At 31.4% G+C, this 70604-nt stretch overlaps 8 protein-coding genes across 13 annotated transcripts; 4 read left to right on the top strand and 4 right to left on the bottom strand.

Annotated features, from left to right (window-relative positions):
* The first annotated feature begins 4276 nt into the window (after positions 1-4276).
* Positions 4277-7997, top strand: LOC11405864 (DNA-directed RNA polymerase subunit 10-like protein). The gene is made up of 4 exons (XM_003613163.4): positions 4277-4389; positions 4540-4598; positions 7454-7548; positions 7639-7997. The coding sequence occupies exons 1-4, from the start codon at positions 4354-4356 to the stop codon at positions 7662-7664; spliced, it is 216 nt and encodes a 71-aa protein (XP_003613211.1). The 5' UTR covers positions 4277-4353; the 3' UTR covers positions 7665-7997.
* Positions 7998-11421: 3424 nt separating this feature from the next.
* Positions 11422-16002, top strand: LOC11406344 (DNA-directed RNA polymerase subunit 10-like protein). Of its 2 annotated transcripts, none has more exons than XM_024784007.2 (4): positions 11422-11608; positions 14696-14754; positions 15579-15673; positions 15767-16002. In XM_024784007.2, exons 1-4 carry the CDS (start codon positions 11498-11500, stop codon positions 15790-15792), a joined length of 291 nt encoding a protein of 96 aa, XP_024639775.1. In that variant the 5' UTR covers positions 11422-11497; the 3' UTR covers positions 15793-16002. The 2 variants fall into 2 exon arrangements, with proteins under 2 accessions (XP_024639775.1, XP_039690137.1); XM_039834203.1 differs by lacking the exon at positions 11422-11608 and adding an exon at positions 14236-14568.
* A 1481-nt stretch (positions 16003-17483) lies between these two features.
* On the bottom strand, positions 17484-19646 carry LOC11405863 (axial regulator YABBY 4). Its single transcript, XM_003613161.3, has 7 exons — positions 19475-19646; positions 19219-19353; positions 18974-19103; positions 18819-18867; positions 18653-18728; positions 18393-18497; positions 17484-17757 (listed from the first exon to the last, which is right to left on the bottom strand). The coding sequence occupies exons 1-7, from the start codon at positions 19553-19555 to the stop codon at positions 17680-17682; spliced, it is 654 nt and encodes a 217-aa protein (XP_003613209.1). The 5' UTR covers positions 19556-19646; the 3' UTR covers positions 17484-17679.
* A 13517-nt stretch (positions 19647-33163) lies between these two features.
* Positions 33164-39266, bottom strand: LOC112421967 (uncharacterized). 3 transcript variants are annotated; one of them, XM_024784345.2, is made up of 3 exons: positions 38574-39266; positions 33745-35043; positions 33164-33474 (listed from the first exon to the last, which is right to left on the bottom strand). In XM_024784345.2, exons 1-3 carry the CDS (start codon positions 39100-39102, stop codon positions 33452-33454), a joined length of 1851 nt encoding a protein of 616 aa, XP_024640113.1. In that variant the 5' UTR covers positions 39103-39266; the 3' UTR covers positions 33164-33451. The 3 variants fall into 3 exon arrangements, with proteins under 3 accessions (XP_024640113.1, XP_024640112.1, XP_024640111.1); XM_024784344.2 differs by having other exon boundaries at positions 33734-35040; XM_024784343.2 differs by having other exon boundaries at positions 33734-35043; positions 38574-39265.
* A 4460-nt stretch (positions 39267-43726) lies between these two features.
* On the bottom strand, positions 43727-44399 carry LOC11416586 (ubiquitin-40S ribosomal protein S27a). The gene has a single exon (XM_003613155.4). It carries the CDS (start codon positions 44331-44333, stop codon positions 43866-43868), a length of 468 nt encoding a protein of 155 aa, XP_003613203.1. The 5' UTR covers positions 44334-44399; the 3' UTR covers positions 43727-43865.
* Positions 44400-45825: 1426 nt separating this feature from the next.
* On the top strand, positions 45826-52002 carry LOC11416585 (uncharacterized). 2 transcript variants are annotated; one of them, XM_003613153.4, is made up of 9 exons: positions 45826-45982; positions 46615-46969; positions 47553-47586; positions 47819-48031; positions 49835-49924; positions 50762-50827; positions 50917-51008; positions 51091-51138; positions 51609-52002. In XM_003613153.4, exons 2-9 carry the CDS (start codon positions 46644-46646, stop codon positions 51724-51726), a joined length of 987 nt encoding a protein of 328 aa, XP_003613201.1. In that variant the 5' UTR covers positions 45826-45982; positions 46615-46643; the 3' UTR covers positions 51727-52002. The 2 variants fall into 2 exon arrangements, with proteins under 2 accessions (XP_003613201.1, XP_039690232.1); XM_039834298.1 differs by having other exon boundaries at positions 45982-46059.
* A 723-nt stretch (positions 52003-52725) lies between these two features.
* On the bottom strand, positions 52726-56981 carry LOC11415596 (signal recognition particle receptor subunit beta). Its single transcript, XM_003613152.4, has 7 exons — positions 56749-56981; positions 55915-56177; positions 55750-55832; positions 54647-54733; positions 54251-54399; positions 53908-54039; positions 52726-53216 (listed from the first exon to the last, which is right to left on the bottom strand). Exons 2-7 carry the CDS (start codon positions 56048-56050, stop codon positions 53027-53029), a joined length of 777 nt encoding a protein of 258 aa, XP_003613200.2. The 5' UTR covers positions 56051-56177; positions 56749-56981; the 3' UTR covers positions 52726-53026.
* A 2570-nt stretch (positions 56982-59551) lies between these two features.
* LOC11407101 (ATP-citrate synthase alpha chain protein 1) lies at positions 59552-64617 on the top strand. 2 transcript variants are annotated; one of them, XM_013598266.3, is made up of 13 exons: positions 59552-59753; positions 59989-60098; positions 60888-61064; positions 61210-61371; positions 61483-61563; positions 61684-61735; positions 61877-61991; positions 62092-62194; positions 63005-63100; positions 63198-63299; positions 63845-63961; positions 64052-64168; positions 64288-64603. In XM_013598266.3, the coding sequence occupies exons 2-13, from the start codon at positions 60000-60002 to the stop codon at positions 64357-64359; spliced, it is 1293 nt and encodes a 430-aa protein (XP_013453720.1). In that variant the 5' UTR covers positions 59552-59753; positions 59989-59999; the 3' UTR covers positions 64360-64603. The 2 variants fall into 2 exon arrangements, with proteins under 2 accessions (XP_013453720.1, NP_001410506.1); NM_001423577.1 differs by having other exon boundaries at positions 59574-59753; positions 62113-62194; positions 64288-64617.
* The last annotated feature ends 5987 nt before the right edge of the window (positions 64618-70604 follow it).

The following is a 70604-nucleotide window of genomic DNA, read 5'->3' as shown; positions in this document are numbered from 1 at the left end:
ATAAAGAGATATTTATCGACTTTTATATTTTAGAAAATATTATCCCATAAGAAAAAACATCATTTCATTTTTTATAAAGAATTATACTAAATTTTTAACATTTTATTGAAAAAAATAATCAATATTCACTATTATGAGTAATGAAAATTAAAAAAAATTGAATTTTGCTTTGCCGACACTTTTGAAAAATAAAATATAATTATTATAATTATAAATGATAGAAAATATTTTTTTCTAAAGAAAATAAATCATTAAACTATTCATTTAAATACACGGGTGTACGGTACACTCAAAATTATCGAGTGTACCATAGAAATTGCCTTAACTCTTAACTTTTAACTTTTTTTTATTTCGACCTACCGAGTGAGCGTGAGTTTACTCACTTACTCACCCTCACTCAGTAGTTCGAAATAAAAAAACGTAGCAAATAAACATTGTTAATAATAAAAAAACTTGTCAAATTATAAATGAAAAAAAAAATCTTATTTTGTAGAGTATAGACATAGCATGAACAATAAATACAAACTAAATAATATAAAATAAAATAAAAAGAATTGTTGAGTGGCGAAGACATCACAGTGTCAGCAAGGACATCTTATTGTGTCTGCGCGCATGCACATGCATGCGTGCGTATAGTACGTATTAAGGAGTTGTGGCCTCAGATACATTTTTCCCCAAAAACAATCAAAACTTTCACAACCATAGAGAGAGAGTTTTACAAATGACTCAAACAAATCCCTAAAACGTGAGAAAAAACCAAAAATCATATTTTTCCCAGAAACAAGTAGAAGTATTTAACCTTGGAATTTCATGTTTCACTTCAGCACTATCTTAACACTTATATGCCTTTTTTGGATCACCTGGTTTTTGGTACACCCAGTTCAGCCAAGATAAAACCAACCAAATTTTGAAACTGCAAATTTATCTGTTGTCGTATGGTTTCTATTCATAAATCAAACATAAATATGTCACAAAATAGACAAGAACATATCAAATACCAAGTAGTGGTTTCTATTTTGACCTGCCTTTTTTTACGGTCTAAAAACTACTTTAAAACAAAGTTAAAATTAAGGGTTTTAAGATAGAAGTTAAAGTTTTTTGGTTACTTTAATTTTTTAAAAAAGTTTTAAAGCTATTTTTAAGATAGAAGTTGTTTGGGAAAATATTGTACAAAACTTTGAATTTATTATGAATTAACATAATAAATAAAAAATGTTTAAAATATTTTATTTTTATTCAATAAGTACTTAATTGATATTGTGTTTGACCTACCTTCTTCTTAAAATTGTAGAGAAGTGGAAAAAAAAGTCGGGTCAAACAGTACCTAAGTTTGTTTAATATTGTATACCACTTTTGAGTTTAGAGACATCCTTCAATGTCATAGAGGTTGCATCGTAAACAAATTTCTGCTCAAGCTTATACTGGAACAACCTCACCGTTGTGACCTTCATTGAGTACATTGAGTTAGCTTCTCATTATGCTCAGACATACGTAACTAGTGAAATTCAAGAATTGTAAGATTAATATAATCAATTTTAGCCTAAGTATTATATTGTATAACATGGAACCCAAAAACAATCAAAACTTTCATAAACAAATTCCTAAAGCTTGAGAAAAATCCAAAATCATATTTTTCCCAAAAACAATCAAAACTTTCACAGCCCAGGAGAGAGAGAGAGAGAGAGAGAGAGAGAGAGAGAGAGAGAGATTTATATTAAAAAGGTAGTGGAAACATTTCTGAAAATGATTGGAAGATTATACCACTTGTCGGATATTTTTCTAGTTACATTGTTGTTGGTACGAAGTTTTCAACTCTGTTTAGCATTAATCTCTGTTGAGGAATCTACGAGTTAGGGATCAAACCAAATCATTGTTAAAATAAACTTTATTGGTTAGCTTACAAACCATGCACTTATATGCGAGTTATAAAATGAACTTAAGATATTATCTATTAATCTTGGACAATATGATGGAAACCCTTTATATAAAAAAGATTACGTAAAAACAACTTGAAACCCCTTCGTTAAAATGTTTAGTTCAGTATCGTATATAAATTGACAATAGAATATAAGAATAAAAGAATAGATTGAATAGATTGAAATGCATTAATTCTGCTTTTGCTCAAAAAAAAAAAAATTTTGAAATCGAGTAAAGAAATCACGACTGTATAATGAGTAAAAAATATATTTTTCTTTTTCTTCCGCAGTAGCACAACAACAAAAAATCTTCTTCTTTTTCTTCATTAACTCCATACATATGTGGATCTAATCTCATTTATTATTCAAGACTACCAGAAAAAGTTGCTTGTCGAATAAGATTATGTGCAACTAACTTTTATATTATATTAAAGTCTGATTTGATTATCTAACATGTCTAAATTTGAGGTGAATATGATATCAATTCATAACATTGACATCTTGACCTTTGAGATTTAATCATAACTTGAGAAACATAGTCAAATTGAGAAGGAACCAACACTATGACCTAGCTAACACCCCATAAGATACATGTCATTGGAAGAAAAATAAACCTAATCCGATCATTTACTCGCATTTTTTTGAGACAATTTTGCAAGTGAATATATTCTTTCCACTTGTAATTGATTCATAGAAGCTAAATGTGTCATCTAGGATATATGAGATTTGAATTGATTCAAGACACCTTTAGATGATAAATATGTTGAAATTTATCTCTTCCCTACTCACATATAGGGGTGTTTGTGGTACGGTTTGTAACGGTTTTTAGATAAAATGTCATCTGATCAAAAATAAAAATCACATACAATTTGGATGACTATTCTAAAAAAATACAAACCGATTCGATCTAAATATATCCAAAATGCAATATATATATTATTTACTTTTTGTTGAAGAATATTTTTTTTTTCATTATTATTAATAATACACAAACACGGCAAAGTTATAGGTTTGATACAAAATATATTAAAATATTAAAATTACAATATGACAATTATCGATTATTTTTTAAACATATGAAGTAATAATATAGATTAAATTAGTAGAATATATAATATTAAAAACCAACAATCAACATAATAATGCAATATGTAATACTAATAAAAGAATAAATAAGTATTAATATTTACTTTTGCGGTTCGGTTTTAAGAAAGTGGTCCAAAATCCAAACCAATCATAGCGGTTTTTACAAAAACAACATCCAAACACATGCATTAAGTCTAGGGAATTAAGTCATGATTTGGTTCTACTTAACTTTTCATCGATTTATTTATGTGTTCTCATGATTTAAGCATTGTTCGTCTAAACCGAAAATCCTACCTCAAGATCTGTATGTTATCCTCATTCTCCTTGACAAGCTCATTATACGAGAAATTCATCTTTCAAAAAAAAAATGTATGAGACATTCCATCCGAAAAATCTTGCATCTACAACCAAACTCACCAATCACCATATTACCCATGATTATAATTGTAACTCCCCATTTTCAGTGTTTCATTGTGTTTACGTGATTATGAGTAACCAAAAACGTGTTTAGTTAGTCAATTAGTATATTTTAGGTCAAATGCATCTAAAAGTCCTTTAAGTTTTTCATTTTTTTCAAAGTGGTCCTTCAAGTTTCAAAAAGTTCCAAACAAGTCATTTTAGTTTTTGAATCGTTTCAAACAAGTCCTATTGTAGATAGCATAGTTGGTAATTGCTTCCTTGAACTCATCTTTGGTACCAAATCTGGCTCCTAACACCCACTTAAAATTAGTCATCTTTTTAGGCATGACAAATGGTGGATAATGTTCTTTGTTGCTATCATCTGAATCATCACCATCATCCTCTAAAAAGACTTGTTTGAAACGATTCAAAAACTAAAAGGACTTGTTTGAGACTTTTGAAACTTAAAGGAACACTTTGGGACTTTTGAAACTTAAAGGACCACTTTGGGAAAAACGAAAAAACTTAAAGGACCTTTAGATGCATTTGACCTATATTTTAACTAGGAACTTAACCTATAATTATTTTACACATGCATCTAATGATGTGTTGTCACATCAATTAATGAATATGAAAACACGTGAGTTGCCATATTTATTAATTGACGCAACAACATATTTATGTGTGAAATAATTAGACACTAACATAAAATACTAATTAAATTATTTACCATTTTATCCTTTGTTACCAATCAAACAACTTAAAAAAATAGAAAGGCTAGAACTTTAAATTTAGTGGGGTGAGAAAAGCAAATACAAAAAGTGACTATTGTTTTTAAGCCCAACAAGTCATCACCATTAAATATTTAAGCCGAACTCATTTTAATAATTTCAAGCCAAACGCTAAATATTTGAAAGGTTTCTACTGTTGTGCGGCGTGAGCAGAGAGGAAGATGATTATCCCAGTTCGTTGTTTCACCTGCGGAAAGGTTTCTAATCTTTCTAATATTCTCCATTTCATGCACTTTTTGTTGCATTTCATAGATTAAAGTTATAAAGTTTCACAATTTTTAACGATTTTGAAATTTAGGGTTTATGATTATAATTTATGCTAAATTTGATCTGTTTCTTCTAATTAGGTCATTGGAAACAAATGGGATTCTTACCTTGACTTTCTTCAAGCTGATTACACTGAAGGGTTAGTACCCTAATTGCTTTCTCTTCGTATTTCTGTTTCTAGGGTTTTTCATTTTTTTTATGCGAAAATAGCTATGATACTTGCTTTCTGTGAATTTGTTCGTCAAATACCTATATCTGTTTGGATATACAGCTTAATTAAGTGCTTATAGCATAAGGATTTGTCATATAAGTGCTTATGTATAAGTTGTTTCTATAGTAAAAGAAATAATACAGTTGACCTGTTTCTATATAAGCTATAAACTGTTTTCATAAGTTATCCCGTAGAGTTTATGGAGATAAATTGAAAACAGCTTATAGAAGTAATTTTCATAGACTATCCCAAATAATCTTACGGGTGCTTGTGCTAGTAGTTAATCTCAAACAGGCCAGGTTGTTAGTTTCACAAGTTCTTTTTACGGGGCATTATTTTGTACTAAATATGTCCCTGGTATTCATTCTTTGGATATGAACATAATTTTGTATCCAATTTCCTTATGAAGTAGCTTGATTAGTTTCCTCTTTTCAATGTTGTTGTATGAACACATAACCAGTTGATGTATACCTTAAGAGAAATGATATTTGTACAGCCATTTTGGGACAACTCTCTATCTCTCTTGTTTTTCTCCCTAAAGAAGAGGGAAGAAGAAGGTTGTCCCAAAATAGTTGTACAAATATCATTACTCATACCTTAAAATTGCATTTGTGTAATAGATGTTCTGAATTCTAGAAAATTGCACTTTGTGTGTTTATGTTTTGTCTGTTTTGAAATAGTTGGCCATTGCTGTTAAATATTGAAGTTGTAACCCATTGGTCGTAAGTCATAAATATAATAGCTGGCTACTATATGGATTACTTGAGTGGTGGAGTTCACACTCATTACTACCTTTTCATATCATTAACTCCACCACGATAACAAAAAAACATTGTCTGGCCGTAGAAGAAAACTTGGTGTAGACTACTAGGCTCTGTTAATTGTAGCAGTTTTAAGATTAAATAATGGCCAGAAATTAAGAATTTGTTTGCATTTGACATGAATTTTTAAAAAATGATCATAGTTTAAGATCAAAATGAAATCAGTGTGTTTTAGTTTTTAGAAATCACTAGTCTTGTTTAATTTCTGTTCTAAAATCCAACAATTGGCATCACAGCTTAAGTTTAGCTTGTAAGGTACGATTGAAGGTGCTTTACAAGCTAAATTGAAGCTCTGATACCAATTGTTAGATTTTAGAACAGGAATTGAACAACTTATGATTTTTAAAAAGTGACCATAGTTTAAGATCAAAATGAAATCAGTGTGTTTCAGTTTTTAGAAATCACAAGTCTTGTTTAATTTCTGTTCTAAAATCCAGCAATTGGTATCACAGCTCCAGTTTAGCTTGTATGGAACGATTGAAGGTGCCTTACAAGCTTAACCGAAGTTCTGATACCACTTGATGAAAATTAGAACAGAAATTGAACAACTTATGATTTCTAAAAACTGAAAAACATTAATTTCATTCCTTCTAACAACCTTTAAATACAGGAAATTCATAATCAGAAATCAATCAAATAAAACTGCCTATAAATTTCTAACAGCCCAATATAAATTTGTAATCTCCCATAATTCCTATAATTAAATCATCAACAGTCATAACTATAGGAATACTACAATAATAAAGTGGAACAACTTTCACTAAAACTGCCAGTTCATTTATCTGAATAGATTTTTTTTATGCTGAAATAATTATGATACTTGGAAACTTTTATGTGGTTTCTGTTTGTTGCTTGTGAAGTTGTTCATTAATGTCTTAAGTGCTTATGGCATAAACGCTTCTCGTATAAGTGATTATGTATAAGCTATTTCTATAACAAAACATAAACAAAGTTAAGCTGTTTTCATATAAGCTAGAATCTGTTTCCACAAACTAACCTGGAGATATGGAAATACGAGAAAAATTATTAACAACATATAGACATGTCATTTTCATAATCTCTCCCAAATAGTTTCACAAGTGCTTATGTCAGTGGATAAGCTCAAATGAGCCAATTCAAACATGCCCTTTAGTTTCACAACTTTTTTTTTTTGGTGCCATTATTTTTTACTAAATTTGTTTCCGGCATACTTTGGCTATGAAAATAAGTCTATTCTGTTTCAATGGTTCTGGTATGAACGCAAAATCAGTTGATTACTTGATGTTTTTCCTTAAAATTGCATTTTGTAATAGATGTCGCAGATTAGCACAGTAACTTGTAAATTATTGTTTATTAACTTATCGAAAGGATGAGAGTAAAACAAATGTGTTTATGTTTGATCTCTTCAGAAGTTATTATTGGCTTATAACTCAGCGGTCTTAAGTTATAGTTGTAATTTGGCTGCTACATACATTATTTGAGTGGTGAAGTTCACTCTCATTATCTTTTCAATCTTTTCTTTAGTTTAATATGGATTTTCATGCATGCAACATGTCTGATTTAGCTGCAAATAAACTTGTTGAAACTTTTAAATGAGCTGATAACCTAGGGTCCTTCCCTAGTTCTCATGTCTAAAAAGCTTCATATTGAAAAACAACTACGAAAAAACTTGTTTGTCAGTATGAAATTTGGATCGAATGCAGGGCTTTCTTTTTGCAGCATTTTTAAGATTAAACAATGGTCATAAATTAAGAGTTTATTTTTATTATGCAAAACCTTTTTAAAAGTTACCATTATATTGTTATACCCGACTTCATCTCTAAAGGAATATAAGGAATCATTGTGTATATACTACAGGGATATTAGGTTAATCATTGTGTATATACTAATTTTCTTGAGAGCATTTTAATGTCATTCTCTTGGCTAATATCAGTTTAAATATTGTAGTATTTATTATTTAACATAATGGTGGATTGATTATAGAGATGCACTGGATGCTTTGGGGTTGGTCCGATATTGCTGCAGGCGTATGCTTATGACCCATGTTGACCTTATCGAGAAGCTACTGAATTACAATAGTAATTTCTGATCTCTATATCATTCTATGTATGTGTGTCAATTTTCTATATCACTGGGTTTGTAATGATCAAACATTCATTTGGTTGCAGCTATGGAAAAGCATGAAGCCAATTAAGGAGTCTTAAGGAACTGCAGACGACCGAAATGTGTCAGTTGCGTGCTAGTCCTGTGGCCACATGTCAATTTTTTTTTTTTTGGGGTCCTTTTCCTTTAAATTGTTCTAGCAAGCAGTTTTAGCTGTGTTTTGGTGTTAATGTATGCTATGATAGACAAAACTGTAGAATGACAGGTTTTTATAAAAACGGGATTATTTGTGAAATGTCAGAATTTATACTAATGCTTAGGAATATTGATACCTTGCATACTCTGCATGTTATGTTTTAACATGCATATAATGTGTGTAGTGATAACTAAGGGATAATCAAATCATTTTGGCCTCTGGTTATGAGACACTGTCATTATTTACAGTTCCAAGTGTTTATATTGTTAGTCATTTTGAGGACCAAATTGATCAGCAAAAAACTGATGTGAAAATTAAACTGATTAACTAAAGATACATTTAAGAGTCAAAATGACCAACAAGGCAACATCCCCAAGTTTCTAATTGATTGATTAGTAATATGTAATAGAGTAACATATATGGTATAATTGATTAAATCTATACACAAATTCAAGCAGAATACTTAAGAGCCACAAACATTTATCCACATACTCTGTATTCACAAAGTGATCAAACATCTTTCTCATTGTTGTATAACAATATTTTATTTTTTATAGAAGAATATTTAATTAATATACAACTGTGATGAATCATACTTAATTATTAGAGGACTATTACTTTTTCCACCCTATGGTATTCTTGCACGCTATATTTTTTTCTTCCGAAAATGCCCTTTGTTTAGATTGTATAATCGTTACTTTTTTTTTATATTATAAATTCCAAACAGAGTAAAAAACTGAAGCCCATCATGTCCAGACTTATGGTTGCCTAGAATTGTTTGAAAAAATTATTTGGAATATATAACCCCGACTTTTCCCTAATTTGGAAAGCGTTGTGAAGAGTTGAAGAAAACTATGTTGGGTGTGGAAGAAGAATCAGAGGGAGAGGAAGGCTCTGACAAAGATGTCCAGTGTAGATTTTGAAGAAGCTGGTCATCTTAAAATCCATCTTGAGCGAGGTCAAGAGATGGAATTGTGCATTATGCTCCTAGAATGTTGCAGCCAAGAAAGAACTTACCTCCTGTATCTTCTTGGGTAGCGTTTTTGTATGATCAACAAAGTGCATCAAGAAAATTTTGAGAAGTGTTTTGTGCAGCAGTATTCTATGATCCACAGGTTTGAACTTTGAAACAAATAAGTTGCGATTAAAAACATCTCATGGTAATGGTCAATAATTAAAAAAAAAAAAAAAAAAAAAAGAGATCTCTATGCTTCTTCTATTAGCGGTTTCATCAGAGGGTTTTTATATTTGTGTTGATTTTGGTGGGTTTGATACCACTTATACTCTTTCTCATATTTAGATTAGATATAGTATACTTTTTTTTTTTTTTTTGAGGGATAGATATAGTATACCTATACTCTCGAATTATTACTAAAAGGTTAATTAAGTTTTTGGTTCCTATAAATATCTGCAGTTTTGTTTTTAGTCCTTATAAAAATAAATCACACTTTTTAGTCCCTACAAAATTTTCTGTTAGTGTTTTTAGTCCCTGTTAAATTAAAATTTGTTTAATTATGCTTAAACTTCTAAATTTTTGAAAGATTTTTTACATACATGTTCATAACATCGTAAGACACTCTTTTATAAAAAAATTTAGTTTTTTAACATGTAATGAATTAAATATGAATTTTTCTAAAAGCCAAATTTTCAAGATTATATTAATGAAAATTTGGACATAATAATAAAATTTTAAGTTACTTTTTTGCGGGAGAACTTTGTATAATATTCTAAGTAAGTATGTGAAAAATATGTTACAAATTTAAAAGTTTAAGCACAATTAAGCAAATTTTAATTTTACAAGGACTAAAAGTATGTGTTGGTCCCTATTAAATTGAAATATGTTTAATTATACTTAAACTTTTATATTTTTAAATGATTTTTAACAGACATGTTAAGAACATTATAATAATCTCTTTTATAAAAAATTAGAATTTTTTAACATGTAATGAATTAAATATAATTTTTTTAAAACGCCAAAAATTTAAGATAAAACTAACGAAAATTTGGACCTAAAAATAAAATTTTGAGCTAATTTATTATGGCGGAACCTTTTATAATGTTTTAAACAAGTGTGTAAAAAATCATTAAAAAATTTAAAATTTTAAGCATAATTAAACAAATTTTAATTTAACAGGGATTAAAAACACTAACGGAAAATTTTGTAAGGACTAAAAAATGTGATTTATTTTTATAGGAACTAAAAACAAAACTGCAGATATTTATAGGGACCAAAAACTTAATTAACCCTTACTAAAAATATTCATTTCTGTTGAAAAAATTAAAGAAAAAACAGTTTATTCAAGTCAGATCATATGTAAATAGAACAATTTACTCACTAGTATCTCATTCTTGATAGGGTTCTATGTAAACAGTTTTAGGTTGCCATTAATTATTATCCTTTAACAATCCTCAGACACCTAAGTTTATTCTTAGAATGTACTCACTTATTAGGGGGGAAAAATAGAGTACACACACTAATTTCATAAAACTACTATTTGACTTTTACAAAAATACATTTTACCTTCAGTAAAAGTGAAATTGAAGTTTTACGAAAAGTTTTAGGAAAGTTGCAAACAATTGATAAATTTAATTTTTATAGAATTTCATAAAAAAAAGTGTTATAGAAGGTAATATAGTATGTAAATCTCATATTGAATCAAATTTGAGCTCAAGTATAGTTAATGAATTTTACATTTTTAATAACGACGAATCGTCATATTCTAGATCAGATCACTAGGATCCTATTCGTCTAGAAATTAGAGGTTAACACAAATAAAATATAAAATTAAGTTACACCATAATACCATTTTTATAGATTAATTTCTAAAATATTTCAAAAAAAATTACATGACATGATTTGGATTGATACATGCGTAATTTGTTTTTACTTTAAAAAGGTTATACATTTTCTAGACACTATTATAAACAAAAATCAACTTATTCATTGAGTAAATGATGAATGTGGTTATAATATAGACCACATGCATCACTTATTCAATAAACCTAACAACTTATAAGTGAAATATATGACCGAATGATGTATGTAAAAAGTAACAAATTAAATTATCTTCATGTATAATTTATCTTCACAAGGAGGAACATCACATATATAAGAAAATAACACTAATTTCATAATTTATAAACAAAAATCAACTTATTCATTGTGAAGATATAATTTATTTTCGAAGATAAATTATGTAAAAAGAAAATAACACTAATTTCATGAAGATTTTTGCTTATAATTATGACCGAATGATGTATGTAAAAAGTGTATACAAATTAAAGACTTTTTTTTTCATCAGTACAGCTAAAGAAAACGTGAGGTGAAAGAAATTTAAAAAAGGAAAAATAGTATTGGTGGAAATTTGAAAAACCGTGACGGTGAGAGAATCAATTGTTGTAAAATTTACGCATAATATTATCTCAAAATATTAATTGCATATAATATAAGAATCACTAAAGGTTAATGAGAATAAACAATATATTGATTAATAAACTTATTTGTCCTTTCATTAAAAAAAAAAAAAACTTATTTGTCCTTAGTATTGTTGTATAATTTGACATCGACACAACTCTATCATTATTGTCCTTAACAACAACTCATATAAAACCTGCAAATTAATAAATTTATCTGCATCATAAACATAAATATTTAGATACAAGAGACACTTCTTCGAAAATAAATTATATACAAGGTTACAGAACAACTTGAGTTTATCTTATAATCAATGAGATGTAAAAAAACATTAGTTGACGGTGTGCCTTTTCTCTTTTGGTGCGTGTGGATATTTTCTGTCGTGATAGAGTCCTGCCCAAACCCTCAATATATGCACCTAATGGTAAGTAACATATTTCGATTTCAACCACTAAAAAGACGGAAGTTTAACATTTTCATTTAAAGCAATGTTCCTCCTTGTGTTGAAAAAGTCGTTTATTTCCCTTTTTTAGAATGATCCAAACCACGAAAAACCAAATAATATTAAGAGCCAAACAAACAATTTTAGATTAGCCCCCTAACCCATCAAATTGAGTGAGTTGAACCAATAAATTGCCCTAAGATGTCACTAGAAACCTAACCAACTTGAATTTAGAGGCAAGATTCTACCATAAAAATCACATTTAAAAAATAAGTGATCAATGTCTTCATTCAAAACACAATTTACTAAACAATTTTGATTATTTAGAGCAATAATTAGCCGCCTATGCAAATTATCCTTTGTTGGAACACGGTTAAGAAGCAAACACCAAACAAAAATATTAACTTTTAGTGGAACCGTTTTTAACCACAAAACATGATTGTTATTCTGATAGGTGTTGTCTTCAACTTCAGTCAAGTTGTTATAAGCATTGTCGACTGTATAACATTGGGAGGAATGTAACTTCCAAACCCATCAGTCCCACACCTCAACCTGCAAAACAACTTAAGTTAATCGCTCAACAAACTCCTCCACCAACTCCTCCTTCTAAGCAAACAATCTCCTTCACCACTTTCACGCCTCACCGTTCACTCCCCAACCTAAAGCATTCATATCAAGTACAATTGTCATTTTGTTTCCTGCTAAGTCATAAAAAGCCTATTATATCTAACATTAAAAGGAATTTCATTGAGCCATGAATCTCTCTAGAACAGGGTAGAAGACCCATCATCCACCTAATGATAACATTAAAAGTAATATTTTACTAACTTCGTAATTATAAAATTTAATACTATTTTTTATGGAAAAATTTAATACTTCTAACACCATAGAGCATCTTCAATGAGGTAAACTAAAGTGGTTAAATTATGTTGATTTTTGCAGGATCAAATTACTATGTAGGATTTAACCAATCTATAACTGATCTAAATAATTTTTACTTTAATGATGGTTATTTATAAAGAACTAAAACTTGACTGTACATATTTATATTTTATTATTTGTAATTAAGATACATAAAAATATTAATTATTAAAGTTGTAGAAAAATTATTTTAATAAACTTTACCTAAACAAATTATATATAATAATAAATATATAAATTATATAACTAAAAGTTATACAAAGCGCACAACAATAATCCATAAAAATGACATTTTTAATGGTATAATTATAGAAGATTGAAAGAAAACAAAAGAATAAAATTATAGAAGGTGAAATTGTCTGTAAAAAAAAAGTTTTTTTTTTGACAAAAAAATTTCGTACTACAATATTTATCGGAAGAGAAAATTGTTCATATTAGTTTTTATTAAGGAATACATCCATTGTTTTCTTAATGATATAGTCATTGGCTATATAAAAAAACAATGATATAAAATAATAATAATAGTAATATTTAATGCTTAAGATTTTTTTTTATTAATGATTTCATGCTTGAGATTTTTTTTTAGGTTGGTTCTACAGTTGTTGTGCACTAACTTTTAGTTCACCCAATGTCATGCCATGCTTATTCCAATTTAAGTTTTATATAATTCTCATCATCTATAAAAAAAATTGGGCGTCATCGCGCACTAAGGTTGCTCTTAGTCAAAAGTCTATATAAATATGAAATAGTAAAGTTTATTACAACTACTTTCTTGACCAATATCTTTAGGAATATTTTTGATATGAAAAAATTAATAAGAAATAATTTTTTATAAAATAATAATCTTTAATTTATCTTTATCTATAAGTAAAAAGTATAATATCACTGTTTTTATCTCAACCAATATTTTTATATAAAATATTAAAAAAAAAAAATTCTATAAATTAACACTGTTTAATTTATCTTTTCACTTTTTTGTTTCTTTTTATTTATTTATTTTCATCTTGTTGAGTTAGCTTCATGTCCAATTATATTTTTCCCTTTATTTGAACCAATAAAAAATAAATTAAAGTTAAAAAAAACATGATTCTAAGATTTGCACGTAATAAATGGAAATATATGTAATTATCAACATTCTCAAATTTGTATAAATAAGTACACATCACTAGTCTATCATATCATAACAAGTTAATTACATCTTTGATTTTATTTGTCGAACAAGTTAAGTTGAAATGGAAGCTTCTTTGAAGATGGTGTTGAAGATGGTTGTAATGCTTTTTGCTGTTGGGAGCACAATGTTGCTCCCCATCTCCTCCTGCAAAGGCTACAAATCCTTAACTTTTTCAATAATAGATGTGAGCTTGAGAATGGTCTATTATATGAATAAATGAGAAACTATAATTTCATCTTCTATATTGTAGTTTTCATATTTGGTTGAACTTTTACCACGAGTATTATTTGTATGTTTAGGAAGAAAAAAAATTATGTTTGCAAATACTCACCTACATAGACTCAAACTCACACACAAAATCAACTAGGGATTTACTTCCTCTCAAAGTAAATCTACCAATAATCGATCATCTTCTTACACCGTATAAATTATAAGTTTTTGTAATTTATATCCTAAACTGGGTGTTTACAAAACGGTATACTCCAACCACTTGCACTAAATTCTGGTGGTAAAATTTATTTTTTAAATATGTAATATATTTAGCATCTAATTAGCAAAATAAATGGATTAACGTGGTCCAATTTGATCGTGAGTGGGATTGTGTGTATTGGTTGTTCCTAATAAGAAGCTCTTAAAGGCATAATAATAGGCAAAATAAAACCAAGGTGTATTTAAAAGATCATGGTTAGGACTAACTAAACATCACGTGGTCAAAACTCTATGAAGTGTGGTTTTGTAAAATCAAAAAGTTTCTGATATATAATAAAAGCATTAATGAAACCATGAAATCACTAAACCTTAATCCCAGAGAAAGATGATTATCCCTGTTCGCTGTTTCACCTGTGGAAAGGTTTCTACTCTTCCTTGCCCTTTTTGCTTCACCTCACATACTATACTATAGTGTTATAAAGTTTGGACCTTTTAAAATTTAGGGTTTATGATTAATTGATGCTAAATTCGTTTTGGTTTCTAATTAGGTCGTTGGAGACAAATGGGATACATATCTTGAACTTCTGCAAAGTGGTTACACTGAAGGGTCAGTACCCTTATCCCTCTCTTTTGCTATTTGTGTTTCTAGGGTTTTTCCTCTTTTGATTAATCAAAGTATATTTATTATTTATCTATCTGAGTATGGTGTTGTAGTGAATGAAAATTTGAATGGTTTTTTTTTTACCTGTTTATCATTCTTCTCAATAGCCTTTTCTTGCTGCTTGGAAAGTGGAAACTTTTTTTGTGGTTTCTGTTAGGCCCTATTTCGTTAAACAACTTAATTATTAGGCGTTTATAGCATAAGTGCTTATGTATAAGTCAATATATTATACTGTTTTCGTAAGTTATCCCTATGAGTTTATGGAGATAATTAAGTTGAAAAGAGCTTATACAACTCTTCAAATAGTTTCACATCTCACAAGTGTTTATGTCAGTAGGTAAGCTCAAATAAGTCAATCCAAATAGGTCTTTAGTTTCACAATTTGTTTTGGGTGCCATTATTTTGTAGTAATTGGTCTCCGGAATGCTTTGGCTATGACCATAATTTTGTATTCAATTTCGTCTTGTAGTAGCATGATTATATTTGTTTCAATGTTGATGTTTTCCTTAAAATTGCACTTTTGTGTAGTATATGACTATATGTTGTGGATGAGCACGGTAACTTGAAGCAGTTTTAAGATTAAACAATGATCATAATTTATGAATTTGTTTGCTTTTGGCTTAACTTTTTAAGAAGTGATTATATATAATAATGATATAGTCGTGTATATACTAGATTTCTCAACAGCATTTCAGTGTTTATCTCATGGCAAATTTTAGTTTAAAGTTTATAACACTGTAGTACAAAGTAATGAGGTGGATGGATTGCAGAGATGCACTGGATTCTTTAGGGCTGGTTCGATATTGCTGCAGGCGCATGCTTATGACCCATGTTGAACTTATTGATAAGCTACTGAATTACAATCGTAATTTCTGAACCCTATACTTTTCTTTGCGATTGTGTGTCAATTTTATGATATCATTGGGTTTGTAATGATCGTACATTCATTTGGTTGCAGCTCTGGAAAAGCACGGTGCCAACTAAGGGTTCTAAGGAACTAAAGACGACCAAGATGTGTCAGTTGCGTCACAAGTCCTGTGGCCATATGTCAATGGTTTTTTTGGTCCTTTTCCTTCATTAAATTGTGTTATAACAAGCAGTTTTAGTTTTAGTTTCTGTTCTGGATCAATTATGGTGTAAGGTGCAACTTATGTTAATAACTTTTTAGTTTAGTTTGTGTGATGCAAAGCTGTGTCAAAGGGCAATGTCCCTAAAAAAAAACTATAATTGACTTAAAAAAATTCTTGGTACTCCTATTTTTCTTCATTCATGATTTTAAGTCTCTCGTATTAAGATTTGGGCTTCTATTTTTGTTTGATTACATTATTTTGATTCTTCTGTTAAATTCGACGTCCAACTTATGACACTATAAAACAGAAAGTATTGACGTAGCACTGGTAGGTCACTCTTATTTGGGATCCACAAGATGAAGTAAAATGTAATAGATTATTAATTCTATTTGATTAAATCTACATAAATTCAAGCATAATACATTAGAATCACAAACAGACAATTATCCACATATATATTGTAATCACATCCCTAGAGCTCACTTTCAACGTACACATAATAAAGAAAGAATAGTGATCAAATATTTTTCACTAATGATTGATTGATTACCAAATGAGGCACAATGCCTTTTTAAAAGAGTAAAATTGACTTAAAGTAAGACTAATACTTAAAATAAGCTAATACTTTAAGAGAGTTCAACAAAAAGTCTTTTTTTTTTTTGACAAGACAAAAAGTCATTTGTTGTCTTGGAGGATTTTATTCTTCCTCATTCTTTTTGATACTATATATAGATACAACTCAATGCAATATATATTTTTTAAGGTAATTATGCCTATCAAATCTACTATCTGTAAATGAATCTTGCTTTAATTTTTTTTTTTTTTTATAACTCATGAAATATTTAATTATGGTAAAGAATTGTGCAGTAGCTCTTGCTGGTACGGGTACCTATATTTTGGCATGTATTCCAAAAGGTGAACAAACTTTGTGTCGTGGAAGAAAACTTTGAACCAACCACCAATGTGATGTGCTGTTATTTTTTATATGAAATTTACATTTAAAAAATATTCATCATAGCCAACGACTAAAGAAATTTTTAAAAAAACTATTCAGAATATTCCAGTGAACTCAAACTATTATAATATTTTTTAAATGTTTAAAAACATATATGTTCTTTTAAAAAAATCTTTCTATTTTTACTATTTATTCATGTGTAATTTGCTAAAAATAAATAAATTAAATATAGCCCCACACATTTTTGATTGTTTAGTAAGTATGTTATTGATGCGAAGTAATCATCAACTTATCCTTTTTAAAAAAGTATTTATCAATTTTATTTATGATTAAAATATGAGGGAATACTTGACGGACCACTAATGAAGTCTCCTCTCTCAATTACATTTTTTCCAAACCACAAGACTTGAAACCAAAATTTGTTTAAGAGATATATGGCCTTCACTTATAACAACCCTGGACGGTCTCTTAATTTTTTTTTTCTAGTCAAAATGATTGTAGAGGTTTGGCTTATATTTAATTTCTTATTATAGTTTTTCTTTTTTTTGTAATTATAATTTCTTATTATAGTTTAAGACATGAGAACTTGGTAAACATTTCTTTGACCCTGAATACTACTAATTCATGGAGTTGATAACAGATAAAAGGTGTCAGATAAAATAGTCAATTATTAAACAAACTCTAAAGTGTCACAAATTGTTATCTCTAGATTGAACCTACTTAATTCATGTTTCATTACCAAGACAAGAGCATCTCTTTTTTTCAGAAGGAAAATGACTTCATTAGATGCATGCAGCTTTCTTCCTTGTCATATATGCAGAAGAGTGAGCTTTCTTATTCATTCATTCACTCAAATGGTGTCCTTTCCAAGATGGAATTTCTTGGTACCTTTCTTCCACGGAATCCTTGTTCTTCTTCATTCACCTGAAAAGTGATATTGATGCAGTCATTAAAATTGTCAAGTACTGCTAGATTACAAAAACAGGTAGGGTTTTCTATGGAAATTACATGTCATGAAAGTGACTTGCTAGACATAACAAGATTATTTTGTGTCATTTTATATTAGTATTATCCTGTTGTACGTATTTATTTATTTATTGAAGTGTCATATTGCTACTTTAGCCTCTCTTATTCAAATGTACTCTTGTTGACTCATTGCTTCTAGTACATAATACATAAAATTTTTTGACTAATTTTGACTTATATTTAAAACTATATATATATATTAGTTTATAATTCTTGGTAATTTTTGACAGTCAATAATATAATATAATGTATTTAGAATCTGCAAGAAGTTTCTAGTTTGGTGGATCAATGTCATGGTGAATGGAAACCAACAACATGAGGGTATAAAGTCTTTACCATTGAATGCATGGACTATACCTTTACTATTCACCATGTGATATAAAGAAAGGGACAAGTACCACTATAAATGCACACAGTGCCAAACCTAAAGAATCTCCTACTTATAGCAAGTTTTAATAAGCTAAAATAATTCTTAAATGTGAATTATAAGAAAACAACTTAGATAATTAATCTTCAAATAATTATGTTTTTACCTCTGCTTCATTGGGGTCCACTTGGGAGTCAAGATCCACAAATTGATCTGTCTGGCTACAGCTCTCTTCATCTCCTTTGCACTGAGTTGGGGGGCAATTAGCCCACTGAAAATATATATAAAAAAAAAATCCAAGATTATGAATAATTCACCAATCTTATAAAATTTCCTATAGTTTTAAATGAGTGGAACTAATAGCTAGTTAGTTTTGAACATGGTTCTGCAATATATAATCATGTGATTTTGAAAATTAGACCTTACATTTTTTGCAGCTGTACTAAAAGCTTCCTTGTGAGCCATATCAGGGTTTTTAGCCTTTAGCCTTTTAATCTCTTCTCTGCATTAAAATTATACTCAAAATATTAGAATTAAAAAATTTACAAGTTTATGATAAGTGTAACTTTTGTTAATGTGACATATTAATTACTTGATGAAGCGGTTATAAGCTGATGGTGTTCTTTGTCTCTTCTCTGGTGCTGCATAGAACAATGATTCATTCATCAAATAAATAATTTTTTTTTATTGTATATACTATATACTAAACTTGCTTCAAACTCAATAAGTTATCTTCTTGTTACATACGTTTGTTGACAACATTGCTGATTGGAATTACATCATCTTCCTCACAATCAGAATAAGTCATCATGGATGCACTAGTATTACTGTTCAAAGTCTTGTTTGCATCTTCATCTGGACTACTACTTTCTTTTTGCTGCATAGTGAAAATATTCACAAATAGTTTTTTAAGTTAATATCTAGTATATAATACAAATACCTAACTATAAGAAAATAAACAAAGTATTGGAAATGTGACTTTAACTTATGACCTCAAGATGAGTAAGAGATGCTAAAAGGTGGAAAGGGACAAAAGAAGCTTTCATCATGTTAACAGATAAGAGACTTGTGCAGTGACCACATCTTACTGTCACCACCATTGTCAAACTGCTGCATGGAACACTTACCTGCATCACACAATTGAAATGAAAACAGTTAAAAAACAAAAGAAGAAAATGAAAACAAAAAATAGGTATTGAAAGTAAATATCATGAACTTAAGAAGTGCAATTAGAAAACTCATGGTTACCATTAAAATGGTATTGCAGAATCCACATTGTACATAGCATATTTGTTCCGGAAGATCAAAAAGATGGTTTAGTGTTGACATGAGTGTGTTAATGTGTAGCTAGGTGAGTCGGTGTTGGTGTGAAGAGAAAAGGAAGAGAAATAAGGGATATAAGATATGAAGATGTAATGTAACTCTTTTGACACAATGAAGCATTTATAGTTGAAGTTGAACACTCATAATCAATCATCTTCTCACTTTAATGATTTTTGAGATAATGCTGATTTTCATTCCCGGAAACCACTCCAACATTGCTAAGGATGTACGTGGTTTGTTTGTATTTTTTATTTTTGAGGTCTACTAATCCTACAAAACCGGCTTGTAAGGTGACGACTACCCATATCCACAGGTGACGATTGTCCACCGCTTATAAACTCATTTTTAGACTTTATCTTATCCAATGTGCACTCTTAATACACACTCCTCACACCGACAACAGGACGTCTGAAGCGTAACTCGGGTGATTTGGTAGCGGTGACCTAATAATAAGTGGCCTGGTGAATTTTGGATAGACTCCGATGCCATATTAGAATTTGGGATACTATAAACATGTTTTTCAAGCCTTAGCTCATTCACGGACGAACCCAAGAATAAATTGTTAGTGAGGCTAAAATTTTTGGCAAAGTAAATTATACTAAAAATAACAAACACTTATGTATTAGTAGTAAGTAACAATTAAATTTACAAAGAAAATAGTCTATCACCCATTTGATGAAAATGAGCTAAAATAACACCTTCATCTATAAAAGTTACAATACGATCATTTAACTATTAACCATTCATTCTCTCAAAAAAAAAAAAAACTATTAATCATTCATGTTTTTAGATAGTTACACTCTTAACATATTTCATAACTCATAAAACACGGTCAACACTTGCAGTTGCCACTGGAAAAACCAAAGCTAATTTCATAAGATTATACACCACATCAAATGCAGTGCACTTGTTTATTTTTACAAACTTTGCACAAAGGTCTGAAAGTCCTTTCAACTTTGTAAAATTGAGGCCACCTCGAACATTTCTAACATAATTCTGAAACTAATGGTGCACCACCACTTCCAGCACGTCCATAAAATCATTTTGATAAAGCTCAATCATTCTTAATAAATTGTACATATCAAAAGTTATAAATAATGATACTTGACTCAAGCATACAACACATTGTAAAAATTCAATACTCTCTTCATTAAATCTAGCGTTGAACTCCTACTATTGTAAAAGTTTAATATTTTTTAAAATAAATTTGAGTTGGACTAGTGTTGCTATAGTCAGACCATACCATAACGTAGGTCCTCCCATAAGCTCATTCAAATTAGGGCTCTTAACAAATTTAGGAGTAAAATTACAATCACACCCTTGAGAAGAGAGTTTATGTTAATTTCACCTATTTGGTTGAATGTTATTATTATAATAACTGGCAAACTTCTCCATTGGTTGCAGTGGCTCAAAGTTCTATGGTACTTCGCAGAATGAGTTAAAGTACTTGTTTGTTTCATGTGTTGTTTTCTCTTTTATTGACACTTATAACTCTCCAAGCCTTTTCTCTGTCCTAGAAGAAAATGAAAGTGCAGAAATTTTTTCTATAATAGAAAGAGGTGTAAGTTTCCACAAGGGCACGTAGGAGAAGGTAAAGAAGCATCTTATTAGGATTTGTCTTTCATGAAAGACAGCAAAACAAATTGACCAATGAAAAAAAGGATCCTCCCCACTTTCTGTGCTCTCTTTAGGCATGTGTCACTTCTCATCTATTTTTGCTTCACATTTGAGTTATAGGATTCTGCATTAACCATGTATTATCCATATCATTCAAAACCTATTTCTGTTGTTTCCTTAACTCTCTCCCATGTGATTGCCCATGAGTTAGATTTTGGAGGGTCAATAATATTCATTCAACAAAATATGAAAACCAAGAGCAAAAGTTCTTTGATTATATATGATTTATGAAAATATATTTTGTGAATCAGCCGATCCTTTTATTGATAGTTTTTTTTTTTATATATATTAAGAATTCCGTACACATGAATAGAAGGCAAGCCGACAACAAACTGCGCTGCTAGGCAGAGTTAAAAATGTCTTTTATATTTCTTGTGTTTTAAAGAGTTACTGATCAATTCAATTGTTTTTAGAAAAAGTGCAAGCAACGCTCTATCTTTTATGGAATAAACCATCAATTTGATCCCTATATTATCACACTTTTGTCAACTTAATCCACAAACTATAAAAATATATTAAATAATCCCTAAATTATTATTAATCCTTCAAATTAGTCCCTAGTTTCCTTGAGAAATAAAAGAGAATGATAATTCAAGCGAAGGAATTAGTCCATCATTTCCTTGTGTTATAAGATTGACAAAGAGGTTTAGCTTCTAACATATCTTAAAGTGGATTAGATTTTGTTGCATGAGGTCATTGAATTAAAGGGGGGTGGGGTTTATAATATGAAAATTGCCCTTGCTTCTTTAATGCAAACAACTAACATTTGCAATCTTATTCCTATAAACCTAGGGCCTACTTTATAGGGTGACTAGGACTAAGTTTTTCTCTCACAAAGAACCACATTTGTGAAACTTCTTTACGTGTTATGATAAATAGCTATGTCCCACAAACAAAATGAACGAAAGTTGTGAGGTAGGTAGGAATCAAAAACCGTGAATATACCTCTCTTATTGCTGCATTATTATTTTTAAGTCAATTTTTGTAGCCTATTATAAAGATAAAGATGTTATTGGCTTCTTGCAATTATAATCTCATTTATTTGTAAGCTCCCTCTCCATTGTTTATTTTGGACTTTTCTGTTTTGAAAATTTTGTCACAGCCCTAAAAGATTGTGTGTTTGTTCCCTTGTGCATTAATTATAACCACTCCTACTTTAGAGCTTATTTATAACTCGTTAGAGGAGTTTTGGAAATCACTTTCATGGAAATTGCAAAATCACATAATGATACAATTCTTATGAAAATTATTGGGCTCTGATTTTCCTGAAAAAACAGCAATATTAGGGTGAATATGATATTTGTCAAAATCAAAGTGATTTCCTCTTTATTTGAATAAGCTTATATAAGGTCATGATTATCATGAAATATATTGTGTATATATCACAACTCACAAGAGTTAGCCACATTTTCAAACAAGAAAACAATTGTGTTGATCACATAGTCAATAATGTATTCTCTCTATCTAATTTTACTTGGTGAGATTCGCTATCTCGTTGTATTAAACAATTCGTAAATGAGGTAGTCAATTCTGGAGATAAATAAAAAAAGAAATCTTTATCGGTTCTACCTCCTTTTTTTACAAAGAGAATGAACCTTTTTATCCAAATAATACCTATGGATACATAAGAAACCTATGGAATCGGTTCAATCGCAACTTGAAATATGTAATTCAAAAGTAGAAAGAAAAAATAAATTATCTTAATCATAGACCTATAAGAAAATACACGATCAAAGGAGAATTTATTTCTTAATCGTCAGAATCTTCTTTGTTTTAGATTTCGTTCATATGTTTTTATTTTTGCTTGCTTTTGTTATGACGCACTCTTTTTCTCTTCACCAATGTTTTATCTCACTGGATTTTCTAAAGTTTTTGGGAGGCAATTGTATTGGCACATCTTTGATTTTTGGGTTTTTGTCTAGTATCCCAAGAACTATTTTTCTTTTGTTTATTTTAATATACTTAACATTTCCCATTTAAAAATGTGACTTATATTATATTTTTGTTTAGAGGATATTGCTTATATTTATAAGCACTTTTTCTGCAAAGAAATCTTATATTTAGTAAAAAGGAGAATGTTTTTATATTATCTTTGAGAATCAAAGGGAAATATAAGAAGCTTTTTCGCAGATACATGGTAGCATCATTCTATCCAAAGATAGCAAATTTTGCTCATGCTCTAAAAGAAATAAAATTTGTCTTCTTTCAATATATATTACCATATATACACCTCAATTCCAATCTGTTATTTCACAATAGGAATGCCTTGGTGTCTTTGACTCACTGAAACTTTTGCTATGTACATGAACCTGAGAAAACTATAAAGTGCAAAGGTATGCACCGATTTCATGGCATGAATTACTAAAATGAGAAAGAGTAAATTGAGTTAGCTTTTAAGGCACATATCAGAATTGAATAGACTATCTCATAATTGTGAGATGTAGTAGTTCAACCTCATGGAAAGTGACTAAAAATATTTGAAAGTTTTTTGAAGTTTGAACTAAAATTGGTGAGTCAAATTTCAGATCATTAAACCTTGTAGAGTGACACATTGAGGTGTCACTGTTGTCAATTCAAAATGAATCAAAAGTTTCCAACTACTCAGTTGTCAATGCATGCACCTTACTTTGTCAGATGCATACTATTTGGATTGGATTATAAAGATAAAATTAAAGAGGTTGTATACTATTTGGCCTCAATTAGATTTAGTTAAATTGCAGTGTCCATTCAAAAAAATTAATGTTAAGTTGTGATGTAATGGAGTTGACAAAAAGGTTGTTGGTTTTGTTTATTCCTTCTAATTCATGTTTTTGTTTGCATGTGTTTCTTTTTCAATAACAAAAAATTTATACTATTAAAACCAGCATTTTATACAAACACAAGCAAAATCACAAACTTAAATAATTTATATTATTAAACTTCACTATCTATTTTTTAAATTGTTAAACCCAATCAATTTTAATGGTGACGTAGTGAACTGTAATAAAAAAAAAAAAAAAAAAAAGGTGAGATGGTTAATATAGCCGAATAACATTCGTTCAATGACCAAGTTTCTAATTCAAACCTAGATCACAACTAGTACTAGTAAATAATTAGGTTATGAAAACTACTTCTAGTCATGTTTTGTTGTGGTAAATGTTATGGTCATTTTGATGGTTCGGTGGCCGGATGATCCAATGTAATCTCAACCACACATCTTAATCTATCGCATGTGGTCAATGACGTTGATTGTCGATGAACGGTTGAGATCAATGTATGATGAAAAACATGAGAAAGATGGTACGAGACGATTTGTTTCACATTTTGAGAGAGATGTTTTACTTTTTAGAGGAGGGAGGGAGGGAGGGAGGGAGGGAGAGGGAGAGGGAGAGGGAGAGGGAGAGAGAGATGTTTTACTATACTCATAGTCGTGTCTAAGATTTTTTGGGCCTTAAGCAATTATTTTTGAAAAAACTTAATATTATATAAAGTATCACCATTCGTATTAGTCTCTTGTGTTTTCAACTTGTGATATCGTTAATCAAAATTTTATAACAAACAGTTATAACATTTCACTTGTAAGGCACATTGAGGCGTTTGACTGTTACAGATTCGTACGAATCGTAACCGTCGAGCGAGAATCGTAGGCATGTTTGGGAGACGTTCTCCATTCGATTTGAATGGGGCCCGAAGTGCTATTAACACCCTCCTGCGGGGAGAGATGTGTTAGGAGTAATTGAACGAAATGCGGAATTGGCCTTGTTTTGGTTTGGGCCTATGTAAATGAGCCTTAATCTACTGCTCGGTCCAGAACAAATTCCATCTCAAATTAGGAGACACTTAGGTGTCATGAAGTTTATAGAGTCATACATTACTTCAATTTCAAGCAATGACATGGTGAGGGTGATTTGTTACCACATGTTGGATGATACACCTAGTTAGACGAGAGATTTTTTGAGAAAGAAGAGTTACACTTGATTACATTTAGTTAATTCCCTTTCCTAATTTTATAGTTTGGTTTATTTTCTTTCCTAAATTTAAGATTCTGTTATTTTCTTTTCTTTAGATTATGCAAGTTGTTGTGCCAAGAGTAATGATATATGATGTAAGGGGAACCAATTCTGATATGTCGAATAATAACAAGTTTTCACTTTCTTCCTTCAAAAAAAAAAAAAAAACAAGGTTTCACTTTCTTCCCTAATTTCTCATCTATTTCCTCTATAGGAGTTTACACTCACTTAAAGAGTGCCATTTTCTTCATCTATTTTCTCTCTAGGAGTTAGCACTCACTCGAAGAGTGCCTTTTTCTTCACTCTAAAATAATTAAGGTGTATCATTGGACTACACAGTTCAGTTACTAAGAGTATAAAGAACCCACCAACAACTCCATTTGACGAGTTAACAACCCGCTATTATCTAGGGTGTTAGAACAACAATATGTAACAAAAGATAAAAGACATGGTAAAGCAAAAAAAAAAAAACATGATCTTTGGTAACAAAAGTTTGTTCAATTACGCCACATCTTCAACCGTAAAGCAATTGTAGTTCCAACTTATTGGCAGTGAATTAATTAGAGTTTATAGTGTTACAACTTATGAAGCATATATACGTTTAAATGGTCATCAAATTGTATCTAATATGTACTGATGCGTAGAGATGCTTTGATACACCATCCATAAGTATCGAAGAAGTGTCGGAATTTTTTTAATTAAAAAAATAAAATAAAAAATTCTGATACGTCGCTGACACTGTGATACCTCGTCGACACACCTCTCACGCCTTAGATACATCTCATGACGATTCAATTTTAAGTTTTTGATATGTCGCCGACACGCTCCGATACGCCGTTGACACACCTTCCACACGCCTCAGGTACATCTCATGATTGTTCAATTTTCAATTTTTCCCTCTTTAATTACTATTCTCCAACTTTAATTACCTCCTCTCTCTAATTTAATTGATGCATGTAAATTTGGATGCACCCATTTACAAGTTCTAATGTAAACTTATTTTTTTAAACTTCTTAACATGTGCGAATTTTCACATGATATAAAAACCCTTAATTTATTAGCATTTTTCAAGATTTGTTTATTTTCAAGAATGTGTCGTGTCTTCTGAGTTTGGTTTATGTAAGATCTTGATTCACAATTCCCATTTTATTATAATTAGCCAGAGTTTTGAGTTTAGTTTAAAATTCACCACTTCTCTTGAGTTTGTGTTCTGATTTTAGTTTAAATTTTTTAACTAATGTTTAGAGCTTTATTTGAAATTTATATATGTATCTTAAACATACCGTATCCTATATTTTTCAATGACGGGCATATCACATCCTATATTTTAGTTGTAACATATGTTTGTACTTCATTCGGTAAAAAAAAAAATATGTTTGTACTTCATAGGTTACAACTCATATATAAACACTACAATTCAAAAGACAAGTATACCCTTGAATTGTACCTCGCTCGTCCCTACCCATCTAACACTGTCTATGAGCCATACTTGATTGCACTTGTGTTTGTCATTATTGATTGACTTGATCAACATATGAGGTGCATTCTCTAAAGCACGTACGAATCTTTTAAAGTAATATTTGTCCAAATGCAATTAACTCTTTAGTCTTGTAAAACCTCATATCAATATGTTTGATCATGGCATGATACACTTGACTATTTATCAAATAAATGGCACTCGAACTATCACAATGTGTGTGAACTCCGTCTTGCCCAACATCAAATCCCTCCACCAATCATGTAAGCCAAAAGAGGCCTCTTTGGCAACATCGTCTATAGCCATGTACTCTTCAATGATTGCTTCTAAAAAAGTGTCATCACCCGTTCAAACTTAGAGATGGATAGTTACAGTTGTTTCAGGATTTCACAACCATGCATTAGTTAATACTTTGGAGGATATTTCATTTATAGGACATTTATGAGAAAAAAAGCAAACATTGATGCATGATATGACCAAGTATAATGTGTTGGTTCATTAATCCAACATCTGACTTAAATAGGACTTAAATAGGCCTGCTACTACTAGAACAATATAATTCACAACTTTAACTTATAGTATATGGCACCACAACCATTTTAGTATACTGAGAAATGCCACACCTGATAACCACACCAATTGAAGTTCCATAATATAACCATCCCACCACAATCTGCAACATTTTGCAGACCACAAAACCCCATTTTGTTAATTGATTATATCGAAAGCAAACAAAGTAATTAATAGGATAGGTCAGTGTTAATCAAAAGATGTGAAAAATGACAGGGCAAATCTTCTTTAGCAAACTAGAAACCTTCATGTTCAAGTTCTCTACTCCTCTCTACCTCTTGTTAGATTCCTTATTCGGGTTATTCTTGCACCTCTTAAAATGTTTTGCCATCGAAGTCGTCCCATGATAGTTGATCTTCCTACCACAATAGTTGCAGATACCTGTCTTTTCTGAGTTAGGATCTAACGTGAAGTGATTCCAAACAGAAGATCGTTTTTGACGGACTCTAGTGCTAGGCGGTATCATAACAGCCGCGTTCTGGCCATCTGGTGGAGGCAAAGCAAACAAATTTGTTGGCTCAGATTGATCACCCATTTTGTTATAAGCTGCAAAATAAAATAAACTAGTTTATAGTTCAGATAAATATTAATAGATATGATTGAGAAAAGGAAAATGGAAAATATACAAGAGTAAGTTACAACTTAGATGATCGAATCAATACAATGCAAATACTGATACAATACGCAGATGCTAGTGATGCTAGCCTTGTTTTCATGTATTCAGAATATAATATATCCAATATTTATATTGAATATTAGCTCTCTTTTTACAATTAGATTTAGATTACCATGTACCATGCCTTCGTCGTATATGCCTCCCTGGATTGTTTTCCCTGAGAGGTTATTTTCCTTACCCCTTTATCATTCAGAATGGAGCTAACTATTATACTTCAATTTCAACTCTAGACATTTCCTATCAATATAGAGACAAATACTCTAATCATGAATAAAAGGATGTAGTAATAACATCACTCCATGAGATATTCATGTAACAAATACTTCGATAAAATTATCAGAAAGCACTTGCAGAAAAATAAGGCACAAAAGACTTGAATTAAGAAGCTTATAAACATGAGCTCAAAAGACTAGTTTAAAAGTCACTGTGGTGTATCATAAATAGAACGGGTTAAATATGTTATTTGTCCCTATAAATATACTAACTTTTCGTTTTAGTCCCTCTAAAATTTTCTTTCAACTTTTAGTCCCTAAAAAATTTTCCATCTTCACTTTTGGTACCTCTTTTAAAGTAAACTCATATGTAGAATTCATATTTTTGAATCAAATTTTCCAGAAAAATTCATAATATTATAAGAATCTTTCCCAAAAAAAATTAGAATTTTTTAACAAAACATGAATTTAATATGAATTTTTATATTATTTATGGTTAAAAATTCATATATAATTTATGTTTACTTAAAAAATTATAATTTTTTCTTGGAAATGTTTTTACAATATTCTACACATTTCTGTACAATTTCATTAAAATAATACTAAAATTTACTTTGAAATAGGGACCAAAAGTAGTGACTCAAAATTTTATAGGGACTAAAAGTTGAAGGAAAATTTTAGAGGGACTAAAACGAAAAGTTGGTATATTTATAGGGACCAAAAACATATTTAACCCTAAATAGAACATGGTTAGCACAAAAGACTTAAACTAATAAACATGAGCTGAACTATGGTTCCATACAGACAAAAGAAAATTTCACATCAGACAAAGACAAGTAAAAGTGTATACAAGCATATGGTTTTGCAAAGAAATGAAATGAAAAGTGAAAATATTGCAAAGAAATGAAAATGAGCATATGATTATGATACATGATCAACTCAACATAGAATTATTTTCAGCATTACATTAACATCGCTATTATTATTACAAAATCCTCGTACTCCCAAAAAAACACACAAAAAACAAAGTAATCCCAAAAACAACAAGAACAAGAAAATAAAAACAACAATGATGAACGTTGCAGCTTCGAGTGTTGGTGATTTCATTCATTAATGGTATTACAAGAGCAAAAAGCCAAATGAAATAGACATTAACAATGCTAATCTAATCAATAGGAACCAACAATTAGGAGTATAAAACAGAAGACTGTTCTATTGTATTCTTTCTAGGTAATATCCAAAGTATATAAAACTATAAATTATTTCAGGAGAAAAAGAAAGAAAGAAAAAAAAAACAGAATTATGAAAAACTACTATATACTAAGCAATTGTTTGGTGACACATTTGAGCCATTTTTCTCACGTCCCAATGCGCTCTTACCGTGATAATTGTGGAGTTAGATAAACGCACGGTGGGTGGAAAATTCAATGTGGAAACAAACACACTATAACACTTTCTCATAAAAGCTCCAAAATGTATTTCTTCGCTATGCTTTATTGCTGAACTAGAGAATAATCACTAACACCCTCTCTTCTCTAATTAACCTTTAAATAACCATTATCATAGTGCACCTTCAACCACTTTCTTGAGCCTTCTTTCCAACCCTTGACATCTTAAGTATGATTCATGACACAATTGGTCTACAATCTGTCCTCTAGAATTAATGTAAACATGCTTCAGTATGAAAACTCGTTCTTCTCTAGTATAGGAATGGTAATTGATTTCAACCTTATATAAATATTGGAAATTAACACGAGTTCATCTTCCGATTTTGTTACTAAATTTTTTATTCCTATTCAAATGGTAATTCCATACTATTAATTAAATCATCGATTTCTTGTGAGAGACTAATTTGGATATTAATTTTGTCCGAAAGTAATTTGAGTATTACTTTTTGTCATAAACTACATCGAGTCGCGTCCAATTTGTTACGAACTAATTCGGTATTCAGTCTATTTATAAAGCAACATCGAAACAATGAGACATGTATGCAGAATTTTCATACCTGATTATGCACCTTGATCATCCTTGCTCCTTTTCATGGGAGGCTCAATTATTTGCAAAGGAGTAGCATCCACAATCTCTTTTTCTTGAAAAGCAGTAATCCCAGCATCAGCCAGAGCCTCACAAATCTTCAATGATTTCTCCAATTCACTATTTTTCACCTCAGATGCATTTTTCTCATTCTCTGAAACTTCCAACTCCAATTCATTATTATTCATTTTTAGCTCAACGATGCTTTCTCTTTCACCTAAACTATTTTTCTTAATTTCCATCAACGATTTTTCATAATTATTCTGTGCCATTTTAGCTCTCTCACACAGTTCCTCACTCTTCTTCAAATCTTCCTCAGCTTGTAACCTAGCTTGTCTCTCCATATCAAACTTCTCTTAAAGATTTTGAATCTCTGTTTTGAGTTTCTTGTCTCTGCTAACTAAAATTTCTTCAACACTATCAAATTGTTCTGTTTGATACGCTGTACGCAAAACTGAAACCAAGTCATGAATGCTCATGTTTTCCAATTTCATTTCATGGTTTGAACAAAACCCAGGTTCGGTTTTGGGTTGAAGTTCCATAAGAAACACCAAAAAATTGAAACTTTTGAAGAAATGGGTTTAGGGGAGAATGAATTTTGCTAAAGGTGGTGGCTTTTTGTCGTGCAAGTATGTGAAGCTGTATCCATTTTATGTGACAAATGACGTCGTGTTTTGCATTTTATATGGTTGATCACACTAGTATTTAAAAATTATATAAATAACAAAAAAATTGATGGACGAATTGTTAAATGCCCAAATCGCAAGAAAGTAATAAGTTATCGTCTCCATGTATATTGATGTTCAACTTAGCAATCAACAGAATTTAATTGTTTATAAGAGCAGTAAAAGTGAGTTTATGGTTTTACAAGTTTTTAATTGTCTTGCGCAATGCGAGATTAGGTTTTGGATTCAAATGTTTAACGGTGATTATGGTATCTTGAATCCTCACGAACTTCTTTGTTGAAATTAATTCGTTTTAATATTAGTTATGACCTATCTTGATAAAGATCGTGCAACAACATGTGTTGATCTATGTTGAAATTTGTATCAAAATTGATGATTGAAGGTTCGACGAAAATCGTAGCATGATCTTGGTTCAGAATTTGAAGTTTGTCTCGAAAAAAATCATGGCACGATTTTGTATAATGTTAAGTATTGTACGGTGTACTGAAGTGAAATCGTTACACGATTGGTGCAAATCATGGCACAATTTGACATGCTCTGAAACACTATTTAAGCATTCCTTACCCATTTGTTGAGTAGGCTTGGTGAATCTCATGGAAACTAAAGGAGAAAACTTTTAGGGCATTTAGATAGTGAAGGTTAAGGGTCTTTGAGTGATGTTCAAAGTTTCAAGATGTGAATTTTGGAGAACCAAAAGAAGGGGTTCTTGTGAAAGGGTTGGTGCCTTTTGGAGAGATTCGTGAGAATGGGAAACACATAAAAGGAGAGTATTTGTGAGCAACTTAGATAAGTCTTGGGACACCAAAAGAAAAGATCCTTAGAAAATCAAAGGCTAGGGGTTGGTTCTCTTTTGGGGATAGATTCTAGAGTTGTGAAACAATTGGGAAACACTAAATGAAAATGATGGAGTCTTTTGTTCTTGAAAAATTGGTAGAAATTATGTTTGTTCATGGAGTGCTTGTTGAAGCTAATTTTTTGTAATATTTTTGTATCTCTTTGTAAATAATTTATTGTTAGTGAATTTGATAGATCTCTCTTCCTCAGGGTATGTCATTGTTGGACTGAACTAGGTAAACAATTCTTTGTTGTTACTCTCTTTTCTCTACTTTAGTTGTTAGATTAGACCTAGATCTGATGTTGTTGGTGGTGGTTATTTTGGTTATTGATTGTTATTAATACTTGTCCTACATATCTAAATTTCATTCATGTGAGAATTGAAGTTTCGGAATTCACAACAATCTAGAAGTTTGAATTGCATCATTAGTTTGGTCATCATAAATTAAGTCGCGGATCTAAATTTCATTGATGAGTGATTGGAGTTCTCAAATTCAAAACAATCTAAAAGTTATTGTGTTGGAAGTTGTGTAATCACTCTTTTAAAACTTTAAACAATGCTTTTTACTTGCTCAAAAAAAAAAACTCTTTACATGATAAAACTTCTTTTTTTATTCATATTCTTTAGGAGCACTTGTTAATACGACCTTTTCTTACGTACAAAATTCGAGTAAAGCATTTTTGGTAAAAGAAATTCGAGTTAGAGATTTTTATCATCAGGCATCAGAAGTTAAAAAAAAACTAAAATTTTCAAAGAACAACATTGAAGAAATTCAAAGCATCCAGATGTACTTGAAAATTTTAGTTTTTTGTCAAAATAAATATATACACTTGTTAAGATTTAAAAATAAAAATAATTTATAAGTTTTATGTAAAAAAAATTAGTTTTTAAACTTTCAATGTGTTGAATGAATCATTTCTAAGACAAAATGCACTAAAGTCATCGATATCACCAAAAATTATGTGACTCAAGTGAACCCATACTGGGATATGCCACCCGAGTAAGGATCCTCTCCAAATACAATTTAGAGAGATCGACACATAAAATAGATATTGGATTCTACCATTAAGTGGATTCCACCATCATTAGATATTTTTGACTTTTTTTAAATTTTTGTATGTCTTTATCTCTCCAAATGGAAGAAATAGAGATGATCTTAACTCACGCCACCCCTAATAACCACACCAATTTCAGTTTGATTATATAACCAACCCCCAGATTTAGCAGACCAATAAAATCATTTTGATAACAAATTGCTACCTCAATGATTTCTACATAACAATGAAGTAAATAGTTAACAAATTGGGAAATTACACTCATCTTCTCTTAGGTATATTAAAATGGAGATGCCACTTACACCCGCCATAGTTTTAAAACATTTTGCAAGTTCTCATCAAATAAGCTCTACAAAATACTAGCATCTAAATAAACCCATAAAGCTAGTATAAACCAATGGAATTTGAGCAACTAACTGCATAAGCCAATTAATAAGCCTCCCAAAGTAAATAGACCAATAAGCTCTACAAAATACTAGTATCTAAATAAAACAATAGCTCCAAAATACTATTATCCAAAACACTATTGTCAAAAAAAGAAGGAAAAAAGTAGCTATTAATTACAGCAGCTATATAAAACACTAAATATTTCTAGAATCCTCCAAAATAAACCACTAAACATCATTTCCATCAGAGCAATAGCTATATACTTTGAGTGACTTGTCTAGAACAAGCTGCATTCCCATCCGAGCTACGTCGCACATTTAGCTTTTCCTGCAAATATAACAAACATTTTAGAATTCATGTCATCAATGTGTGGTAAATAATTAAGGGAAATGCTAACAAGTGCCCTTGATAAGAAATCCAAAAAAGAAACTTCATCTTGGAAATGATGCATTTAACACCTCTAAACTTTAAAAGTTGACTTTTTTACCTTGAATTTATCACTTATTTCCATTTTTAGTTTCTTAACAAGTGCCCTAAGGGAAGGGCACTTGTTAGCATGACCCAATAATTAAATATGTACTCATACCTGTATCTTACTTTTATCTCTCTGACATCCTAGTATGTTATGTCCAAACTCCTTACAGTTCCCGCACCTAACTGTGTTTGATCTTCTCGCTACCTGCGAACCGCCTGGACCTTCAATCACACTTCTCTTCCTATTAACTTTTGGTCTATCTGGAAGCTTACTCAATACAGGAGGATCAATTTGTCCATTAGAGCCTCTATGCTTTATAACAGATCCAGGATTTGTCTCCAAAGCAAGGTTAGCCCAAGATGGTAAATCATTATATGAAAGTGGGTGAAATTCTTTTGCGTCTTGTCTCACCTTTTTTCTTGCACGATAAAGTTGACCTACATTACTTGGTTCTATGCCATAGCTATCCAACAGCTCTTGTTTCATACCCGCATAACTCATATTTGGATCAGCCTTTAACTTGCTTTCTAACTTCCTTGCAATCCAAGTAGATGTGGCATTTGAGTTCTTTGTTGTTCGTGTACAGGAATGACCTGGGTTGTATGACTTAATCATATATGTTATCCCATCTGGTGCAGGAGATGCATGAATACGCCAACAACAACCATCTGCAGCACATCTAGCAGTTACTCTTGCCTTTTCGTTTTTTATCCTCTTAATCTCAAACCCTTCTTGTATAACAAAATCTCTAAGAGCAGTTCTAAACTCATTCACATCACTAAACAATAGACCAACTTCTAGTTTCACTTTCCCTTCAAATTCATGAGCAGATATTTTTCCTTTGATACCTCTATTAGAATAAATTGACACTTTATCTTCGGCAGAATTTTCAGAAGCAATACGATCATGTTTTTCTTCATAATCACTATGCTCGTCAATATTAATCTCATTATCCCTTTTTTCTTCATCTATGTAACTAGAACCTGAGAGAATTTCATCACTTTCATTTCGAGGAGGCTCACCACTCACTCTCCAGTCATCATCAAACTCACTAAGTATAATATCAGGGACTTGACTAACAACTTCATCACCTTCGTGGTTAAGTAATGTTGTATAAACATGGATACAACTACACATGTTATAAAGCTTGAACATCTCAAGAACATGACTATCAGTTTTGATGGGAATTGTTGACTTACTAGTGGGATGACAGAAAGAAATAGCAAAAGACAAACCTCCATTATTGAGTCCATCAGTGATAGCCAATCCACTAATGCCATCAACCAAATCCAAATAAGAGTACCGACCAGGATCAACTTTCAACAAAAGTGTACTTCTTTCTCCACCAAAATGCACCAACAAATGTACACATCCCATGTTAGGTGTATCATAGCCATTGTTCTCCATTAGTGAGCTCTCTTCTATAATACAATAACATTAAAAATTGAGTAAATGTATCAGTTCATAACCTAATAGAATAAAAGAGACTGTTAACAATGATAGGGAAAACAAAGTAATCAATAGAATGTGTTAGTGTTGATCAAAAGCTGTAAAAAATGACAGGGTAAATCTCCTTTTGCAAACTTGAAGCTTGCATGTTCAAGCTCTCTACTCCTCTCTACCTCTTGTTAGATTTGTTATTCAGGTTATTCTAGCAAATCTTATAATGTGCTGCCATTAAACTCGTCGCCCAATTATACGTGAATTCTTACGCGGTAGTTGCATATAGTTGTCTTTTTCGAGTTAGGGTCTAATGTGAAGTCAATCCAAACAGCAGATTGGTTTTTACGGTCTCTAGTGCTAAGTGGTAGCATAGTAGCTGTGTCCCGGCCAACTGGTGGAGGGGAAGCAAACAAATCTGTTGGCTCAGATTGATCACCCATTTTTATATAAATTGCAAAATAAAATAAACAAGTATAATATACTTCAAATGAATGGTAATAGATATGATTGAGTAAAAGAAAATATAACAATATACTAGAGTTAAGTTACAACTAGATGATCTAATCAATACAATACAAATATTGATACAATACTTAAATGCAGACGCCATATAAGATGCTTGGATATATGACAATGATGATGGTCTTGTTTTCATGTGTTCAGAATATAATATATCCAATAGTTAGTATTGAATATTAGATCTCTTTTTACTCAAGGATTATATTACCATGTACAATACCTTAGAAACCATCGGATATGCCTCCCTGGATTTTTTTTTCCCCAAGAGATTATTTTCCCTACCCCTTTATCATTGAGGGTGGAGCTAACTATTACACTATTTCAAATCTAACGTTTCCTATCAATATAGAGACAAATACTCAAATCATAAACAAAAGGATGTAGTAATAACATCACTCCATAAGATATTCTTTTTTTTAATAAAACTCCATAAGATATTCATGTAAGAGACAGCTTGGATAAAATTTTCAGAAAGCACTTACAAATAAATAAGAGCATATGGTACATACATGGTTAGTACAAAAGGCTTAAATTAAGAACCTTAGAAGCATGGTTAGCACGAGACTTAAAGAACGTTATAACATGAGCTCAGTTATGGTTCTATGCAGACAAAAGAAAATCTCACATCAAACAAACAAAGACATGTAAAAGTGTATATAAGCATATGGTTTTGCAAAGAAATGAAAAGTGAAGTGCAAATATTGCAAAGAAATAAAAATGAGCAACACAACATAGAAATAACTTTCAGCATTACATTAGCATCACAATTATTATTACCAAATCCTCGTAATCCTAAGAAAAACACCGAAAACAACAAGAACAAGAAAACACAAACAACAATGATGAACATTTCAGCTTTGAGTGTTAGTAACTTCACTCATTAATGATATTACAAAAGCAAAAAATAAAATGAAACAGACATTAACAATGCTAATCTAATCAATAGGAACCAACAATGTGGAGTATAAAACAGAAGAATGTTCTATTGTATACTTTGTAGGTAATATCCAAAGTATATAAAACTATAAATTATTCCAGAAGAGGAAAAAAAAACTGAAATATAGGGTGTGTTTGGATTTAGGGTTTAGGAGGGGCAGAGAGAGGAGGGCTTACTTTTCTTTTTTTAATTACGGGCAATATAAAATGTTTTTTTTTTAAATAAATTAAGTGTGATTGAAATATTATATACTTATTTATCATGTTGTTGATTCAAATTTTAAAAAAAACATTGTATAGTGCATGCAATTTTCCATCCATCCCAAACACCCTAAAAGAACTACTATTATATATCAACACTTCCTCAGAAAAGCTCCAAATTGTATAGTGCATGCAATTTTCCATCCATCCCAAACACCCTAAAAGAACTACTATTATATATCAACACTTCCTCAGAAAAGCTCCAAAACATACAATTTCTTCCCTAAGCTTACTGCTGAAAAAGAGAATAATCACTAACACCCTCTCTTCTCTCATTAACCTTTAAATAACTGTCCCAATCAAGTGCACCTTCAACCACTTTCTTGAGCCTTCTTGTGTGTACCTTCCAACCCTTGACATCTTAATCATGACTCATGACACAATTGGTCTACAATCTGTCCTCTAGGGTAAATGTATGAATGCTTGAGTATGAAAACTCCTCTAGGATAGGAATGGTTATTGATTTCAACCTTACATAAATTGATTGGAAATTAATGTGATTTCATCTTCCAAATTGGTTATTGAATTTTCAATTCCTATTGAAATAGTAATTCCTTAATATTAATTAAATCATTGATTTCTTAGGTAACCTTAAATAAGAACAACCATTAAGAAGCATGGGTTTTCATATTCAAGCAATCAACACATGAATTAAACAAGACAACAACATTGATTGGATTAACAAGAAAAGTAGAGAAAACAATATTTTTTTAGTTTAGATTATAAAAGGAACAAGAACATAAAGATGCTTACTTTTTGGTAACACAATGATGGTTCATTAATGATAAGTGATGGGGATGGGTGAATATTGATGTATACTCTATATATTTGATTTGAATCTCTTATATATTAGTTATTTCATGAGTTTGTGTTTTCATCTCTTCTGTTAATGCTTTGTAAGTTATGATTTGTAATTAAGCATTTAATTATGATTAAAAGCTCTCTTGCCTAAGGAAGGACCATAACAACCCAATGCTAAATGAGTTTATGTTCTTAATTTATGTCAGATTACAGTTTCTAATTAGATGATGAGTGATGGTACTTTCATGATATCTAGTTCAACTTCAAGCACCAGCTGAACAAATTGGCCCATCATTCAATAGGAGATAATTACACACCCATACCCACAGCAGAGAAGTTGAGAGGAAGAGTTTTTAACACCAACACACTATCATTCAACTCAATTTGATATATGAATTCATGGTACAACTACAGCCCATGAAGTAAATAATTTTTGTCGAAGGAAAAACATTCTTAGTAGTCAACATTCATGGCTCACAGTTCCCTACACCTTGTCTTTATACAGCAGGAAAATCACATTCTCAGGCTAAACTACCTAGAAATCTACCAAATCATTAACCCTAATCCTATCATCTGTATTGAATTCAATATTTATACGACTAAGTACCCAAATTAGCCGCTGACAATTTGGGCTCGCCCAACTTAGTCTCTGACAAAATATAGTACCCAAATTACTCCCTAACAATCATATACAAGGAACACGTTAGTCCCTCCGTTAAATTTCACTTGACTCATTAGTTGTTGACAATATTACATATCACCTAAGGGACGTGTTTTAAATCAAACATGTTGCAAAGGCAGCCGCCAGGGGATCTGTTGGACTAATGTGCTACAATTGTCAGAGACTAATTTGGATGTTAACTTCAGCATTATGTTTTGTCAGAAACAAAATTGTCAAGGATTAATTCAGATATTAGTCTATTAATTAAGAAACATTTTGTAAAAAAATGTATATCATTATACAAATAACATGTATGCATAATTTTCATACCTAATGATGCACCTTGATCACCCTTCCTCCTTTTCATGGGAGGATCAATTCTTTGCAAAGGAGCAGCATCCACAATCTCTTTTTCTTGAAAAGCTGTAATCCCAGCATCAACCTGAGCCTCACAATTCTTCTTCATTGATTTCTCCAACTCACTATTTTTCACCCCAAATGCATTTTTCTCATTTTCCAAAACACCAACTCTTTTTCTAAGCTCAGAAACTTCCAACTCCAAATCACTGTTCTTCTTTTCTAACTCAGAAATTGTTTCTCTAAACCCTGAAGTAGTTTTCTTAACTTCCTTCAACAATTTTTCATAATTATTCTGTGCTTTTTTCCCTCTCTCACACATTTCCTCCCTCTTCCTCAATTCTTCCTCAGATTGAAACTTCTGTTGAAGATGTTGATTCTCTGCTCGGAGTTTCTCATATCTACTCACTAAAATTTCTTCAACACTATCAAATTGTTCTGTCAGAAACGCTGTACGCAAAACTGAAACCAAATCTTGAATGCTCATGTTTTCCATGTTCATATGGTCGTTTGAACGAGACCCGGGTTCGGTTTTTCGTTTATTTTCCACGAGAAGCAGGAAAAATCGAAACTTTTGAAGAAAGGGGGTTTAGTGGAGAATGGGTAATTGTTCAGACGAAGATCATGAAGAAGAAAAGTGATCACTAATGTAAAATTTAGGGATTTGAACCCTTTTGGGCCAAAAAAATATAGGGTTAATTAATTAATCAAATGGTTCATGTAAATATTCAGAATTTTTTAATTCCTCCGAAATAAAATTATATTTTTTAATTTCTATAAAATTTTCCATTTACATTTTTAGTTCATATAAAAAAAATTTATCAATATTTTTAGTTTCTGTCAAAAATTTTATCAATATTTTTGGTCCTTAAAGGCTTAAGGAAAATGTCACATGACTAAAAAGTATGATTTTATTTTATAAGGATTAAAAACAAAACTGTGAATATTTGTAGGGACTAAAACATTAATTAACCCAAAAATATATATGGGATAAAAATGTAAAATTTAATTTAATTTTCACATATGAAGCGATCCAAAAGAGTGTTGGGATCCTAAAATCTAATACTATGGTGTGTTTGGATCAAAGGTTTCGGAGAGGAAGGGGAGGATTTCCTTTTTATTTTTAAATTACAAACCCTGTAAAATATTTTTAAAAAGTTATATATTAACATGATAAACAGTCATATATTCCTTCAATCACATTTAATTTATTTTAAAAAAACATGTTATATAATCTGTAATTTAAAAAAGAAAATTTAACCATCACTTCCTTCCCCTCCTAAACCCTCAATCCAAACACACACTTAAGGTTTTTTTGACAAGGTTAATAAGCAAATTATACTACTTCTCCAATCTTATTTATAAAAAAATAAAAAATAAAAAATAAAAATAAAAAAAAATACTCAAAAGTTGATAGATCTGATCCAATTTTTTAACTAAATGTCTTTTATTTGTCATCGTGAGTTTAACTTAGTTGGTAAAGATAATGCATAATATATAGAAGGTTCGGGGTTCAAACTTCGTCCACAAAAAAAAAAGGTGTCTCTTGTAAATAACGCTTAAGTTTGTAGCTCATAATTTATAATTATTTTATTTCATATTTACTCTTATTATTTTATTTAAAATTCGATTTTACCCTTTATAATTTTTTTGATAAATTGACTAAAAATTCACATAGATCAATAAATGAAATATTCGAAGTTAGAGCTCCCAAACCATATATATATATATATATATATATATATATATATTATGCAACATCATTATCAACTGAATTAAAATTACGAATTACGATCTTTTATAATTTGATAAAATAAATATGTATTAAATGACAATGTTTGAAAATAATTAATAGTAGTGAGACTCATAATTACATACAGGTTACATATCCAAATTAGTCTCTCATAATTACATACAGGTTACACATTATTCCGAATGTTAGAGCCTCGATACTGCAGTGTTCTTGAACACTCTGCAACATGTATGATTTAAAATACGTGTCTTTAACAGATAAGTAAAATTGTCACCAACTAATAAGTGAAGTTTAATTGAGGGGCTAATGTGTCGCCCATATACAATTGTTAGGGACTAATTTGGGATTTAGTCATACAAATATTGAATTCAATACAAATGATAGGATTAATGCTTTGGTAGATTTCTTGGCAGCTTAGCCTGAGATGTGATTTTCCTGCTCTATAAAGAGAAGATGTAGGGAACTGAGAGCCATGAATGTTGACTGCTATGAATGTTTTCCATTGGACCAAAACAATTTACTTCATGGGCTGTAGTTGTACCATGAATTCATAAATCAAATTGAGTTGAATGAAGTATAGTAATGTGTTTGTTCAACTGGTGATTGAGCTACATCACATTAAAATACCATTGCTTATCATCATAATTAGCACCTGTAATATGACATAACTTAAGAACATAAACTTATTTAGAATTGGGTTATTATGGTCCTTAGGCAAGAGAGCCTTTGATCATAATGAAATCCCTAATTGTATATCATAAATTATTTTAAGAATGATCAAAGTTCATGCATCCCCAACACTTATCATTAAGTTACCATGTATGTGTTACCAAAAAAAGTAACCACCTTTGTATTCTTGTTCCATTTAAAATATAAACTCAAAAATCATTCTGTTGTTTTCTCTACTTTTCTTGTTAAACCAAATCTATGGTGTTGTCCTGTCAATTCACTGTTTAATTAGTGAATTGATTGCTTGAATATGAATCCCCATGCTTCTCTAATCTAGAAATAATCATTTACAATCAAAAGCTACGATACCCACATTTCCTCTTTGATGGGTTTTGATCTTGAGAGATAGTGAAATTGAAGTTGAGGTTTATGAAGTGTATGGAAATCTGACAAGTTATCGAAGAGGATGGGAACAAGTGTTTCAAAGCGAGGGAGAGAATTTCCGACAAAGAATGTAGGTTCCCGCCAGCGGGTGATGGAGACAGAAGAGATAAAAAGTGTTAAGGGAGAGAGAAATAGGGTACACTCGCAATCACGATACACCCGCAAAATAGTCACAAATGCACCGTGCGTGACATCCTCAGATAATGCACCCCAGAAGGCACCGCAGACATTCGGCCTATTTCAAAACTTTACTTTAATTCCTTGTTAATACAAAACCAAGAAAATTTTGCCACTTACATAACCAATAAAAAACATTTCTGAAGGAAAGATGTTACTCAGAAATGAGCTATCGAAATATCTTATAAAACTGAAACAGCATTTCATACTACTCTGATTCTCAGACAACTGAAGAGAGCAACACGAGCATTTAACTCAAAATATAATGATATCAACCAGCTGTTGTTGGAAAAACACAGCTGAAAGAACCAACTTGTGTAAAAATGAATTTAACTTTGAGAACTTTATCTCTACAATAAAATATCAGTGGTTGTTTTACACAACATAGCTAAATTGAGCAATAAAAGGCCACAAAAGCTGCGAAGCTTTACAACTTTACCCATGCATTGCATCAGAAACAACCAAACAAGAGAACCAAATCAAATGCAAAACCATAACCAACAGAAAAAAAATACAGATCCTAAATCATAATCAAAATACTCATCTCCAACTCAAAAACAATCGCAGCTTAAAAAACCAATAAAATCAAAAATAAACTCTGTTTGAAAGTGGTAAAATAACAAAACATAGCATCACAATAAAGACATGACAACAAGCCAACAAAACAGGACAAGAATTGCCAGGAGCCATTATTTCCTACATTCAGCAAGTCAGTCAAATCATCATTTAAGTAAATATCAAACCAGTTGTATCCAATTTTAACAAATCTTGGATCTCAATTTCAACAGTTCAATTTATATCATCAGCCTAAAATTTATCTCCAATCACAATAAAACTGCATGAAATTTAACTCATTTGTAGATGAGAATACTATTGGTCACCAGCTAAAGATATTTTTCTAACAAGACACTAGCAAAACTTCATTTTTCAAAGTAATAAAAATCATTAAACTTTATTCAAAAATATAACAGTGCAAAAGGGATCTGATTCTCAGAGGTCTGATCCAAAAATACAGTAACACAAGACACTATAATCCAAGGCACTCTACTCCCTCATTAAAAATTGATAAATAAAAATGTCACAGAAATTAGGCTAATTTCTAACACTTTTTCATTGAAAAATATTACTGAGCAAGATAAACACCAAAATTGAAAACCTCTCTTAACAGGCAAAAATATTCAGTTCAGTATAAATTCTAAAAAGTTCAGCTACTTATCACATTAAACTGTAACTACTACTGCAATCATAAGCACTAAGCAGCTTAATCTGAAGACAATGCCTTAACTATTCTTAGACTGCTTAAGAGAGCAAATGGAATTGTTACCTTCAAAAATAAGGCAATTATTCAAAAATAAGGCAATATATAAAGAATCACAGAAACCAAGCCCAAAAATTCAATGGTGCAAAATTAACTTAAAAACACTTCCTTTTGACATAGCAGAAAACTTGGATAGCTTGGATTAAAAAAAAAAATCAACAAAAGCACAGGAATTCTTATGCTGCATTGCTTCAGAATCAACAGGGAAATAATATTTCTATATCATAATCAAATAAAACATGCCTGCCTATAAAAATAAGTTGAGACTGAAAAAACCAACGGAATTACAAATGTACTCCCTTACCAAAAGGGAGAAACTACTATAACAGATCATAATCACAATGCACACAAAATATATGCTGACAACAAAAATACACTAGGTGATTCTTAAATTTACAATTTGTTCTAATCATAATCCTCATTAATTTAAGATAAAATTACTCATATATAACTTCAACAAATCTGGATCCCAGTTTCACCTGCCCATTTTGATTTGCTTATTTTTTTAGCTTAAAAATTGTGCAATTAACAAGCTTTTATGTTAATCCATGAGTTGTTTTTTCATAAACTACCTTGAAAACCTTGTTAATTGGGACAAGTTGTTTTGCATCTAAACATGCCTAATAAGCTAAGAATATTATGTAATATTTAACTACAGGCAACAAACCAGTCTAATTAGATATAGCAATTAGACAAACAACAATAGTACCACAATCAACAAATCAACCACAAAAACCAGCAATATAAAACAAAATAATAACAATATTCCGCAGCAATAACAATATCAAATTAAAGTAACACAATAATGTATTAAAATGAAACCATTCATTCAGTCATAACAATAATTGTCATAAATTATCCAAAATTTAAAATACTAGGGTAGTGACAAAAACATAAACCAAAATCAAGCATCAGCTTTCTGATAAACATAGGTCAAACCACACTTCCCACAATAATGACGATCAAAGTGATTCGCCATGAACGTTCCAGCACCACACTCTGCATTAGGACACTCCTTCCTCAGCCTCTGCACCTTCCCAGAATCATCAACCTTATAAAACTGCAACACCGCAAGTTTCACCTTCCTATGCTTATGCTTAATCTTCTTTGGCTTAGTGTAGGTCTTCTTCTTCCTCTTCTTCGCGCCACCACGGAGACGGAGAACAAGGTGAAGAGTGGATTCCTTCTGGATGTTGTAGTCGGCGAGAGTGCGGCCGTCTTCCAGCTGTTTTCCGGCGAAGATGAGACGTTGTTGGTCCGGTGGGATTCCTTCTTTGTCTTGGATCTTGGCTTTCACATTGTCGATGGTGTCTGAAGATTCAACTTCGAGGGTTATTGTCTTCCCGGTTAGGGTTTTCACGAAGATCTGCATCTTCGCGGATTAGGGTTTGCGCCGGTGGAGAATGAAATGGGTGGAAGATGATGAAATGCGTTTGTTTCAGGAATTTATATTGTGTGAAATTAGGGTTTCGGGTTTTTTGGTTGTTGGGTTTTGGGCTTTTTACTAAGCCCATTGAACGTTTTATAGAATATTGTAATTTTTATTGACACCCCACCAAATTTTTGAAATAGTAAGTGTAATATTCAGAGCAAAAAATTATATTCTAACATTTGAATGGGTTTAACAAAAAAAATTCAAAGTAATATATATATTTGAAATTAACTTGTAACTATAAACCTAGAATGAAATATCAAATCAAACATCAAACGTATAGTAGAAAGAGAAAGTTAGAGAGAGAAGATTTGTTAGGGTTTCTTCGTTTTATTGTTCTCTTTAGAAAAATACACAAAACAATTAAGGGGTTTTGTTAGGGGTATATCTTGTGTATAGTGAGAGTAGGATTTTTTCTTCTTTGTGAAGAGAGTGTTGATATTTGTTTGCAAACAACCGATATTGTTTTTATTGTTGAGACAATATCCATGGCGAATGAAGAATGGCAAAAGGAAGGAATAGTTCTTGAAAATGATGATTTTGATCGGGATGAAGCGGGAGACTTAAGTCTTTGTCTCATTGCTTGTTTCTTATCCATGCATGCAATTTGAATCAAGGTGATGAATGAGAAACTTGGTGAAGTATTGTCGTCTGGTAAGGGCATAGTTATCAAACTAGTGGTGCTTATTGCTTATGGGATTTCTGTTATAGTTCTATCACAACTTTGAAAAAGAAAGAATCGAATATGATGGTCAGTCGAAACTATAAAAAGAGTTATATATTAACGATATTTGTCAAAATAAAAAATTGAAAGATTGTCAAAAATATATGATCATAACATATGTCAAATTTAATATCTCTTCATTTTTTTTCTTCTAAGTTTACCATTCATAGAATTTTTATCAATTAAATAACTTAATTTTTTAAAATAATTGGATAAAACTTATAACTTGAATTATTTTGATCGATAAAAGCAAAAAGACGACTCTACCCTAATATAAATAGCTATAGTTTAATAAGAGTTTGAGTTTTTTCCTCGTGACAACTAGCATTTTCTAAATAACTCAGCTTAATTTAGTTTTTGTAACAAACAAAACCAATTTATCCTTTTTAAAATTGTCAATCATTTTAACAAATTTTCATTATAATTAGGAAAACAATATTAGTTGATGTATAATTTATCATTCATGCTACAAAAGTAAAACTTAAACCTTCCAAACCCTTATTGCCGAGTTTTCTATAATCACTCAGTCGAAAATTAGCTCTTCAATTTTGGTAATTTGTGTTCAACACGGACGCACCATAATCTAAAAGGATTCTTCTAGAATCTGTAACTTGGCAGTAAATCATTGATCAATCAAAATAACCAATCACTTTTCTTTTCCCACAGATAATAACACCAAATAACTTTACTATAATAATTTATTCTTCATTATTATTGGTTGGTGGATTCATTCATCACATCTTCATATTGCATACGTTTCTATCTCTCTCTCTCTGTCATGCAGAAAGAAGCAAACCAAAGCATCTTCTTTCTGTTTTTGCATTGACGTTTCAACCTTCTTAAATCTTAATTTCACTTTTCAACTGTAAGTGCTTCTACTCCTCTGTTTTTCATATTCATCAAGTTTTCAGCTTTTTTGAATTTTCATCAAACTCATCTTAAGTAAGCAAATTGGGTTCAACTGGCTTATCATATTTTACATATTAGATGGTTTTGAATATTCTAGACAGCCTTAATTTTTGCAAAATTCTGTTTTTTTTTTTTGTTGTTTTTTCTTTTCTTCTAATTTTGTGCCATAAGTTTTGTAAAGAGCTTAATCAATTGATAATTTAGGGCAGCCTTTGAATTAAATTCTCTTTATTTGGATTACTAGCTATATTATAGCCCTGTTTGGACAAACAACTTAATTTGCAGCTTATGGCATAAATAGTTATCATGATAAGTGCTTATGTAGAAGCTATTTCTATAACAAGTGATAAATAAAGTTAAATTGATTCCGTATAAAGCTATAAGTTGTTCTCATAAGATATCCTGTAGAACTTATGAAAATATGTTTAAAACAGTTTATAAACATGTCATAAGCTGGTTTTTAAATTTTTCCAAACGGCCTCACGATTGTTTATATCATAAATAAGTTCAAATAAGTCAATCCAAGTAGGTCTATATATTTCTCAAACCATGTATTAGGAACTCATGAATTTCAGCTTTAATTAACAGGATTCTCAAGGTCACATTTGGCTTCTATCATGACACCAGATACTAATACCTTGAGTTATTGGTTGAATTGGAGATTCTTCATATGTGCAATATTTCTTTTATTAACTATGGGCTTAGGATCATTTTTGATATGGAAGTATGAAGAATTCAATAAATCAAGAAATGAGAGGGTAGAAGAAGGACGGCGAGAAACGGTTGGGTTGCTATATGAAGATGAAGCATGGAATACATGTGTTAAAGGAATTCATCCTAATTGGTTGCTTTCTTACAGAATAATTTCTTTTTTTGTGCTTTTGGGTTTGCTCACTGCTAATGTAGTTGTTGACGGAGGCGGCATTTTTTACTTCTACACTCAGTAAGTTAAATTCTATATATCCTATATAATATATTATCTATGAAGCACAGACACTCCTCGGATTAGGTGTGTCTCGGCCTGTCCGACACTTGTAATTACACTAAATTATGTGATTTTTTCAAATTATTAGCTGTGTCGGCGTGTCAGTGTCCGTGTCTGTATCCGTGCTTCATAGCATATTATTGTCTTGCATGATAGTTGAAACAAAAACATGAAATTAGATTAAACTTATTACTTGAAGTAAGTAACTAAACTTCCAAGGTTCATAAATTTGTATGCAATGATATCAATTTCAGAATGCGGACGGTTTGTTCAAATTCCGCTACGCTAAAGTACTATAGCGCCACAATGCCATGAAATAATAGTACAAGACAATACCACGAACACGTGATTGAGAATGTGGCACAAAATTACAGCTATTCACTTACCGTGTTTTCCAGCCTGTAAACAATTCCATTGGTTAACTATAGTGCGTGAGCTTTTTGTGAAGAAATCTTGTTTTGACGAAACACTGCTATCCTGAGCATCCCTTTTTGTTATAATATGCTGATTCTCTTTCTTCTTTTTTTTCGCTCCTGAACAGATGGACATTTACTCTGGTCACTATTTACTTTGCGGTACCCACTTCGCTTCTCTAACTCTCCTTGTATTGTAGTAGTTTTGCATTTTTTTTTCTTCATCTTTTTGGGGGGTAGGGTGGAATTTGGTCTAGTCAGATTATTGAAATTCTGTTCTTATATGTTCATACGCTCCATAGAAGAAACTGATTAACCTAATCATCGACTTTGTTTATTTATGTTATCATTTCAATCTTCTCTAAGTGACTTCCTCTCTTAATTTGAATTTCAGCTCGCATCTTGTTTTTCCTTCTATAGAAGTTGCTTTAACCACAACGAGTTTGAGGGAAACACATTAGATAGAGAACGAGGCACTTATGTGGCTCCAACACTTGATGGGATTTCTGATATACCTGTCTTATCTAAGAGTTCGTACTCCAATCGGGAATCTCTCAATCGGAATACTGCTGGTGTGTGGGGTTATATTATTCAAATATTATTTCAGGTAATTTACACTTTAATGATTTTATTGGTGTTTATTTGCTTAGTGCATGACATTTATTTTAACAAATCTGTGTCCAACTTTGAGTTTTTGTCAACAACTAAAGATTCACTTTCAAGTATTACTTTTGTTTAGGAAGAACATGCAACTATCGTTTTTTCATTATAATATTGGTTTTGTGAAAGAGATTGGATATAATTGAAGATAGTAAACCTGAAGGAGATAAAAGATGATAGGAACCCAAATTAAAGAAAATAAGAAATTGTTTTATTAATTGAAAAAGAGATATGTTACAGAAAGGAAAATACCGTGTTCCCTAGAGCACAACTCCTCAGAGAGAGACGATTATCTCTCTGCCCAAATCTCTTAGGTTCTAACTGAAAAGGATTCTGAATGTCATCCCTTTACCACATCCTCTCCATATATTGACGGCTCCTTCTTTAACAAACTGGCCAGCTTAGCAAATGTAACCGATTCCTTATCTAGCACACTTGTTGCGCTTAGGCCCAAACTGGGTTTCTAACAAAAGATATGTAGATTGAAAAAAAATTGGGAAGTTTGGTTTTGTCAAATACTCAAATCAATGTTTAGCTTGAAAAAGTTTATTTGAGATGGAAAACTTTACTCTGTTAGAAAAAGTGGGTTTCTATATAATATAACACATTAAAGGTTTTAACTAGCTTTTCAAGGATTGATAGGAACCCGAATTAAAGAGAAACAGAATAAATAGTATTATAGATTGAATAGAAAATATTACCGAAGATTATCCCTCTGTAATCCCAAAGCAAAAGCTCCTCAGAGAAGAGACATCTCTCTCTCTCTCTCTGCCCAAAACCAATAAGTTTCCTAATTAAATAATTATGAATTCCCCTACTGTTGTGGCCAAATGGCCTTATTTATACAAAGAAAGGGCATAAACTGCCTGTAACCGCTCCTAATCAATACAAATTATATATTAAAATAACTGACTATATATTAAAATAACTGACTGCATCAGCAGTCACCCTATCAATACCACCGGATACCTAACAAGGATTCAGAATTTATCATCGACGAATCCAGTTGTTACAATACTGGTAGATGTTGTCGTTGTCGTTGTTGTTGCATTACGACATTGGTAGACATCTGATTTATTTATTGACTGTTTCACTGACTCAAACTTATCAAGGGACAAAATTATATATATACTCTATCTGTAGATGTGATACTCTGCTAGTAGTTTCTTTGGAGACTGACCAGCTTCATTGAATTTCTTGGAGGCTGAAACAATGTTGTCAAATAGCAGCTATAATGACACTACTAAAGCATAGCCTAATTTTAGCAAACCATTATTGTTCTGCAATATGCGATTTGGTACAAAGTGTTGTCAAATGACGACTATAATAACATTATAACAACACTTGGCTGAAAAAGGATTTTGCTAAATGCTTAGATTGGATTAGTTGTTATGCTATCCTTACCAAGAAATTTAATTGGTCACAATCTTCTGGATCAAAAAGTCCTGGTTTACTATTTGAGTAAAGAGTAAAATGTTCAAAACTTTAATTGACATCCAAAGCTCATTATTTTTAACTATGGGATTGCTGATGAACAATTGTGCAATGATCAGAAGTTTGCAGAAGGATGTGATGCAGTCTCTCTGTTACAGTCATATATAATTTTTCAATGTTTTCTTCTTGTTCGTCTTGTTCTCATTCAGCTTATCAATGAAAAACACTAATAGTATTTAGAATTTATTGTGTTATTACCTGGTTAAACTCAGAAGGAGATTTATCAATTTGTTTTAATTTTCTTTTAAATATGTAGACTTGTGCAGGTGCTGCAATGCTCACCGACCTTGTATTCTGGCTCGTTATTTATCCGTTTATGACATCCAAAGATTTCCGTCTGGATATTGTAAGTACAACTGATCTTGTCCCTGGCCTGTAATGTCTTCATTTGATTGGGAAAGTTATTCTAATATACTGATAGATAAAGTTTTTGGGTACTGTTTGGCATTTTTGCTACATAAGATAAGAAAGAAAAAATAATCAACAGAAAAAGAACTGGAAATAAAATCCTAATCCCTAATGAAATGTATCCACATAGTTTTTGGGGACTGTTGGCATATGCTTAGTGGATTCATTCTTGTTTGGTTTTGCATTGACAAAAAATGATTTTGAATGAATTGATTTTGTGAAATTGATTATGGCTAAAAGTGAATTGAATGTGAAGTATTTATGTTTGGATGCATTCATGTAAAAGTGAGTTGTATGATAAATTCGAGCTTTTTGTCAAAAAATAAATAAATTCGAGCCTATAGGTCAATTGTAGAGGCAAAATCTTCAAATTGTAGAGACTAAGTGAATACTACTTGAGAGTATCCAAACATGTTAAAATCAATTCTATACCTCTTGAATCAATTTTATTACCTCCCCCAAAAGTGGAATCAAACATACGACAAAACTGTTTTGAGATTTTGATTGAATATTGATGTTACTAGTGTGTAACCAACATGAAAGCATTTGTGCTTCGCGCGCATGTGCTAGACATTGACTACCTCATGAAATTTGTAATTAATGGGTAGTTGTTTCTTGAAATACCTTAATGATGAAAAAGTTAATGAAGATGTAGAAAGGTGAATAGGAGTTTATAAATTTAAATACTGATACTTTCAGTTCTAAAAGAACATTTCAGTCTTTCACCACTCATATCTTTTTTTATTTGAAAATGTTTTCACTTTTCAATTTGCAGTTCACCGTTGGTATGCACTCTGTTAACGCTGTGCTCCTCCTTGGTGAAACATCACTGAACTGCATGGTGAGTTTATTTTTCCTCGCTTTACTTATACTTCTCCTTAATTATCATACTTAAAATTTACAACAACTATTTCTTCTTAACAAATGCAGAGCTTTCCGGTGTTCCGATTTGCATATTTTATCTTGTGGACGGCTACATTTGTGATTTTTCAGTGGATCGTCCATGCCGTTGTTTCGCTTTGGTAAAACTGCGTATCCCATCTTCTTTCTATTGATTTTCAATCGGTACAGTTCTGTTCATAATTTTCTAACCTTTTGTTACAGGTGGCCTTATCCTTTCCTTGATTTATCATCACCATATGCACCCTTATGGTATGTTCTTAAATTCCATTGGTCACCAATACTCAAATACACCATGCAAAAGGAAAAAAATTACCTCTAATATTTGACATATATTTCAACAGAGAATAATTTTTAGACTAGCACATTGAAACTTTTTTGACTGGTAGTACATATGTTATGGTCTAGGTCTTCAATTATAACACATAAAATAAAATTGCAAGCAGGGAACAATTTATAGCGTCACATCACATGTTTATCTTATCTATTGCTGATTCGGGTATGTTTGGATTTGTGGTATAGGGTGGAATGAAATGGAATAGGCCAGTTAGATTTTAAAACAAAATGAATGTTATGTTGTTCCATTTCATTCCACCATATACCAGAAAATCCGAAGTTCCGAACACACCCGAAGGCAAGAATTGGATAATAATTCAATCTCATTGATTGAGATGAGCTGTTTGAATTGATACAAGTTTGTTGCCATCTTGTTGAACTTTTAGGTACTTGGCTGTTGGTATAATGCACATTCCATGTTATGGCTTCTTTGCCTTAATAGTGAAGTTGAAGCACTTGTGGTTGTCAAGATTGTTCTCTGGTTCTTGTCAGTTTCTACGGTGATAATACATTCCACAACACTAATCATTCTACAAACGGGGAGAAACACGGATAGTTGTTATTTTTAAGCATCGGTCTACCTTAGACCGTGAAACAATAGAAGCCACCAAGATTTAGATCCTCTTCTCCTCAAATGAAGTGCTGAGAGGGTTGTCATTTTTATGTGGGGGGTAATTTTGGGGATGCATATTTGTATCTATTATTTGATTGTTTAATATTAACCTCAAAAGTTATCTGACCTGTTATTGAAAGTTGATGTCTGTGATGTCTTCCATCCTAGTTAAATTTGTCAAAATACCATACATTGATAAAATAATCTTACGTAAATTAAAAGAGATATATATTAAGTAATACTTGGAGTTGTTGTAAGCAGGATATTAAAGGGAAACAAACAGAGCATCAAAGTGTAAGAACAGGAGGTAGGTATAGTTTTACAAACAAAACTGGTGTTAATATAATTGGCACCAACTCCAGTAGAGATCGGTGTAGTTATCACCAAGTGCTTTAATGAAATAAACACCACAATAACAAATAATTTGAATCCTAAACGTTTCTGACATGTCTTCAAGAAGATTATAATAAATGATTATTCAATAATGTGAAATCCATATTCGGTCACCAATCTTCTATTGAGACAATGCATGCCCCATAATCATGAATGACCAGCGTGTTTACATCATCCACAGCACATGGTGCAAGGTGTCGCCGCCACCACCGAGCCATTGAATTTAAGTTGGATTGAAATTCAGAATTTCTCTTTTAGATTTAACGGCCATATAGTGACTGCATGGCGCAGCTACAACTTATAAAAACTATTAGACATTGAACAGAAAGAAAAGGAATCATTATTGGGTGTACTATTAGCTGCCAATCGTTACGTGATGAGAAAGGTCAAAATGATTGCAAGATTAGGGAAATGATGTTCGAAGCTGCACCTTGCTGGTAAAACACATTCATATTTTTCTCGATTACGACATCCAATGAAAAACAGCAGCCGAAACGTTATGAAAATAAAGCTGAGGTCGGGACGAACAAATGCCCGGACAATGGTTGATATTTAAGAATATATAAAGCAAATGCAAGTACTGGGACAAATAATAGTTGAATCATTATAATCCAATCAACATTCCAGGGCTTCCAATGAATTCTATCCTCATTGATCCCAACATAGTGATTCCTACCCTGAACATGCCCTTCCTAGTTTCTTAGTCCAACCTGTGTTGAGTTTTAAGATGTAAAAACCAAAAGGAACAACCCCATTCATAATGGATTTAGTTTAAGAAAAATTTGTTTAAACATCCAGCTATGGCTTCACGTGTGCTCTGATAAACTCTTCTAGCTGAGATATCTCCCCAGTTAAACCAGAAGCATCTGCAGTTGTAACTGTGTTAGAGCACTGTGTAAAGGAAAATGGCTCGCCGGGCACCCCCAAAGTAAACTCATTTGTAACATCAGCATCTGAAACTGCACTTCTCGATGCCCGTAATTTTTCGCTGAAAAAGTAACAAGGGTTAATAAAGCTGAGTATCCGACAGATGAAATCATGAAAATAATCAGACTGCTATACGTTGCATAGTATGTGCATTTTGAAGATAACAACAACTACAACCAAGTCTTATCCCACTAAGTGGGGTCGGTTACATGGATCAAATTACACCATAATGTTCTATCATAAACCATACTTGGATCCAACTCATTAATCTCTAGATCTTTCTTAGTAGCTTCTCTTATAGTTTTTCTAGGATTTCCGCTGCCTCTAGTGATATAACTATAATCCATCTGATCTACTCTCCTTACTACATAATGTACATGTCTTCTCTCTACATGCCCAAAGCCCCAAACCACCTAAGTCTATTTTCCACCATCTTTTCTACTATAGGTGCTACCCCAACTCTCTCTCTCTCTCTAATATTGTCATTTCTAATTCTACCTCATCTAGTCTTATCACACATCCAACACAACTTCCTCAACCAATCATTTGACTGGGTGTTAAGACCATTAGCCATGAGAGAAGGTAGAAGGATTTGAGTGGTTGAAAAAAAGTATAATACGTTTCTTCAATAAAAGCCAATCAACAGCAACAGCAAATGAATGTGCATCATATATAATAAAATGAAAGGATGAAGTAGTTGCTGCGTGATCAAATGAGTAAAGGTAAACAAATTTAAGGACTTGAAGCCATACATTTCTTTCTCGATTTGTTTGCGGATAAATTCTTTGGTGTGAGCAGTGACTTTGTCGGTTTTGTTGCAGAGAATAAGCAGTGGAATCTTCTTCCTCACAACACTTCCCTTGGTCAACAGATCATATAGGTACCTTAACAGGTATAAAAAAATGTCAGTATCTTAGTAATTACTGATATCCTTTCTTTCTAAGGAAAAGTGAGAAATGGTGACTTATTAAATTAATAATGCTATAATGTCTTAAAGAGTTTTTAACACTCCCCACCATGGCTTACAGCTAATATTGACAAAGTGTTGCTTTATAAAAAGATGATAACTAGCAACATAATGGAGAAAGGAATTACTCTGAGGCAGCACGGCAATTTGGTAAGAAGTCCAAAGCATCAACAACAAAGACTATGCCAGCTGCTTGAGGCAAGTATTCATCCAACTTGGGTCGAAGACGAGAATGTCCAGGAACATCAACAATATGAACTGGTTTTATCTTTCCCTTCTGTCAAAAAAATAAAAATAAATAATACATGAGACAATATTTGGCCTATTGTTTGGTCTGATTCCAAATCATTAAACAATCATAAGAATACTGCATATAATTTCAACTAATTTGACAAGTCAAAAGTGTTTCTTCAATTAACAACAAAACATGAAAATTCTCATTTAATATAGATGAGAGGAACAATTCCTGAATGCCTAAACCTGTACATTCATGCAAGTATTTGAGTGCAAGAGACTAACACTACCTTCGTTGTTTCCCCATGAAGAACAAAAGTGTCTTCATTAGGTTCCATTGATGTAACAGTACCCTGATGAGTAGAGCCATCCCTAAGCTGACACAGGCATAAGAAAATGAGCCAAGAACATTATGTCAGCACAGGAAATATGAACAGAAGAAAAATAATACTAGTATAACATACAGAATTGGATTATATCCCACCATGCAACACTAGCTAATGTAATAACATGCTCTCAGTTTATTATCAACGACCTAACCTTGACTCCTTTTTTTCCTCACATACAACGAATAGACAAGCAATATTTGGTCTTAATTAATTACAATTGTGTTTTCTTTTTGCTGTAATATTACAGACTAAACTAGGCTATGCAGTTCAAAAACTTGTCAGCAATGACTGAAAGCTACTAGCCTACTACAAATTAAACCTAAAAAAATAAATTTATTTCTTGTTATCAGATTGCAAAGCAAATATCGCAGTCGTAGTCAAGACCATAATTGTTAAATACCAGAAACAACCAACACAATCCTGCATCACAATTCATTCACTGTACCTAGTATCACGTCATTTCATGCATATAATGTTTATTTCACAAATAAAAACAAAATTAAGCACATTGTGAACGTGAACTCAACAACATTGTAACCATTACAGCAACATGGACACACACACACAAAAAAAAGCAGGTGCAGTAACTCATCAATTCACCAACTAAACCAAAAGAATTTAGGTATACAACAACAACAACAACAACCAAGCCTTATCCCACTAAGTGGGGTCGGCTACATAGATCAAATTACGCCAGAGTTCTATCATAAACCATATTTGGATCCAACTCATTGACTTCTAAATTCTTCCTAATGGTTTCTCTAATAGTTTTCCTAGGTCTCCCTCTACCTCTTTTAACCTGACTCTGCTCCATTTGATCTACTCTTCTTACGACGGCATCTACGGGTCTTCTCTCTACATGTCCAAACCATCTAAGCCTATTTTCTATCAACTTCTCTACTATAGGTGCTACCCCCACTCTCTCTCTCTCTAATGGTGTCATTTCTAATCCTATCATGTCTAGGCTTACCATAAAATAAAATAAAACATTATCACTGGCTTACCTGATAGAAGATAACGGTTTTCCCGCTCCCACTAAGTCCCGTCAACACAATGGTGTTAGACTTGGTGCGCTTCAAAAACCGCACTACAAAAAACAAAAACCATAAATGAAAAACTCAGAATCGATCAAAAGAGTGGAAACTCAACAACAGGGCAAACTCACTCACATAAAAGAAGTAGAGTTGTGAAAACAGCAATAGCAGCAGCGGCATAGAGCTGATTGGGGGGAACCTCGCGAAGATAATCATTAGCCACATTCAACAGGTGAGAAGCTTGTTCCTTCCATTGCTCTAACTCTTGCATTGTGAAATGGAGCGGTTTTTGTCTTCAAAGTGTTGACAAAGCAAAGGAAAGGTTTTCTGCCTTACACGGTGGCTGCTGACGGTGCTCTGAATCGGCAGATCTAGTGTGTCGAAAAAGTTACGCGAAACTGCAAAAAGGTGTGTCATTTAGTATATATTTCGTAGTCACTTAAATATGATTTTGGCTAGGACTGTTCATTGTTGAGTTCAGAAAGGAAATAAAAACCGAAATGAATTGCAAAAACAGTTCGTAAAACCAAACCAAACTCAGCTGTTCATGTTTATCTTGAACCCGACTGAGCTAATTTGAAGGTTAGCTCCACCTGGTTCTGAATTTTGGAACCAAACTTAACTCAACTAACCAATTTTTTTTTATATGCTAACCAGCTGGTATTTTAACTATAATTTCTACCCTAAAGTTACACTATTTTATCAATTCTTTTCTAAATGCAACAATTGAGCATCAAAATCATCACAGTGAACAGTAGAATTCAACCTCCATAAAGCAATCAGAAGCTAATTACCATTCAATTATATTTCAAGCAACTTTAAACCAACAAAACTGAAAATTATTTCATTTTGTCCTATGATTCTGCTACAGAAAATGCAGAGATATTTTATCAAATAAAAAAATTAAAATATCACAAGAAAAATGAAGAATGAATTAAACGCAGAAACAAGGGTTTATGAATTTTGTACCTTAGTTTGTTCCCTTTGTGACAGGCGCGGTAGAAGAAACAACGATTTCGTGAAGCTATGATGAATTTGCGGATACAAACAAAGGTTCTGTTTGTTTGATAAAACAAAATATAACAAACAATGGTTACTTCAGTTTTTTCTTCTCTGATTTGCTTTCATGGAATTGGAAAGTGAGGAGAAACAAGAGTGTATTTTTTTACATGAGACATTTTATAAAATATTTTGTACTATCAAAACACGCTGCACAAAAAGATGAACAACACAGTACCGCACTCAATCAGAAGACGAAATTACAAACAGAAAATAACAAAAGATGAAATTTGATATGTGTGGAAATCATTTATTTAAATTGAAAGCATGGAAAAAAGATGCAGATGGTGATTCTAGATCAAAAATGACCTAAAACCACTAATAATGAGTGAAAAAGAAAGATAATTTAGAGAGAAGATGAAGTTTCTCTCACTAAAAAACTAGGATCGGCTTCGCTAAAAGTGGAGAAAAATTTTAAGAGTGTTATGAATATTATAAGTGGATGTCCATATAGCAATTGGGTTATTGCTCTCAAGTCATTGTATTTCTCTATAAATAGAGCTCAAACCTAATTAGAGATACCAAGAGAATAATATAATCTTCTTTCTTCTCTCTCTATTCTCTCTTCTTCTCTTTAATCTTGTTCTTCTTATTCTAATAGTTTCATAACAAAGAGATACTTGTAGTATTCTAAATATGACTGCGAAAGAAAATTCAAAGCTTCAAATAATACATATGACCTGACTTAAATATAAGGAAAATGATGTGATGATGAAAGAATTAGACTTAAATATAAGTCTAACTCTTTGATACTTTTCTAAACTACGTTGAAGTGTATCAAAGAGTTAGACTTATTCATCAAGGAAGTAACGTTGAAACCCGTGGGTTTTAAATTAACCATATATAGCACCATATAATCAGTTTTTTTATTGGCATTTAAAATTTTCAAAACTTCCATAGCACAAAAAGATTGTCAATGGGAACTTTAGAAATGTTGGGAAGAACATATTAATTAAATGCCCCATACATAAAACCCAAACGTAATTTTTTTTCTCTGAAGAAGCCAAATAAATCGTCTTTTGGGGATCAAATAAATCGTTTATTTGGCATGTGTAAGTCTCTTTGGCTTTGAGTCTCAATTCCAAAAGGCATTTACCAATGCAAAGTTCAAAGAGCTCCAATTAGAAATTGTTTCTATGATGTATTGTAATACATGTTTCAACAAATTGGAGGGTTTGGATTCAATATTTTTTATTACAAAAAGTAAGAAAGTATATGACAAGATGAAATACATTGTGTTCATGGCAGTCTTCAATGAAAAAGACTTCATGCTAATTATATTTTGGCACGGCGGAGGAAAGATATAATGCATTCGCTACGCAACGGTAAATTACTTTTTTTAAAGTATAAAAGAACCTAATCTTGCTCAACTTCTTTACTGTTTACGGCTATAATTCTAAAACATGTATTATATTTTGACTTAAAGTATATATTCACCATTCGTGGTAATTTACCGTTTACGGCTATAATCCTAAAACATATTGTGCGGTTATAACTTCAACAAGTGTTTGACTTATATTTTTAATGCATAATTTTTTTTTATGAGTTCCTTAAACAATGCACTTAAAACACCTCCAATGATGAACTCCACGAATGGTTATTTTGTGGGTCCCATTGTGACAACTCATCTTAAAGTAACTCATTCAATTTTTGACTCCAATGGTGCACTCTAAGAAAACACATATTAGGTCCCACAAATTTACCTCACATATTAATGTTATATTGATTGTAACAAAAAGTAATATTAAAAATTCATACTGGTGCATGCCCATTCTTAGGAACTGTACAATTGTTATTATTTTTTATTGGCTTAAATGTTTATTTGATCCTTTAAATATTTATTTGGTATCGCTTTGGTCCCATAAGTAATAAAAAAACCGTTTAGGTCCCTTAACTTTATTTAAAGTATCGGTTTGGTCCTTTCTGTTAATTTAATTCAAAAAAACGTTAAGTTTAGGGACCAAACTAATACTAATTAAATAAGTTAAGTAACCAAACTAATACTAATTAAATAAGTTAAGGGGCCAAAATTTAACGTTTTTTTGAATTAAATTAATAGAAGGGACCAAACCGTTACTTTAAATAAAGTTAAGGACCAAAACGAACCTTTTATTACTTAAGGGACCAAAGCGATGCCAAATAAATACTTAAGGGACCAAAAGAGCATTTGACCCTTTTTTATTTAAAGTAATGTTACTTTCTGAAGTAACGATTACTACACCTGTCCAACTATTTGCATGAATTTTGCATAAAAAAACTCATATTTGATGTTATACCTGGCGGACGAACTTGAAAAAAAGTCACTGAAGGTGTTCTTAAGGCACTTGTTAACAAGACCCTTTATCTAATTACAATATTGTTAAAAATTCTAAATTGTTCATGGAGAGAGTGTTAACAAGACACTTGAATTCATTTGACATCTTCAAAAAAAATGTCCTTTGAAGTAGACCACCAATTGCAGGAAATTACACTAAATTTTTATTTAAAAAAATGCTTATAAATATTGTCAAATTGAATATATATTAGATTCACCAACTCATTTTTTTCACCATTCTATAAAGGTGGCTAAAACTTGAGAAAAAAAAATATATCTTTTTAAAAATTTTATTCTTATAAGAAGCTATTTTAACCCTAACACATGCAAGTAAATGTTGAAAGTTGAAAATATATGGTAATGGGTAGGTACCCCACATGTACATTGTTTTGTTTTGTTAGTTACCAAATTCTTCTTAGCCATCATCTTCACCAACCCAACAACCTCATCATTTTCTTTTCTTTGTTTTCTTTCTCTTCAAACAATAAAATAATTCAAAGCTTTCAACTATATAAATAGAGCCATCACACAAAACCAAATCGTTCGTTCATCAATTCAGATCCAACCACTCATCTCACCAACCTCATCCATTCTCCTTCCGGTAATTCCCAGATCTCCACTCTCTTCCATTTTTCAATTTGTTGAATTCAATTTACTGAATCATAAAGTTCCAATTTTGATCTTAGTTTTGATCACCCATTAAGCTAATTTGAAATGGGTATCTTTGAATTGAATCCCTGAATGAAATTGCATATTATATAGTAGTGAGGATCTGTTAAAATGAATTAGTTATGTGATAATTGATAGTTAGTTGGTTGATTATTGATTAATTTTAGATTAAGAAGAAATGGCACGCAAGAAGATCAGAGAGTATGATTCTAAGAGACTGTTGAAGGAGCACTTTAAGAGACTTTCTGGCAAGGACTTACCTATCAAGTCTGCACAAGTAAGTACTCTTAATCATGATTTAGCAAGTTTAAACATTTACTTTGTTATAATATACTCTTATTTGTGTAGAGAAATAATTTTTGTATAACTGAATTTAAACAACTTTCGTGATAACTTTTTAAGTGGTTAGCGTAGTTCAAATAAGTGGTTAACTATGTCTGAATTCATGGTTAGGGAAGATATGTCGATTTTTAATGAGTTTTGACTCTCGTATATCTACTAATCATCCACTGAATGTAATTAACCATTTAAAATATTGTCGTGAAAGTTATCAAATTTTAGTTGTAGAAATAACACAATTGATTAGTTAATAAGCATGAGTTTATATATGAAATCTATTGACTAAAATTTGTATAGCCATTCAAGACTATTTCACTTTTACTAAAAGTAGGAAAGTTTGTAGAAGCAGTTGAATTAATTGCTTATATGATAATTGCATGTCACATAAGAATTTATGTATAAGTTGTTTCTGTAACTGAAGAAGTTTTAGAGATAATTATCACACAAAGCTCTGTGTAAGCTATCATGATCAGCTTATAAAAATAAGCTGAAAAATATCTTATGGGAACTTCATGAGCTATTTAATAAGCTCTTGCTTGCATTGTGCTTAATATGCTCCTTTGCAAGTGCTTATGCCATAAGATAAGTTCAAAATAAATGCGACGTGTATGCAAGTTTAATAAAGGTCCATTTTTTCAGAAATCAACAAGATTTCACAATGTTCTTGATTCACTGTAGCGTGCATATTAGACTTGAGTAATGAATTTGTTTTGGTTTGTGCCTTAAGGTTACAGAAGCCACTGATTTCACTGAGCTGCAAGACAAGGAACAATGGCTTTCTTCTTCTAAATTGGTTGTGAAACCTGACATGTTATTTGGGAAGCGTGGTAAAAGTGGTTTGGTTGCCTTGAATTTGGATTTGGCACAAGTTGCTTCATTTGTGAAAGAGCGTCTTGGTAAAGAGGTGTGCTTTTTCCCTCCCTGGCTTCATCCATCCTTCAAACCTTACATTCATTCTCTTGTATTTTATGTTTTTTAGTTGTTTTACTTTTAAATATTTTCTTTTCAACCATTGATGTATTTTAGTCACGTGCTTATTGAAAATATAGGTTGAAATGGGTGGATGCAAGGGACCAATAACAACTTTCATTGTTGAACCTTTCATCCCACATAATGAAGAGTATTACCTTAACATTGTCTCTGACAGACTTGGAAACAGTATAAGCTTTTCAGAATGTGGAGGAATCGATATTGAAGAGAATTGGGATAAGGTACCGCAATACATACTTTTTGTCTTGTATATTGAACACTATCTATTTCCTGCTCATACAAAATTTTCCTTTATTATCCATAACCTACAAATTGGTTTGTTCATATTTCAGGTTAAGACCGTATTTATTCCAACGGGAGTATCTCTTACATCAGAAATCATTGCCCCACTTGTTGCAACCCTTCCCTTGGAGGTAAATTCAATTTAACTGCCAATTTGTTATTTTACGAACAGACTAACTTTGGACTTTTTATGTATATATTTATAATGCATATAGCTCAATGTGATTGATTACAATGCACTGTTTTTATAGATCAAGGGAGAAATTGAGGAATTTCTCAAGGTGATTTTCACTCTGTTTCAAGGTATACAACGTAACAAAATATATATTAACACGCCACTGGATGTACTTGTGCAATCTGCTTTATGAACTATAGTTACATTTGAACCGTACTGTTTTCTTTTAAGATTTACATATTTATTTGTTTACTTTACTTTTGTGTCAGATCTGGATTTCACTTTCTTAGAGATGAATCCTTTCACATTGGTTGATGGAAAGCCTTATCCTTTGGATATGAGAGGCGAGCTAGATGACACTGCTGCTTTCAAGAACTTCAAAAAGTGGGTTATTTCTTTTTAACAAATGTTAAGTGTTATTTTCAAGGAGTCGTGTTAGTTCATACTAATGGACAGTTTTCAGTAAATACTTTTAAATGAACAGACGTTGTCGTACTGGTTGCAGGTGGGGTAACATTGAATTTCCATTGCCATTTGGAAGGGTTATGAGTGCCACTGAGTCTTTCATTCATGGATTAGATGAAAAGGTAAACTAATATAACTTTGGCCTAAATGTACAATTTTATTCAATTCAGTCAAGACTATGTATGTCCAAAAAATGTGTGCGCGCCTGTAAGTACATATTTTTTGTTTTTTTAACTTCTTACTTGGGGGTAGTATTTTGAATACCCCTGCCCCTTAGAGGAATCTGGCGTAATTTAAAATGTTGCAAGGCTTTATCCTTTTTTCTTAGTATACAATGTTAAATGAGTGCTTATCATATCTTCAAGTTCAATTAAATTTTCACAAGTTATGAAACTGATAGAACCCGTAAAATGAAGACAATGAAACTGTGTATTATTGAATGTAAATGAATGAGCGTGCAAGCTCTACAATGGTGGCAAAACAGAAAATGAAATGATAATCAGAGTCTAAGACCCTGCCCAGAGCTAAGCTCCTACTAGAGAGATATTCTCTCCTAACACATTTGCTAACAAACTTCTCAATGAATATCAGTACACAACCTCATTCCTTCATATAGCAAACCTGTAACTGAACTCTTTAAATTCTAGGGATTTCACTAACCAACTCATTTTCTCTCATATGGCCCCACTTTCTTCTAGGATATGTTAGGTGTCCTATCAGATATTGAAGACGTGCCTAGTGTCCGACATGTGTCGGTGTCAGACACGGATATGAACCCAAACATGTAGTTGCATTCAATCACTTCTATTTCTTAAATTATTATTGGTGTCTATGTTCGTATCAATGACTTATTGATGAATACAATAATACTATTACGTACAGTTATGATTTGATGATATTAGTTAATTTATACACTTGTTTAATTTTTGCAGACAAGTGCATCTCTAAAATTCACTGTGTTGAACCCAAAGGGCCGGATTTGGACAATGGTTGCTGGAGGAGGCGCTAGTGTCATCTACGCTGATACGGTGGGTTTCTCTTATATTTTTAAAACATAGTTCATACTTAATCTCCATATTTGCAGCATGAAGTGACAACTTCTATGCTAAATATTAATTAATACAGGTAGGCGATCTTGGCTTTGCAAATGAGCTTGGAAACTATGCAGAATATAGTGGTGCACCCAATGAAGAGGAAGTTTTGCAGTATGCCAGAGTTGTAATTGATGTAAGTAATTTTTATTTCTGCGTTATTTTTGTTGTACCTATCAATTTAAAGATTTAATTATGGTGCTAACGTGAACAACGGGTCGTTGCTTGATGTGCCTAAAGATACTATAGGTATTCTGTAGGAGTAAACAATAATTTTGGTCCCTAAATGCGTGAAGCGGGCGTCATAGATTGATGGTCACAAGTTTATCTAAAATACAAAAACATCCTTGAGTATATCTTTTGCCAATAATTTATTGGACCAAATTGACTAATGGAAGACACATTCAAGGGGACCAAATTAACCAACTTATAACACATTTGAGAACCAAACCTACTACAATGGACAGACATATTCAAGGATTTTTTTTGTAATTTTGGTTAATTCAGGGACTATAGCGATATCGCTTGACATATTCAAGGACCAAAATAAGTGTTTACTCTATTTTATAGCTAAAATAATCTTTTTATTTCTTTCCATGTGCAACTGCTGACCCTGATGGCCGAAAAAGGGCTCTTGTTACTCTATTTTATAGCTAAAATAATCTTTTTATTTCTTTCCAGTGTGCAACTGCCAACCCCGATGGCCAAAAAAGGGCTCTTGTTATAGGCGGAGGCATAGCCAACTTCACTGATGTTGCTGCTACTTTTAGTGGGATAATTCGGGCACTAAAGGAGAAGGTAATCCCACAACAGTAGAGTTTTGCTTAATTGTATAATGAGAGTCTTATTGTAGTAGAGCTAATTGATTTTTGAACTATTGTGATCCAGGAATCAAAGTTAAAGGCAGCAAGAATGCACCTTTATGTGAGGCGAGGGGGTCCAAACTACCAAAAGGGTCTAGAAAAAATGCGAGCACTTGGAGAGGAAATTGGCATCCCGATTGAGGTTAGCTAATTGAAATTCATGCCTTTGTTTGTAGTATAGAACAATCAAATGGTGTGCTTAATAGGAAAAATTGTGTTGAGGAGCAGTTTATTAATTCTTTTTGGATATCTTTGTTACAGGTTTATGGACCTGAAGCAACAATGACTGGTATATGCAAACAGGCAATACAGTGCATTACTGCTTCCGCTTAACTATTCATTTCAGGTCAATGCTTTCTTATGTTCATGTCATCTGCAAGTTTGAAGTGAACGTTGATGGTTGATTCTTAATTTCCTTTCCCGTTCCTGGAATTTGTAAATTTAGTTACACCGTGTGTTTACAAAATGAAGTCATCCAAAAAGAGTGGTTGAAAATGTTGTCTCAGTTTTTGTAGAATTTGATGGTACTGTCTTGATACAATAAATATAGTTTTTTTTTTTGTTTGTTTGACTGATACTTGTTATTGTGTGTTGATATACTTCTGCCTTTTCTTCTCTCCATATCCACAACCCCACTAGGGTTGACCTGGTTGTGTTGGCTTGAGACCTTGGAGTTTGCTCCTCTCAAGGTCTCAGGTTCGATTGTTTCTGATGCCAATTATGGTGGGATAGCTTGGCTTCTTAAAAAAAAAAACAGAAAAAAACTGCAACTAAAATGTGAGTGGAAAAATTGGGAGAAATGGGCAAAGGGTTTCTATAGTTCTAGTATAAATAGAAAAGATCACACTTTCATATCTTTTTCTTCCGAACATTAGAGATCCACTTGTTTTTATATATCTTCCTCTACCACTAACAAAGTGGTACTATTAGAGCTTGATAGAAACACTTTGAGAGTTGAAAGATGATTATCAATAGTTTTAGCATATGTTTGGGGACCCAAGTGGGTCACCGCCAACACGTCCATTTGAAGCTTGAAAGAGTAGCTTCTTCCTCAACGTGACCTCTAGACGTGAGAAATGCTAGTTTTTCCGCAAATCCAAACACTACATAAGTTTGTTTCAATTCCCTCGTCTTACCAAAAGGGATAATGATAATTGGTGCTGGCGTATGAAAGTCTAGCTAGGATCTCAAGATGTTTGGGGTATTGAAAGAAATGTTATACCCAACTTCAAAATGAGGCTACGTTGTCACCACTTCAGAAAACGACTTTGTTGTAATTAGGGGTGTTCAAAATTTCTCCTAACCGAATCACTAAACATACCGTTTTAGATTTTTAAAACCCAATCCATATCTAAAGAAACTGAACCAGTCCATTTGACGGCAAACCAAAAAAAACCGGAACTTGTTTCATGACTCTCCGGTTACCCAGTTCTTTCCTTCAACCGCCTTCAAGATAGAGAAGACAGGTGTAGCACAAGAAAGCCAACAAAGAAAGTGAAAAATTGAAAATCGAATAATAATGAAAGTACGGGTCGGACAAGAATTGTTCTATGTAGAAATTGAACTCAAATTCATTATTAGTATTTTAATAAAACTCGTTAACCACTTGAATCAATTTTTTTATAAGTTACTCTTCCTTAACCTTTGATCAATTGTAATAAATGTGATCAAAAAATAATGGTAAAGATGAGACTTTAAATCCTCTAAAAAAAGATTAGTAATAAACGTGAGCAAAAAATAATGTTAAGGATTTGACTTTAAATTCTCTAAAAGTAACAAACGTGAGCAAAAAATAATGTTGAAGATTGGATTTTAAATCCTCTAAAAAATGATTATGCCTCAATATTTTAGAAAAAGATTTATTAGCACTATATTAAATACTCTCTCTGTTCCTTTTTAAATGTCATTTTAGAGTTTTTAACACAAAAATAGCGAAGTGTATTTTTGCACACTTTTTTCCTATTATATTTATACCCTCATTTTAATCCATTAATAATTTCCTTTTTTTTTTTGCACACACTTTATCTTTCCAATAATTTAATATGTAACAAACAATTGTTAGTTACTCTCTCTCCAACAACTTCCTATTTTTTTGCGCACTTAATCTTTCTCTCATAACAAACAATTTTCAATTTTCTAAATATTGTGCATATCTCTTGAAATTTTTATTAAGTACTACTCATGTTATTTATAGAATTTTAACTCATTTTTATTAAGTACTACTCATTTTTATGAAGTTCATGGAACTATTGTCATAGCTAACAATTTTTTTTCAATTTGAAGATAACAAGAAACAAATTTTGTTTTAACACAAAACAAACAAAATTTGTTTAAAAAAACAAACTTTAGTTTTCCAAATATATAGCATTAATTAGTTTTATTGAAAAATATAAGAATAATTGACAAATCATACCCTTAAAATACCAAAGCGACAATTAAATAAGAACGAAAAATTGACGCTAAAAAGACACTTAAAAAGGAACGGATGAAGTATTACTAAGTAGGGTTCTCATAGTTCATTTTTGCATTGTTTAGTTTTTCTCAACTTCTCTCAGCCCTCTGCATCAGAATTCAAAATTATATACAAACAAACATAATAAAATAATCACATTCCTTACCGCAGTAGGAAAATCGGATAGACGGGCACCTGCTAGTAACAATAATGAAGGGACAAACTTTTAACCGATTAGAGGTTGTGGAAGAGAAAGAGGTAGATGGAATTATGATATATCATACGAAAAGATGTATGAGAAATCTAATGTTGAATGTTATAAACATCACAAATATGGTCATTACTCTTGGGAGTGTAGAACTAATGCTAAAGATAAGGTCATTTTTGTTGATGATGGAGAAGTTTTTGAGAGAACATTGTTGCTAGCACTTAAAAATGATGAGAAGGATGACAAAGGTTTATGGTATCTTGCCCCATCTTGGTAATAGATCAATCAATTGCATGTGTGGATCGAAAGATAATTTTTTGGAGTTTGATGAGGAGGTGAAATGAAATGTTTCTTTCCGAGATTCCTCCAAGGTGCAAATTCAAGGATGATGCTCACAAATAAAAAATCTTCAGTAATATTTTGAGTTTGGGGCAATTCGTGAAATTCACATGAAAGATTGTTACTTGTGGTTTCGAGATCAATATTCTAATTTGATCGTCAATATGTCCATGTTAAAGAATATAATGATCATCTTAAACATCAAGACCAATGAAGCAAAACGTTTGAAGACTGGCATAAAAGATGAATCACGGTGCTGACATATAAGATGTGGATTTTTTTTTTTTTTTTAAGAATTTAAAATGGAAATGGAATATATAACCAAAACTTAGTCTCTTAAACACAAAGAGGTGTCGGAGGAGAATTAAGAAAGAAAAGTATTTGTTACAACAATTTATCAAAAAAGCTAAGCCTTAAGCCATAATGCAGGCTCGCTTAGAATAAAAAAATAATAATAAAAGAGACAAAAAGTATATGAAACTAAAGATTAATTCTCAAACATAAGAGGAGATTAAGCCATCATATGTGCTGATTAAAATTAAAATTAGGATGATTTGTCTTCAACCGTCAAAAAGATTGGAACTTAATTTTATCTATAAACTGATTAATAGAGTCCCCTTTTTGTTGGAAGATTTTAGAGAGCCAAATCAAATAAAAAGCAGAAAAAATAATTTTTGAGAAGCCACCCAACAATTTAAATTGAAGAATGTGGTCATGAACATGAGTTGGCTTGACCGAAACCAATCCGAGCCAAGAATAATTTTTGTGCCAAATTTATCCAATAAAATTACAATACAACAACAAATGATCAATATCCTCGTGAGAGCCACACCAATCAAAACAAAAGAAAATATTTAGTTTAAATATAACTTGAGTGCTCCAAAGTTCAAGATGCGGAAAACTGAAGTTATGGAAAGAGAGAGAGAGTATAGTAACACCACCACTTTTAAATTGAACATTGGCCAGCCTAACCTATTTGAGTGGGTGGCTTCCATCAATTAAAAAGTTGAGTTTGAAAGTGGATATTAGCATTATTTGGACACACTCTTGAAAAAAAGACATTATTTGGACACAGAAAATAAGAAATTAAAATATGAATTATTGTCTTGACTAAAAAAAAAAAGAATTATTGAGGAAAAAAATCTGATCTATATGTTTTTTTATTGGAAAAAAGAAAATGAATTATTGATGCTACGATCCTCTTATTCTTACAAAATGAGAAATATTGTGAATGAGTTCCACATCAAATAAAATTAGGGATGTTCAAAATCGAACCAACTCAATAGAAAAACCGCAAACCAAATCAATCCAAACCGAAACCGCAAAAACCACATTTTATTCAGATGTAATCGGATCATTTTCTTGCTCAACCACATGGTTTGGTTTGGTTTGGTTTGCGGTTTTCATTTTACCAACCAAACCTCAACATAAGAAAAATGTTAACTAAACATGTCTCACGGACCAATGCTTATAGAAACGCAATGAAAACTTTTATAAAATGACTTTTTTTTTTCTTGTTAAATTCTTTCTTTACTTTTTATTTAAAAAACATATTTTTGTGTTACTTGAAATTTTAGAGAATGATAAAATCTTAATCTTTTGAATTTCTTACAAAATAGGATTACATATTGTCCATGTTTTTAAGTTGGTCTATGTTGTTCGAAACATTGTAAAATGAAAATAAAATTGTAATATTTGATGAAATTTAAAACATTGCTGAAAATATGTTGTGTTTAAGCTTTTTTAACTTGATTTTAATGTTGAAAACAAAAAATTGCATCGTCTCGAAAAAAACTGCACCAACCGATCCAACCCAAATCGCATTGGTTTGGTTTGGTTCAGATTTTATTTTTAAAGTCAACTGAACCAAATCAAATCGCATGTTTTTTTATCTTATGGTTCGAATGATTTTTACACTTAAAATCGAACTAAACCGCACCACAAACATCCCTAGATATAACTACGCATAAATGAATTAAATTTTAATTAAATTTTTTACATTCAATTAATATTATTGCTATTAGAGAAGAGAAAATTTCGATAGCTATTAGACATTAGTTTCTTTTCCTCCTCTCTAGTACTAGTAGTATTTATTTTTTCTAAACCAATTATACACTTTATTCTCATTTCCTCTATTTTCTTTTCCTTTCTCCCTCTACAATGGACAGGGCCGGTCCTAGGCATAGGCCACGAGTGCGATGGCCTAGGGCCCATGCCGGTAGGGGCCCTAAAAAAAAATTATTGGTGGGGATGTATATAGTAAGAATTGGTTTTTTGGGGGTTTATATAGTAAAATATACTAACAGGCCCGAAACATTGATATGAAAATCTGAGCTGGAGTCTGTTATTGTTTTGGCCTTTTTGATGCAATTTGCTATATATACCCCATATAAACAAAGCCTTCTATATACACCCTTCCGAAAAAAATTGGCCATTTGTTTCTAATAATGTGCCGATTTTTTAAATATTTTTTTGGGCTCTTTTTTCCTAATAATGTGTTTTACTGATATTAAAAATATATAATATATGTGATATTTGTTATCCAGAAAATTGGAAGAATCTTCATAACAAAACGAATAATATTTTAGTTGAAAATGGGCCTATTAGAAAAATTAATCTTAATATTGCCTTTAAAGTATCCAAAATAAATTAATTATATCAATATAGTAATATAAACTTGGTACTTGTAGCATATAAAAAGAGGAATGATTTATTTGTAGTATACAAATGAGTTATTGTATCTTAGATTACTCTAAAAAATTTAACACATTTTTTTTATCAAGTATTATTGTTGTTATGGGTTTAAAATTGGAGAATTTTGTATCCAAATGTCTAAAATTTAATTAATTACGTGTTGATATACTTTTATTTTTTTGGTTTTACTATCATTAGATGTCACAAATTCACTGTCTACTATTTAGGTGCTAAAATTTCAGTCTACTTTGCATAAGCTATTGTTCTCTAATCCTATGGTATTTTGTTTAGTTTTGATTTATATGGATTATTTGATTTATTTAAAGATGTTGCCTAAAAAAACCTTTTATCCTATAGTGAAAAGCGAAGAAAAAAAATGAAGCGTTAGTAAAATCATAACAAGAAACTAAAAAATGTTTTGATGTATTGCATAAGAGTCCATTTTTCAAACTATGTCTAAAGCCCCTGAAACGCTAGAAACGGCCCTGACAATGGAATCAAACAAAGCATTTTTCTAGAAGCTTGAGTGCTTGTTTACGTCCCATACTCCTTTAATTATTAGACAAGAAATTTTTAATTATCATTTTAGTTTCCTTTCATATACTTAGTTTTCTAGAAGCTTGAGTGTTTGTTTACGTCACATAACGCCTTAAACAACAAAAAAGCGGTGGGAAAGTCCTGACTCCTTATGCCATTGGGACCCTTGTCCTCCCCTATTCTTTCTACCATGGTACTATTTTTAGTTGAATTTTGGCAACTTGGGTCACTCCTAGCATACATAAAGATAGGAGTTGAAAATTTTCATAATTTAGTTGAATGTAGGCAATCTATCTAAAAGTGGAAGATCCCTCCTATGTTGAATGTAGGCAACTTTGGGACACTCCT

The sequence above is a fragment of the Medicago truncatula genome, chromosome 5 (genome assembly GCF_003473485.1).
Source record: "Medicago truncatula cultivar Jemalong A17 chromosome 5, MtrunA17r5.0-ANR, whole genome shotgun sequence".
Lineage (NCBI taxonomy): Eukaryota > Viridiplantae > Streptophyta > Magnoliopsida > Fabales > Fabaceae > Medicago > Medicago truncatula.
This window is presented reverse-complemented; position numbering and strand designations above follow the sequence as displayed.

Excerpts from the sequence above, each read along its gene's own strand:
- LOC11405864 (XM_003613163.4), top strand. The coding sequence starts at position 4,354 with ATGATTATCCCAGTTCGTTGTTTCACCTGCGGAAAG. Across the intron at positions 4,390-4,539 it reads GTTGTTTCACCTGCGGAAAG|GTCATTGGAAACAAATGGGA; the intron begins GTTTCTAATCTT and ends TCTTCTAATTAG. Across the intron at positions 4,599-7,453 it reads CAAGCTGATTACACTGAAGG|AGATGCACTGGATGCTTTGG; the intron begins GTTAGTACCCTA and ends GATTGATTATAG.
- LOC11406344 (XM_024784007.2), top strand. The coding sequence starts at position 11,498 with ATGAGATGTAAAAAAACATTAGTTGACGGTGTGCCTTTTCTCTTTTGG. Across the intron at positions 11,609-14,695 it reads CTCAATATATGCACCTAATG|GTCGTTGGAGACAAATGGGA; the intron begins GTAAGTAACATA and ends GTTTCTAATTAG. Across the intron at positions 14,755-15,578 it reads CAAAGTGGTTACACTGAAGG|AGATGCACTGGATTCTTTAG; the intron begins GTCAGTACCCTT and ends GATGGATTGCAG.
- LOC11405863 (XM_003613161.3), bottom strand. The coding sequence starts at position 19,555 with ATGTCAACACTAAACCATCTTTTTGATCTTCCGGAACAAATATGCTAT. Across the intron at positions 19,104-19,218 it reads CATCTCTTACTCATCTTGAG|CAAAAAGAAAGTAGTAGTCC; the intron begins GTCATAAGTTAA and ends TTCACTATGCAG. Across the intron at positions 17,758-18,392 it reads TGGACCCCAATGAAGCAGAG|GTGAATGAAGAAGAACAAGG; the intron begins GTAAAAACATAA and ends ATCACTTTTCAG.
- LOC112421967 (XM_024784343.2), bottom strand. The coding sequence starts at position 39,102 with ATGAACATGGAAAACATGAGCATTCAAGATTTGGTTTCAGTTTTGCGT. Across the intron at positions 35,044-38,573 it reads TGATCAAGGTGCATCATTAG|AAGAGAGCTCACTAATGGAG; the intron begins GTATGAAAATTA and ends ATTGTATTATAG. Across the intron at positions 33,475-33,733 it reads GAGATAAAAGTAAGATACAG|GAAAAGCTAAATGTGCGACG; the intron begins GTATGAGTACAT and ends TTATATTTGCAG.
- LOC11416586 (XM_003613155.4), bottom strand. The coding sequence starts at position 44,333 with ATGCAGATCTTCGTGAAAACCCTAACCGGGAAGACAATAACCCTCGAA.
- LOC11416585 (XM_003613153.4), top strand. The coding sequence starts at position 46,644 with ATGACACCAGATACTAATACCTTGAGTTATTGGTTGAATTGGAGATTC. Across the intron at positions 46,970-47,552 it reads ATTTTTTACTTCTACACTCA|ATGGACATTTACTCTGGTCA; the intron begins GTAAGTTAAATT and ends GCTCCTGAACAG. Across the intron at positions 48,032-49,834 it reads TTATTCAAATATTATTTCAG|ACTTGTGCAGGTGCTGCAAT; the intron begins GTAATTTACACT and ends TTAAATATGTAG.
- LOC11415596 (XM_003613152.4), bottom strand. The coding sequence starts at position 56,050 with ATGCAAGAGTTAGAGCAATGGAAGGAACAAGCTTCTCACCTGTTGAAT. Across the intron at positions 54,040-54,250 it reads AATTGCCGTGCTGCCTCAGA|GTACCTATATGATCTGTTGA; the intron begins GTAATTCCTTTC and ends ATACCTGTTAAG. Across the intron at positions 53,217-53,907 it reads AAACAAATCGAGAAAGAAAT|CGAAAAATTACGGGCATCGA; the intron begins GTATGGCTTCAA and ends TTACTTTTTCAG.
- LOC11407101 (XM_013598266.3), top strand. The coding sequence starts at position 60,000 with ATGGCACGCAAGAAGATCAGAGAGTATGATTCTAAGAGACTGTTGAAG. Across the intron at positions 61,372-61,482 it reads TTGAAGAGAATTGGGATAAG|GTTAAGACCGTATTTATTCC; the intron begins GTACCGCAATAC and ends TTCATATTTCAG. Across the intron at positions 63,300-63,844 it reads ATGCCAGAGTTGTAATTGAT|TGTGCAACTGCCAACCCCGA; the intron begins GTAAGTAATTTT and ends ATTTCTTTCCAG.